The sequence below is a fragment of the Rhyacophila brunnea genome, unplaced genomic scaffold (genome assembly GCF_057557595.1).
Source record: "Rhyacophila brunnea isolate RB1 unplaced genomic scaffold, BYU_Rbru_1.0 scaffold_125, whole genome shotgun sequence".
Classification (NCBI taxonomy): Eukaryota; Metazoa; Arthropoda; class Insecta; order Trichoptera; family Rhyacophilidae; genus Rhyacophila; species Rhyacophila brunnea.
This window is the reverse complement of record NW_028232780.1, coordinates 826751-898839: the sequence shown is the minus strand read 5'-3', so window position 1 is coordinate 898839 and position 72089 is coordinate 826751.

Here is a 72089-nt window from a genome sequence, read left to right as displayed (position 1 = left end):
ACCTGACGATAGCATATATTTTTTAGAATTTTTATATATATTTCAGAAAAGGTTATCCCATTGGGAACGCATCATAACTTTTAAGAGCATCTTATAACACCTTCCTAGATTCAATCTATTAAACTGTTATTTTGTATTTAATTTATGGGTTCAAGTGCTCCGCAAAGTAGCAAAGTTTTTATAAATGCTTCTACTCTGTCTGGGTTTTGCAACTCTTAATCATATTCCTTATGTAATTTTGTAACTAACACATCTCAAGATATCACATATGGTATTTTTCTTGTTTTTTATGTACATTAAACCAAGTTCGGATGCCAAGATGTCATACTTCCTATATTTTTCATTCTCAACTATAGTTACGTTATCAAGGCTATTTATACTTATTATAATAAGAGTAATCATATATCCTTTTTATCGTATAGAATAATATCAGGTTTATTTTTTTAGAATAAAATATCTGTTTTTATTCGGGTTTCAACTTTAATTGCAGCATTTTTGTTTGTGCAGATCTCCTGCACTGATGATTTCTTTTTTTTTGTTTTCTTGCAGCTGTATCGTTTTTTATAGGAGGAAATAAAGACATATTACGATTTCATTGTATCTTCGAGTGTAATCATACGCTAAGATTTTCTTGCATCTTCTTGCAAGGTTATCAAATTTTTTCATGCATTCGATACAATATATCTATTTTATCCTCTCTCGAACAAAATTTTTCCAATTATATACATTTAAAAGTAATTAAACTTTTGAGTGATTCCAGTCATTATAATTTTAAAATTTATGCTATAAGATTCCAAAACTATAACTAATTTTTTGGTATAAAAAGTGTGTGATAAAATACAAAAATATACTTCATTGACCTTTTAGTAAATTTCAATATAAAAATCAAATAGGCGAAAGCATACAAAAAGGAATTTAAATATATCAAAAATCATTTTATTTCTATATCAGAAAAAATCAATTTTATTCTTATAAAGTATAAACAAATTAAATATTATTAATGCGCTATTCTTCAGTCAAACTTTTACCAATTCATTTATCAATCATAAACTTGTAATAGGAATTTGCATTTAAAAGTAATATCTTTACATTTTATTATATTTAACCATTGAATGACAGTATTTTTATTTACGCGATTTAATTTTGTTATCAAATCGGAAGTTTTTAAAATATTAAATAACCTTTATTTTGTTTGGGATGTATATATTAAGGTTAATAAAACTTATATTTATAGGAAATAAAAGCAGGTTTAAATATAGATAGTGGCATACTTACAGAAATATGCTCTGATAGTCTGTTCGCAGACTACGCTAATAACTAGTTCTAGTGCATAAAGATATAATATACAGATTAAATTTACATAAAATTGTTTTAACCGTGATAAACATTATCCAATTTTATTTTTATTTGAAGTATTTTTTTTATAATTCTTGTATCAATATACAATTTTTTACTTGCCAAATGTGCTATAAAAACCTGGTTAAAAAAAAACAAAACTGGATTGAACTGTTTCTTTAGTGTATATTTGCCTGTTTGTGAGTTTTAGTTATATATAAAGTTTATAAATAAAGTTTTATTTTAGAGTGGTTGAAATATAGTTTATATGAATTTTATGGATTATATTGTTTTTTAATATTCTAAACCGCATTAAAAAACATACTATGCGCTATTATTGCTGCATCTATATAATACTTAATAGACATTTCGTTCTATTTTACGCTATAAAAACCTATTTACCGCATGAAAAAAAGTGTATTGATATATTTCAGTGACCAATTTTTTTTATCTGTTATCAGCAAGATTTGTGCATAATGTTTATAAAGGCAGCGAATGGTCAATATAAAAAAACATGTCAATGAGAAATATCGTACTATCTTGCAGGCGATAATGTGCTACGAAGCGCATCACGCACATAAAATATTTTATTTCTTATATCGTTACATAATGTTGGGGCCATTTAAATATATTCTTACATAATAATATGATAATTTGCAGAAAATTCATGCAAGTTTAGAGAAAAATATTGGGGTAGATGTATTTTAAACAAAATTCAGGCATTGAATGTTAAACGGAAAATATTCTTCATTGTTCTGTTGTAATCTTCAAGTGGTGAGTTATTATTATATCGTGAATTAGCGTGCGATTTCAAAAATTTCTCTAAGGTCTTATATTACCAGACAAGTATATTTATCTTTTTAAAACGTATACAAGTTGCCTAAAAAAATTATATATTAGCCTTGTTTTGAATAATTTGTATGCTATTTTAGACTAAGTTATTTTTTTTTCATGCACAATGATTGCATAGTAATTATGTAAAAACTACCTACGGGGAGAATATCATTTAAGCGTTAACATATAAGTGTAAAAAATTTACCAGATCCATTTTTTTAAATGTTTTTTGTAGATGCAAATTATAAGATAATTGATTTATATACATTAAATATGACAGCCTAAAAGGATCTAAGCTATAAAAAAACAGATTCATCTCAAAATAAATAGAAAGACGAGTAGACGCATAAAAATATATAAATCCTGTATTTGTAATAAATCATTTTTGTTCTTATTTTAATATGTGTAAGCCATATTATAAAAAAAAAATACAAATTGGGAATCGTACTTGCAAAAAAAACAAACTTTTTATTCTTTTTTAGTTTAATGAAGTTATCTAGAAGATTTTCATTAGAATGTAATTTTTTTTAATCTTAGATTTTATAACAGTCGCGAAATGCATTTTCATGATAATTTGATTTTCTTTGCATACTAGATACAGTCTTTGTTCAAATGTTTTTCTCTTACTATACTACATTTATATCTTATACTTTACTGATTGTTTGATCTTATTTTAATTTTTTTACAAAAAAATACCGCCTATATTTTCTAAAAATTGTTTTCTTTATTGTTATAATATGTGTATTCTACGTAATAAATCATGACTCATGCATATATACAGGATTAATTATTATGAAATAAAATATCACGCAAAAAACTGAGTATATCAATTTTTTTATTTATAATTATTATTTAAGTGAAATTTATATTGTATTCAATTTTATATGTTTTATATGTAGCTAAATACTTATCCATCAAAGCAATTATATTATTTGGTTATGATTTTACTCAATAAATGTTCAAGGCTAAAATAAATTAAAAAAATTATATTTACAAGAACACAGAATTAATAGAAAAAAAGAAAAGGCACACAAACAAACTATTTCATCCTGTAAAAATTTATACTATGAAGGTATAAAAAAAGAGTTTCTCATATAAGCAAGAATCTCAGTGTTAGTTTGAAGTGTTTATAGAATAGTTATAAGAATTTTTTTCGTTTCATAGATATAGACGCATACAATAGATTTTAGCACAACTATTAAAGCTGCAAATTATTTTAAAGATTGTTTTAAATTTAGAATACGCAGAACAACATTATGTTTGGGCTTGTGTGTCTAACAATTTTATACATTAGATTGAAATTTGTATTTTATAGCGTATTATTCGGAATTGAAAGCTTTATGATGCAAAATTTAGATTTAAAATATATTGTAATTAAATCCAAAATTCACCATAAAGATATGTAATGAGTAAAATATTTTTTTTGTTTATATTTAAAAAAAAATCATTTCTTCGCCATCTGTATGAATGAAAAACACTAAAATGTGTTTAGATGGGATAGAACATATATGATGAAAATCGCAATATCTCAATAAGTAAAAAATTATTCTTTACATTTAGAATAGCTTTGATTTTCTGCTTTGCAAATACAATATTAGATTCAACTATTATTGTTTTTTTTTAAAATTGATTTGTAAGCTGTTTGAACTAAAAATATAATTTATTGGTATAAAACACTTGAAATTTTATAAATACTGAAAATAAGGTTTTTTTAATAATTGTATTACTTAAAATGGGATTTTTTTATAGCGTCAAAAGACAATAATTTCAAATTTTATATAAAATCATGATAAAATAAATATATATGGTGACCTGCATTTAGACTACGAGTTCTCGAGCAAAAACTATATGAATGACAAATAAAATACAGTCTTGGTTTTTTGAACTGCAATATATAGATTAGAATCTTTTTTATCATTAGACATTCCCAGTAAAAAACGATAAACTGATTAATTAGTATAGAGATGTTTTTTGAAGCAGTATAAAAATATAATAATCAGCATATATTGTTTTTTTACTATGTATATTAATGCAATTTGCATATTCATCAGAACAGATTATAATTAATATTACCAAACGTATTCTAATATATCAGAAAGAAAATATCTTTATATAGCTGTGTTAATATGATTACTTTTATTTTATATGATTATCATAATTTTTAACCACAGATAAGATTTATCCCCTAGAATAATTTATGTTTTTGGCATAAATTGCAATGCATATTTAGTCTAATATGTAAAAGAATATAGATGATCTTTACAGTAAAAGAGATTTAAGTACTAATATTGCTTTAATTATACATTAGATGTATAGATAATATTTTAAATGACTATTTATACGTAAAAATGAGCATTTCGTATATTATATATTATAAAAAATTGAAATCGATTTTATATTCTTATATAAATACTAAATTTTTTTTTTAAAATAAACGAAGAAATATGCTCCGACATCTTTAAATAGCTTGAATAAATGATCATCATTTCATAAATTAACACAAAATATGAATTATAGCTGATGAAGCAAAAAATGTGACTATGAAAATTAAAAAAAAAGCTTGGAGTTAAACACTAAGAAACGCAGAAATAAAAAATATAATATAATATTCAAATTCATGTCGTAAAAATCTAAATATATAAGGTTTAAGTTCTTTATTTACTATCTTAAACATCTCAATTCTTTTATAGAAACTACGATTACGATTTAGAAATTAAGTTATAATATAAAGAAAAAAAATATGTGTTTTCCGTAATATAAAACATTTGAGAAAATATAGAATTTACAGGTACTGCTATTTTTATAGATTCTTTGCGATTAAAAACAATACAGTACTATGTATCTTTACTTAAAATAATAACACTGTTACAAAGTATCACTTAATCATTATAAAACTTTCCACCCGATAAGTATCTTTTTGGTTTCAATATTATTACCTATTCTTATAGATTTAATTTCTCAAGCAGCATGATTTCTTTGTATTTATAATCATATTTGCATAAAAAAAGAAATGAAAAAAGTCTTTATATTTAAATTCGCAGGTGTATATTTTTGTCTCATGAAAAAAATAACCAATTATACTCATGTACTAATAAATGAAATTTAGCGAGAAAAAAGCATTTGACTCTATATTAGTTGTATGTTGATCTGACATACCATCATAAAAAATTTATATTTTATAATATCTAAGAAGGAATGGAAAAGGCTGCATTTATACGATTTAAATATAATTTATAGCTTTTATAACAAAAAAAATAATATTTTGATATATATCTGTTAACTTTTATATATTAGATTAATACTTTTTATGGGATAGAACTAAGAGTCACCAATGATCACAAACAATGTGTCCGTTATATATTGCAAAAAAAATAAAATATGCAATTATTGAGCTTAAAATTACATAAATTTAATATTGTATATGAAAATTCAATCATGTATAGCTGATATTTTACAGATTATAAATGATTTCGTTATCTAAGGTTGAGGCAAGGTTTATAGCATATTTAAGTTTCGCGCAGGAAATAATCTTTTACGAAAAACTGTAAGACTTAAATGTTACTTTGTTATCATAAACAGCCAAAAAGATACTTGAAATATCCGTATAAAATGAATAAAATATTAAAATATATTCAAAGTGCATATTTAACTTAAAAAATTGAAAAGAAAATTTCGATTGCTGTATTTTTATGAAGAAGTGGATTTTATCAATTTATTTGATATTTTTACAGCTTAACATTGTAGGAAACGAAATAGAAAAATTTTTTTATCCCAAGAATAAAGCTAACCATACATTGAAATTATTTATAAAGTGAAATCACAGTAGCATACTCTGGTAACCAAAAAAAAATAGATTCCAATCAGCGAAGATTACATATAGAGTGCTTATATGCAATCATGTACTTTATTTGAAATATTTTATTAATCTATAACAAAAATTTTTCAATTTTATTTTTTTTTATTAAAGAAATTGATATTCACATATATCAACAGCTTTTATCTTATATAATAACTTTAAATTGGTAACGAGGCTGTAACTTTTGAATTTTAGCTAGATAATTGCGTAAAAAGCCAGGAAATTATTTATATGAACGCGATAATCTACCTCCTTATAGCTAAAAAATAAACTGTAGAAAGAATTATCTCCTAGCCAAATCTACATATCTAATAATACATTTGAAGTGAATATTATCTTATCTGTATATATGTAATACATAAGAAATCGATTTTTTGTTCATGATATTTTTGAATTTATACGAAATTTTTTTTTGAGGATAACTGTGATAATAGTTGTATTATGCTTTTAGTGGCATATATATAAAGTTATTATAATCATTCAAAAGAATATCTTTTATGTAACCGTTAAAAATGCTTTTAAATCTAAATTCATTTCTATTTTTTTTTGTGATTTGTAAACATTTTTCATATCGCATTCAACACAAAATGTTGTATACATTATTTTTCGATCTTTGAAATTACATTTAGCGATTAAATAATGATACCAAGTTGCAAAAACATAAAATGTATATATTTAATATCATTTTGTTATATTAGAAACTGCCTCTGCCTTCTTTAAGTCATTTGAACACAAAAATAGCGATGTATTAAGCTTTATCATTTGAAGGTTATTTTTATAATGTATTAACCAATTTTGACATAGAAAGAACCTTTGATTTCCATTAAATGAAAAGACTTTCGAATAAATATTTTGACTGGTAAACATCTTACAGACAGCCTTCGGGTTTAAAAGATCGTAATTTATGTGATTTTATGAAGAAGAAATTAGCTTTCCAAAATTTACGTCTTTTATAGATTCCATAGGTATAAACATAAAAGATGTGAATCATCGGTAAATATTTGTTTATTATTGTAGAATAAAACTGTTGTTATGCAGTTTTATATGGCATAAATCTCTCAAACGTCGTATTTTTTAAATAGTGAAGAGTTTGTAATGATACAACGTCAGAAAACCGGAATATATAAATGTCAAAATTTGATATTTTAATAAAAAAATTAAACATAATTTCTTGGATTTAATATGTAAGTTTGATAATAAGCTGATATTTTAGGAAATTTTAACACTGATTTTTAGTACACATTCAATTGGCGCAAAAAATTCTACCAATGTACAATATTGAAAATTAAACGATGCGATTAAAAATCTATATAAAATCCTCCTGTTAAATAGAAAGATTAATAATTTATCTGTGATTTCACTTCTATACAACAATGAGTTTTTATAATCATACAAAATACTTAATTACCTTTTTATGCGCCACCTAACAAAGAAGCACAAACAGAAGTCTAAAAATATCACATCTGTATCTAAAAAAATAAATTTTAAGCTACCCTGAAATATTTTATAAAAATAAATAAATGCATAATTTCATGCTGAAACGTAAGATTCAAAGTATAAGATATTTTAAGTCAAAATTTTTGATTCATTCTTAAATGATGTATAATAAAAAAAATTGCGTTTCTTGCGGTCAATTCACTATTGTTGTATAATATATATAAATCAACTGCTCTTATGAAAGCAATAAATATATTTAAGACAAAATATGACCTATAAAGCATATTAAAATATTCGCTCTTTAGGGAATTATATCCAATAAAAAATATGACTAATTGATCGTTAGAATGGTTATTTTTTCTGTATGTAAATTATGCTTTAATAATGATATTTTGCTAAGTTTAATATATAAATCAATCAAATCGATGTATTTTCGCTTATGTAACCGAATCAAGTTCGATGCACTATTCATTATTGTTGTGGAAATCCTAAAAAGCATACAGAACAGTAGAATATTTCCCAATAATTTAATTCAACATTACATTAATATTATTTTTTTGGATTTGAAGACGACAACTGAAAAAATATATATGAGAAATATAGCAGTTAATGAAGACCGATCAGAAAAGGCGTCATGATATGTATCAAAGACTTGTGAAACTTACGCAGAGCTTCATTAATATAAATAGACAAATTGATAGGAATAGCCGCAACGAAACATATAAAAATTACTGTAACACAACAACGAAATTTGAAACAAATTTTCGAATTTGTTTTTTACAAATTTTAAAATAAAATATCACACATATAAATTAAAGCAAAGGAATTTTCGATATTAAAAGTATAAGAGATTTTATTAAAAACACAATATTATCCTTAGTTATATAAGCACGAATAATAAATAAAGTATACTGCAGATCATAACTTGTTAGTCGATCATCGCATCTTTTTATGCATAGAATTTAGATTTTGTTTGATTCTTTACACACAAAATGTTTTAGCTAAATAGAAATTTTATCTTTTTCCTATACTATGGATACTGGACATGAACTTTTTAACACATAAAAAATATTTGATAACATTTCGAATATAATTCACATAGGAATGCAAACATTAATTTTATGATACAAGCTAAAAACTGTTTTTTTATTATACTTCAATTTAGTAGCTATAATTTGCCATATTGTACATATTTTGTTTTTTAGCAAATAATTTATGCCATAAAAAAAAGAGGATGCGTTTTTCAAATACGCTCTACATTCTGTCACATTATGATCAGAATGGTCGCCATATAAGATACATAAAACATCTATTACGATTTTTTATGTAATTACAAATAATATAATCATCAATGTTATCTATCTTTTTACATTGGCGAATAATATTTCTTTATGGATATAGTTTATGTTTGATATTTTAAGTCAATTAGACAAAAAAGTAGAGTTCCAACCGATTCTTCTATATTTTAATTTACCTTAGTTTGATAACGCTATAATTTTTTGACTTAATAGATGAACAATGTTTCTAAGAAATTAGGAAAATAGAATACTTATAATTCGAACATTAATGGTCAGTTGAAGACTTAGAAAATAATACATAAGCGCCATAAGGTAGTATTAACATGTATACTTTTTTAGAAACATTATATGGAATACTAATGTCTTTTTTTTGTTTGGCTTTCGTCTCCGAGAACTATAATTCAAAATATATTTTTAAACTATATAAATTCAAGATTAGTGCTATTTCAGTCGAAGAAAATATTCTTTTGATATGTAAAGTTTACTTATTATACATTCGTTTTATGACTCGAATTTTTTCTTTATATGTAAAAGAATATGCTAAAAATTATGCTTATGTATATAGAGTTTAATTTTAGTATTTTTTTCAATCAAAGAATGTCCTATAAACAAATAACATTAAATTTTTTTTTCTAACATAAAAAAAATTTGTTAATGATACTTCCCTAATAACTTTAGACAAAAAAAACAAGCTAAAAATAAGAAATAAAACCTTTTCTCTCGTGTTTTTTAACACTTTTGATCAAAAAAAGATTTATATTTATTTTTTTGTATATGTTTGTGCAAAGGAGAAAATAACTTCATAGCGCCTTGACGTAATTTTTTCTATTCGTTATGAATTATCGTAAAAAGTAGATTTGATAGTATTTTGCAACAATTCTCGACATGTCAGCACAAAAGTTTCGTTTAATAAGTATAATATAATATATATTTTCACTGTAAAAACCCAATTTGAAATATGAATTTGTGTGCTTGCATATATAAACTCTAACATTTATTAAATGATGATCTTCGCTGTAGCAATTAAAGCTAGACTGTAAATTACATCCTTAAATTGATGGTTTTTTTTCGTGAAAATAGGTAATAAAACGGCACAATATCAAATATATAAATCTTGTATACGATGTGTAAATTGCAATTCGAATGATTTAAATCGGCTGCTATAGAATAGATATTTGCTCCCATACACATTAAGTGAGCTCATATTAACCGCGTCTATACGAGACATCATAAAAACTATTGTATGATATTAAAACGTTTTGCCAGGATATTTATAACTTGGATATCTAAACTTAAGATGATAATGCTTTATGTTATTTTAGTTTACAAAACCGATATCAGAAAAGAAAGCGCCATTTTAAATAATGTTAAAGATTTTTTTGCAAGTAAAAAAGATATGTGATTTTTTTATTTAATTCTTATTTAAATTTAGTAATTTCATATGTTTTCTTACAAAAAAAATACCGCCTCATTTGAAGATCTAAAAGAGCAAAAATATATTTTCAGGATTGCAAGTCTACAAGAATTTATCTGCTCATAACTAGCATATTTTGAAATGTTGAAATATGTTTAGATTTGTAAATAACGCAAAATATGATAGTTTACGTGTTAAATTTCCGCAAAACTAGGGTAAAATCTTATAAGTTTTTCAGAATATGTGTGGTTAGGAATAAAAAGCTGCATATAGTTTTACTTGGAATTTTGAAAATTTTAACCATGTTTTTTTACATCTTAAGGGTTCCTTTATTTAATTTCATTTAAAGATATACATTTTATATCAGTTCGCGGGAATAACGATATTAGAACACATGTTTATGATCAAACCTTTATAAAACAAATTATTAACATGTTTCACGTCAAATTAGTATATTTAATGTCGGCCCCATAAGTCAGTTAAACGTAAACATAAAGATTACGAACCGTAAAATTGGCGAAATAAATATAGTGTAACGCCGGAAAGAACCCATATGACAATATTCTTTCTTAAAAAATGTAACGTTTATCCAAAAAAAACACCAGCGTTTAGATTTTTATCAGATAAATTTTTGCCTGCTGATTAAATAAAAAAAAATAATATATTAAATATACTGTAATGATACATTATCATATATGAAATTTTATGATAAACAATGCAATATATTGAGAAAAAAGATTTTATATCAATAAATGTTTTTCGTATGTTTGTAAACTTTATGCCTAGACTATCATTTATAAACACAAAAAACTTAAAAAATGTTTGACCAACCCTGTGAATTGGAATTTTTGGAGTTTACTCTTATTTTAGCGGATATTTATTGTTAATTGCACACTATATAATATGAAGGGATAACAGGGGAATTATATCATTTGATAGGGTAATTTAGGTGATTTTGTATATACCAATGTGTATTATTGTATTCTTCATGCATAAAAAAATGATAACATGTTAAAATGTATATTTAATTTCTTGATGCTATACTTTTATCATTTATACTTATTGCAAATACAAGTAATATCATACTAATAGGTTTATCTAATATAAAGCTCTATGATGACAGAAGATGTTATTTTATATGATGTTCATTTTATAGGCGCAGATTATGCTTTGGTCGTGGGTATAAATAGTATTTTTAATATATTATGTATATTACTTGTAGCTTTGTCGAACATAAAAAACAGTTTATATAACAATACTCTATATATTATTTCTTTGACACGGCTAGAAAAGATTCCAATGACTATTTCTATCATGGTAACAGCATATTATATTTTTTTTCCTAAAGAAGTGATTGTATTTTGCCTTTTTATCTTATAGTAAAGTATGTTTTTTTTTGTGCAAATATAGCCTTATTTAATTTTTATATTATAAGTGTTTAAAAATACTAAAATATTGCGTTTAAAATTTCATTCAATTAAAAAATGAATGTAATTATTTTTTCATCCATTACTTTAGTATAAAACAAAAAAACGATCTTTTAATTTTTTTTCATATAGAAAATTTTAGTTCGCTATGACACTAACAACAATTACAGAAATTCATATTAGATGAGAATTATTTAAAAAAATAAGAATAAGCTGTAAAAATTTTTTGATTCATGTAAGGCATAATTTTTTGTAATTTTAAATACATTATATAATATTTAATTTGAAATTATTCCATATGTTATAACATGGGACGGTGTGGTTACACGATATCATAGAAGGTACCTGAAGGAACTAGATGTCACGAACCAGGTTGAGGCATATATTCAAACATTGAGATTGAGAAAAACCCTTGAATTAATAGTTCTCGAAAGAAGAAGGGGTATTGAAGAAGACTTTGGAGAGGAGAAGATAGCCTAAAGTATAAATACACTGTGTGTACAGAGTATCAAGCAAGCTGTGCCTGAGAAAAAAAACTAAAATTACAACTATAAATATAGCCCATAAATAAAATTACTTAATATATAATTTGAAATTATAGAAATTTTTTTTATTAATGATTTTTAAGCCGATAAATCCTCGATAAATAAAAAGGAAAGATTGTTTCTTCCTATACATGACGAGGTAAAATTTTTGTTTAATTCATTTATTCTATTAATCACTAATTCTTCTAGGGCTGAATACTTCTCATATTCAAACTTTCTCAAATATTTTCTTATTTTTTCATCATATTCTTTTTTTGTTAAAAATCGAAGTGGAATGCTATCCTTGTCTACCAAAGCCTTAATATGGAGATCATAATTTTCTATTCTTGGACAAATTTGATTATTTTTGTCATAGAAATCATTATCCAGAACCAAGTCAAAACTTCCCTTAACTAAATCATATTTTAAGTTGGAAATATTAAGAACACTGGCATTTTCAATATTTGCCTTTTCATTCCCAAAATATATTATCGTAGCACTAAGTTCACTTATAGTTTTCATTTTTGCATAATGAATAAAATCATTCAAATCATTTCTCAATTCTAAACTTTTCTGGTTGGTGTCACCTAGAAATATTTCAATTTCTGGATGATGGTTATGATGATATATCGGATTATCATCTTCGGCTTTATATGGCACACCTGCAGCAAAATATTCGAATCTTTTGTAATTCCTTCGAAGACAACTTCTTATTGAAGGATTTTCGCCTTTGTAATATTGATTTTCGAATAACTCAAATTTATTGATATTACCTTTTTCGACTTTATCGAGGCTATTAATAATATTATATATCCAATCCAATTCATTTTCATCTACATCATACTCACAATATTTTATTTTATCCTTATAATCATCTTTGTTTAAATTAACTTTAACATCTTCATCATCGCTATCGCTGCCTAGGACAATATCATTATCATTCGATTCGGTTTTTTCATACTTTTCTCGTCCTTTTTTTAGAGCATCTAATACATATGCAATTGCGTCTTGATTATTGCAGTAAGAATTTCCATATGAGTTGACCGCAGGACAGAAAGGAAATGATCCCATATAATTGTTTATACTGGATGTAGTAGGATTAGTCAATGCCATATATGCAAAATTAAATGTAGAAAAAACAAAAACTAAATTCATCTAAAGATAGATTTTACACACTATAAATAGCTTGATGTCACAAAAGTATTATCCTGAATTGTTAAAAATGGTGATAACATGTCAAGATATTTACCAAATGTCTTCAAAATATATATTGCCAATATTTTAAAAAAGCATTCACCTGTCAACAATATAATATCATTTGTTTCAAAAAAAATTTTTTGTTTAATCTTTCAAATAATTTAAATTATAAAATTTACATTCTTTATCGCAAAAATATAATTTTATTTATTTATGGGTTAATTTTCTTATTATCTATTAAGACGTGGACAGCCTATTGGAAATATTGCACAACTACTTGATGGATCTTTTGACACCTTCCCCTAATATATCTTCAACAACTGCTCTTCTTCTCTCAAATGGTATGAGTTCAAGTGTCTTGCGATTATGAGAAATAAGATATATTTCCATTAAATATATTTTACATATCCAATAGATTAAATTCAACCCCTTTTAAAAAATATGGGTGAATTAAAAATTCATATAAAAAGCTTCGTAAAAAAGTAAATTACAAAGAATATAAACACAATAAAACAACAAGAGAACGTAAAATATAATCTAACTATTAGAAACCAATATCACATCTATAATTGAATTATCTGAAAGATACGCCGTCTGGCAGCCACATTTCCTAATCTAAAAGATAAGAGCCAACAAAGTTAAGCAAGAACGTAATTTGGTAAAAATATTTTACAAGATGGCCCATTTATATTTAAAAAATTTATTGTCTGTAGCAAGATTTCAGTATCTTCGATTTGTATAAGAAGACTTCCATAGTTCATGGTAAAATCTAAAATAGTAGAGCATATGTGCGCAGTAATAACTTTTATAGAACAGGTAGATGTTAGAATTACCACAATAATATTGCCGACCTCAATATTCTAGTTATAGGTCGGATGGAAGACTTTGTTAGATGGATGGACGAATCTAAACCAAAATTAACAATGCGCATGATGATTAAGATATATTAAATATTGCATTGAATTTATTTAGTATTTATTAAAAATGTCATAACTTATATTAAAATAAATAACTTAAGCTGTATCATAATCACAAACAATAGGATTGAGGAAGACCCCCGTGCTAATAAGTCTTGAGAGAACAAGATGCATCGATTAAGATTGTAAAGACGATGGGGCAAAAAGAAGTATCAGTCAAATATTTTCTATAAAGCAATCACAAGTTTTGTTTGAACAATTACAAATAGCTAAAAATTAAAACAGCCCAAAAATAAACATTGATTAAATTTTTTAAATATGTTTATAGAATAGCCAGAAGATTTGATTGGATAATTCTAAATAGCTTAAACCAAAATCACCGAATTTATATTTATTTAAAATTGGATTTATTTATTTTTTTGTGTAATAATAAGCTTTGATTAAACAAAGTTATAAATGATAAAAATCGGAAAATATCCAAGTTTGAATATGATTAAAATCAAAAAAACTAAATAAAAAAAAAGCTTTCGTTTTCTGTACAAGAAACAAACTCTTTTTATGAAAATTAGAATAGGAAAAAGGATCGACAAAAAAAGATACTTAAATATTAGACAATGTGGAATTTGAGAAAAAATAGTAATATATTTTCATTTTATTTTAGATTTAATTTTGGTGACATAATAAAAGAATATAAACAGAAATTGAATTTGGCATTCCAAAAAATTTAATAAATTATACTAAACGGTATTATCGACATCAACAGATAAACAAATCAATACCTAATTTCTCCCAAACATAATTTTCCCATTTCTAGAGCACTAAAAATATATTTGAGATGGAAAACCTCAATTAAAATCTTTTTAAAGTGTAAGATATGTATAAATAGTCTAATAATAGAATCTGAATCCCAAAGTACTTCCTATTATCTGTTTTATAAAAGCTTTCGCTAACTTTTGCTTTTTTAAGAATATCACGAATCAAAATAAGACATACCTATAAATAAAACCTCATTTTGAATTATGTATCTTTTTTTAAACAACGCAAAAAATTAATAATTATGTGTTATTTATAGAAAAATACAAGTAAACACATAGTATTATCAATATATTTTTTTACTTAATGTTTAAAATATATATATGTGTGTACCTTATGAAAAAAAATATTAAAAATATTGATACAACAATATCGTGTCTTTACATGTAATATTCAAAAATAAATATTAATGTTTTCTCCTGAGAAACACGTAAAATCACTTTGGATCACAAATAAATAATTTTTAATGTATTCTTTATACAATTTTTAATTTGTTTTGCGATTAAAAAAATTTTCATACATTAAAACAATATCAGGTCTTCTTCATTTTTTAATTTATCATAATTTCTGATACATTTTAGTCTATTTGGTTATTGATTACAGAATAACTGAAATCGCCTATATATTTTAAATTAAAAAATTGTTGATAAAAAAATACAACTTTTTTGCTTCTACATATAAGCTTCATGCAAATTTTTTGTACAACCTAATTTTCCTGTTTTATTTCTCATAAATCATAATCAAATTTTTTTTTATCTTTATTTTTTAGCTATTTATTCATAGTTTATATGTATTTTGAACTAGTTTAATTCTATCTATATACGTAGAAAACAAAGATTATTATTTTTTTGCTGAGACACTAAGTTTCTTTACTTAATAATACCACACTAAAATCATTTTACTATTCATAATGTTCCGAAGCAGAAAAAATATTACTTGGATTCATGTTATGTTAAAAACATATTTGGTTCGAGGGAAAAAAATACAAAATTTAGTAAATTTATATAGATAACTTATGATTTTGCTTCATTTCGTATTATGTCAAAATGACACTTTGAATACAGAATGAAAAAAAAATTGTAAATTTATTATTGATATCTTTAATACATTTTCTTTTAATAAAAAAAAAATGATATAAAATGATATATTAGATTTAAAAAGTGCCTATCAAAGGAAAAATTCAATTGTTTCTGCATTATAAGTCCAAAGAAGAATGAAACTATCCATAAATAGAAATGTCTATGCTGTTCTTGTTATAAACCCAAAAAATTACTTAGAATTTTGAATTTACAAAAAAAAAGCACATTCCATATACGGTATTGTATGTGAATACATATATGTGATATTCTGAAATATGAAAATAAATTTCTTTATCTTATATATAAGAACTGTCAATATATTGACATATCAGTATTTTTTGTTGCTCTGATTTAATGTTAATTGATCATCACTATAGGTAATCTTTTTTCGCGAAAAATTTTTTGTATAATTGCCTAGTGCGCAGAAAAAATGTTGCCCTGATTGTAAAGAACTTACTTATACACCGAAAATTTTGATTTAGGGAATATTAGATACTTTAATGATATTGTGTGATTTTTAAAATAAAATTTTTTAACAACACATATTTCAACTTTATTCTATAATAAAGTTAAAAATGGATTGTGCTTAAATCGAGAAATTTAGTTCTACAGAATAAAATATAAATTCTAGACAATATATTATATTATATGTTCAAATCATGTATATGTCACGCAGAAAATTTATTTTCATGCCAATAATTCGCAAAAAACGGCATTGGCTAATTATAGTTTATTTTTTAGAAATAATATTTATGATACAAAATTTACATATAAATTTATTTCTTTTTCTATACATCCATACTATTACTATGCTGTGCTAGTTAGTTTTTTTAAATCAGTCACATTTCACTTATTTTAAATTCCATAAGTTATTCTGGTATAATAAAAAAAGTTTCTATAGATGGTCTGTTTAGATGGAATAACTACAAAACTAATGCGAAATTTTTTTTTATATTATTTGGTTTGTGCTTCTTATCATGATATTCAAAGGCATATTTATCAATAAAAATATAAAATTTAAATTTTACAAAGTGAAAATTTATGGTCTTGTTAGATTTGACTCCGTATAGCCCAAATTTATTGATATATGTTATTTTGCAATGTTTGAAACTATTACAACACATGCTTTAGAAGGTATTTTTTATAGCTGAACATTATTTTATTAGGATTAAAGCTTTACATTAATACCTATTTGTTTTTTTATATTTGCTGTAGAAACCTTTTCCCTCATTGCCATATGTATTTTAATAACCCATGCATGACACAAATTTGAAAAATATATGAGAATATGCGAAATTTTTATAGAAATCTGTACAAAAATGCTAAAAAGCATTTTAACATAAACCAAATGAATTTTTAAAACATTAAAGATATTAAATCAAAAGTGTTTTTCACAAAGAAAAATATTCGTATAACTATTATAGACATGCCAACAACTCGTAAGCTTTTAAAATTTATTCTTCTTGACTCTTCATATAATCATTTGGGCTTTTTAATTTAAATTTTGCATTCGTTCTACTTTGATAGAACTTATCCCCCTTCATATTCATATTACGAGAAAACATTATAAATGTAAGTCGCATTTTTGATAAAAATGCTAAATCTCAAATTTTGTCGGATATATATTTTAAAAACAGAATAAGCCTTTCTAAAGACTTGAACTATGCTTTTTCATGATCGAAAAATGCACATAATAAAATAAATAAATAATAAGTAGACTCAAAATTTTTAAATTATCTATTTCTAAATGGCAATTTACACAATAAAAACCTAATAAAAGGCAATACCAATATTAAATAAATTTAATGAAGGTTTTATAGAATCAATTAATAGGTAATCGTGCTCATAGATTTTAAAAATTTCACTCTAGCTTCTAAAATAGGTTGAAATTAGTTTTATTCTTGTAAAAAAATTAATAAACTGAAAATCCTACAATTTTTTGTTTGATTTTTTTTAAAAATTTATCATTATATTGAGGATACTTTTTACCGTCCATGGAGGATTTGTTTTATTAAAGTATGTTAAATCGTAAATAAAAATTTATAATTGATTTTTTATAAACATTTGCAGTAAAAATACAAAATTTTTATTGCTGACTAAGTATAAATAGTTATGCTTTGAATTTTCTAAAAAAAAGAAGCTTATAAGATATAGATTCGATATGTTGGATAACCACAAAATAATTGATCATAATTTATATTTTTTGATATGATTCAATTGTTTTTTTACATATAGAAATATATTCTGATAATATAAATCTGTTTTTTTCAAAATCGCTATAGTACATTAGATATGAAACTAATGATTATATTTTAAATCTCTTATGATTATCAATATATTTTATGAGATTATTTTTTTGCATAAAATAAGATTCTATTTCAAGATCGGCAATAAAACACTTGCACAACAAAATTAGATCTACATGCATAAAAAAATAGCAACAAAATTTAGTATGTACCTCTCATGTAAAAAAAAAGTGCAATCAAATAATAATACATTAAATTTATAATAATGCTATAAAAATTATCTAGATAAATGCTATGATAAATAAAATATAAAAATTAAAAATGTAAAAAAAAATATCTTCATTTAAATTTAAATAAGATAATTAGATTTCGATTCGACATATTCGTTTTTTTTCTTTATTAATATATGATAGAATTTAAGTAATTTTATTTTATTTTATAAGTATTTTATAATTGACAATACAAATAAAACAGCGAATCTAACGATGCAATCGTTATTTCCACTATTTTCTTCTTTGTGATACGAATCGACTTTAAAATACCATTGTTAATATTTTTTATGAGTACCTATGTTACAAAGGATATAAATCTTGCAGTTTTTCCAACTTTTATATATAATACGAATTCTTACGAATTGTCAGGATTTTTGCAAGGAAATCCTACTAAAAAATTTTTTCTTGGCTGTAATTTAAAATGGTTACTAAAAATAATTAGTCTGAAATATTTAATACTGTATTTCTCTATGATTTTTCATGTCATTTTTATATATAGATATAAATTTTCCCTTGTATAAACATATACTTTATGGACATATTTAGGTTTCCGAGTTTCCGAATCTAAAATATTAAATCTTAAGCTGTAAATTATTTTGTGAGCGTTTAATTTTCTTATACTTCGCTTTATTTTAGTGTGCTTATCGATAATATTAGCATTTTTAATATAGGACAACGCAATATTTCTACTGATTATAAATATGTGTCACTTATATAAGACATAAATGTATGCATAACATCGTACATTTTTTAAACTAATGTATTATAAAAGACAATAAAAATGAAATTTTATTAATTGTATACGTAGATAGAGAAAATCCGTATTTTAGTAGCAACAACATGTGTATGACGAATCATAACATCTGTCACGTTGGCTTCTTATTTCGACAAATTTATTACTATACTTAAATAGAAAGAATTTGTCACATTTGCCATTCCAACTATCGAACAATTTTTATTTTCGTTATCCTAATTAAGATGGGCTTTAAAATCTTTATGATCGTAAAATAAACATTTTTATTCTGTCTAAAATTACTGGAACAGGAACTAACGGATCATGAAAACTCATTATTTTCGGATTTTATATTTGTAAGTCTCATAGAATAAACTGTAAAGTTTTGCGCGATTGAAAATCTAATTCCGAACATATTTTTCTTACAACAGTATAAATTCATTCTGAATATAAGATCTCTATAGTAGTCTATATATTACGCATCCTATTATTCAAGTAGATTTGATGATCGATTGAAGAAGTTATCTAATAAAATGGCGAAGCGTCAGAAAAAACAGCTGGTATACTACTGTTAGGGTCTAAATATCTCTCAAGACTAATGGTGCAGGAATCAGAATGAAGTTCTTATATATATCTTAATATATACAATGTTTCAAATGTTAATTCGTGGATATAAATTTCGAGACTTTTATCCTTTGATATAAATGTATTTTTTTTATCAATTTTCATTCTTTCAAATAATTTTTCTTGATACCTGTCATCATTCATAAAAATTTTATGCTCATTTACTAGTACGCTCTCTCAATGCGATTTCAAGGTTTTAAGTTCCTATTTTGCATTTGCTAAACGAATTTTTTTTTTTTCTGATAATTATCTGCATTAAATAAACTTAGATAATATTTTTTCACAAGATAACACTGCTTTTTTAATGGTATCTGGTGCGAATCGTATGTTTTTTTGGTTTTTGATTTTGAATACCATTCACATCGAAGTTTATTGATTATCATTTATTGCTTTGGATATTATTTATATGCCAAAAAATTTATGATCTCAAAATTCTATAATCTTTTGCATTTAGAACGCAAATTTCAACTATATTATCACATGCTGCTAAAAAACCTCTCCAATAGGTTTAACATATGTACTAGATTTTGAAAAAGTGGATTTAGCATTCGAAAAACAAAATTTTTCTATTTTGAGAGTATTTTGAATCGAGATTATTGATCTTAGATACATGTTATTTTTATTTAATTATATTATCTCGAATTATTTTTAATTTCTTAGATTTTATTTTTCAGTGTGATCAGTTTGCATATGTAACCTATGTTTTGATTCGACCATTTTCGTATACACGTCTTTAATTTATTTAAGCGAAAAATACTTTTTTGTTGGCGTGGTGATATAAAATAAGATTTTAAATCTTACTTTGTATAGTTTCTTTAACGTTGCTTATATGTATTTTCTTTTGCACCGTATGTTTATTTGCTGATTCTTCTTCGTAAAGCTTGTTCTTGTTTTTTAACTGTAAATTTTTTTCTGAAACATTCCTTGTCTGTTTTTTTGCACTTATCAGCCCTAACATTTACATCGTTTTTTAATTTTTGGTTTTATGCTATATTTTGACTATGAGAAGAAATTTTTGATATACTTCTTATTTTCAATCTTTTTCTTCATAATGTAATATCCTCAGGTTAATCTTGTGCCGCTTCAGTATATGAAATTTATAAATAATAATGCAGTATTTATTCCCTTACAGTATCACAGCAAGAATATTTATTATATTCTTTATATTTTCTCCATATATTTAATTTATTATAGAATTTTATTCAAGGACGATTTTTATCTTTCGGTTATTTGCTTTATTTTTGGCCGCAGCGTAATCTTCTTTTAATTTAAAAGACAGATTTTCGCCCCCCGCCAAAAAAAAACATTAAATTTTTGAGTGTATCATAATATAGAGCATCTAAATCATATAATTTCGTCATTTGGTCATCAATAAAAAAATTTAAATCCATTATGCTCATAAATGAAAAAATATGTAGCATAACTTTAATGATTTCATCCTGAATAAATATTCTGTGAATTTTTAAAATTGTATATGAATGTTGGTTATACCGGCTATAATTGTGTGTTTTTTTATATCAAACCTTAGATGCGGATATAATTCATTGATTTTATCGGTTTTTTGTTGTAAATAAAAAAAAAATTTGTGAGTTATTAGTTTGATCTAAGCATTCAGTATTTCTATTTTGATTCCTATCATAAATATTGAAATTTATAAGTTAAGAAACAATATTATCTACAATGAAAGTTTTTTGCTAAATTTTGTTTTCTGTTTTTCTCGTTTTTAACTACAACAAAATTCAAATCTTTCATTTATCTATACTTTTTTTACATAGAGTAGATCTTAAAGGTTCTGAACTTCATAGAAAACTAAAAATGTGTTGATAATCACCTTATAAAAAAATAATGATATGTGCACTAACAATACTTTATTTGCATCTTTTCATTGTTTTCTATTATTTTTGGAATAAGCATTCTTTTCTGTTCTATTTCTTTCGGTGATTTTTTTTAGCTTTCTTGTTCAATGACTCATGTAAAGAACTTCTCAGATCATCAAAATAAATTTTTAGTTTATTTTTTGAAATCTTTCGCAGTTATATCTTGAATTGTGAAAAATGCGCAATTTAAAAATTTCTTGAAAAAATAATACTTTGCGAAATGGATTCTTTGATAGTAATTTATTCTTTCCGATTGTATTCTTGATTAATATTGCAATAAAAGAAGGCATGGTTGATTTACTCTACGCATTAAAACTATCGACTTTGACCGTTTGTATAAAAAACAAATTTTTCATTCATTCCTTCTTTGATGCACAATATATATAAAAAATTACAAAAAAATAAGATTTATATATTTTTAATTGTCTTATATTTACCAGAAGGTTTTTTTTGAATTCGTTGATGTTTTTGACATTTTATTTTTTGGACTTGATTTTTGAGAGTATAAGACTTTCATTTTTACAAGCCTGTTTTGAACGGCTTCAATGATTTGCTAATCGTGCCTAGTCTATTTTTTTGATTTTTCATTCTAAAATAACTTTATAATTGTAATCTAGTATCGTGTTCATCATAAAGTTTATCTATGTTCTTGTTAATAAAAAATAAAAATAAAACTACTAAATTTTTGTTTTTTTATATATGGCGAAATTTGCCTTTGGCTTTTTTTTCTCGGTTGCGCATAATTTTATATTGCTCTAAAACACAATATTAATACTTTTTATTGTTTTTATTTTTTTAAATGCTTCTATACTGCTTTTATGTATTTTTACTAAAATAACTGTTAATTTACATCCTGTTCTTCTGCGTATGCACACTTTGAATTTAAATCCTAACTCCATATATACCCCATATGTCTAATTTTTTAAAATGTTTCAAAATATTTTTAGTTAATTTAATTATCTTGCAAAAGTAGTATATCTTTCTAAAGAACACATTTACTAGTGTATTATCTCATTCTTTTGAGAATATAAATGCTTCTTATGGGTTAATTTGATTTTTAGCTATAAATATTGATCAAGTAGAGCTTCAGAATCCTCTTTACAACAAATTAAGCAGCATACAATATATCATGTAATCTTCAAATCCAACTTTCCCGACATATTGTTTGAAGTTTTTCCATCTTTTTGTTTGTGCCTTTGTTGTGTTGAAATTACAGACTTCTGAATATGACTTATGATATTTTGTGACCATATAATATCCTGCTATTTTGTATAAGTTTAGATGGTTGCTATAAATAGGAATAATGGCTAAAAAAAATACCTCAAGGATGATTTTGTTATGGTTCAAAATTTGTGTAACGCACATTCTAACCAAAAGCAAAGAATATTAGAAACTTTTTTTATGAAAAGTTATGTTCGTCTTGAAGAAATTACATAACTAATATGTTTTTTATATAGCAATTAGTAATATCTAAATATTTCAGAAAAATATAATTTTCAAAAATAAAATTGACGAAGCAAAGAAAATAATATCTAAAGATAAGAAATGGCTGTGTTTGCTAAAAAAAAGAACTAAAAATATATTTTTACACCATACACTATTAAGTATTTTATTTTATCTATGTTATATTGATCTGCGAGCTTCTATTGTTTGCATACAAGTTAAGTATAAACTTTCTTTTTAAATTATATGACAAAAAAATATCAAAAACATCGATTTTTAACAAAATCTGGTCTTTTCATAGGGACAATCTTTAAGTCTAATTATTGAATATAAATCCTAGTTTTAAACAAACATATTTAAAAAAAAATTGTAAAAATCCATATTGCCAATTTATTAAATTAATGCTTAAACTATGGTTGTTTGTGAATTTTTTATTTTTTTGTTTTGGTGTGATACGAATGGAACCATTTGAAATTTTAGTTATATTCGATTTTTTTCGTTCAAATTCTACGCCGAAGAATATAACTGCGTACCATTAACAGCAGGATTAGCAATCGTTCAGAGTAAAATGATATAAAACCATATTAAAAATTACAAGCAGAATATGTGGAACAGAAAAACCAGAATCAGAGCACTAAAAAGACAATTCATTCGAAACTCTTGCAGTAATGGAAAAAAAAGATGAGGTGGTATTAGAATATGCGCAATTTACCATAAAAAAAACAAGAGGACAAGTGTTAAAGAATTGATATAACAACAACAGAATGTTCATTGGAGAATGGTAAAAAATGTGTATACTGCAATACTAATACGCATCCATCGTATGCCGTGCTTCGGATATTGAAACTCCAAAAATATGTAAAATGATCAATTACAATGTAATTTGTACCAATAGGAACATAAAGAAAGAGGTGAAAATATTAAGGGACTAAAATGGAAGGAATTCGGTTGTCAAACGATTTGGTGCCGAAAACTTCAAAAACCACATATAGAACAAAATTAAGTGAACAATCAAATTTTGAAATTTAAGAGTTGAATTATCTAAAAGGAATATAAAGATACACAAAAGCTTAAAAAAGGCAAACATGTTGTATTTTCAAAAGGAAACGAAACATTCCATACTAAAGTTGAATTTTATATTCTCTAAACAATATTAAGAAATATGGGGACAAGTAAATCAAAACAAGAATTCCAGTTTATTGTCAGATGTTTTAGTCTTGTTAAAATCCGCACAACAGTCTTACAAACGTGTCACAAAAAAACCAAATAAAGACAACCAATATATTTTATAAAAAATTTGTTAAATTAGGCTTTTGCATTGAATAAGAGATAGACTAGAATTGTACCATAAAAAATGCTGTGAAGGTATCAAGAAGAAGATAAACAAAGTAAGAAAAATAATGTGATCATGAAATATGATCCTAACATAGATGATCATCTTAAAACAACGTTTAATGAATCTACAGAAAAAATCATAGCAGTGAGAAAAAAGATGTTACTTTAACAGAGAAAATAACTGCTTTGTGCAAAATTGCGACTTTGTAACAGAGGGTTGATTAAAACAAGAACTATAAAATCAAAGCGTCAAATAATCAAATCAAGTACTTTTATATGAAAATGTACGGAAAGGGATAAGGATAATTTCGAAAGGAATAGTTAAATCGCTCACGTATGCTCATTTCTAAATGTAAAAAAACAGAAAAATATAGCTTCTTAACATAATTTGATCTTGAAGACAGAAAAGCACCGTTGAACTGCAAAGCTGCTGGACCGATGAAATTACAATTTAAACATTGAAAAGATGAAATAGGTATATAAATTCAATCTTCAGATTATATCGACCGAATGTTTGGAAAATAAATATTAGGAATTATGTCCTACTCTAATACGACTTATCTTATACCATAAGAAACTTTACGCAGATCAATCATAGCATGTCTACATTTTTATAAGTGAACGACAATTGCGGTCGTGAAAATATTTAAATATGAGGTGGAGACAAGTGAATTGATTACGGAACTAGCGATTAACAATAAGGCGCGTTCAAGGAGCAAAAGAACAGACTTCTTTGCATATTGCGATAAATTAAGAGTATCAAAACTATCTATATACAGTGTTGATTTATGTAAAAAGGCATATTTTTGTAGAACACACCTACTTGCAATCATGTAACAGAAATTTGAATTTACCAACATGGAAAACGTCTTTTATAAAAAAGATATCACGTAAATGAAGTATATAAATAAAGTTAAATGATGAACAAATTATATTTAAAAGGTTGATTTAATGAATACCGAGAGGAGATAATCTTACACTTTTTAGATCGTTCTATGTATAGATTCCTTAAGCAGAAATAAAATAAACGCTTTCCGGGGGTAATGTAATGAGTGCTGATAACTCATATACAACAAACCATCTACTGTTCACAGATGACTTTAAATTTATGTTCAAAACTCTAGAAACACATAAACTCAATCGGATAAAGGAATAATCTTCTTTAATGCAGAAGGTATACAAATAAACAAAAATAAGCGTGCCATAACCATGAAATATGCGCAGAAGTAGCAACATTCACTGAAGAGCCGGCAGCCTATAAAAAACACAAAGAGCTTGAGATTAGTATATCTGTGCTATCAATCGTAACTTATGATAATATTGCAGATAAAATATAAATCAAATAATAAATTTATGTATGGCTAAAAAAATATCGGGGTGAATTTTAAGCCATTCATAAAAATGCAACCATACACATAAATTACATTTTTAGCACATAAAAATTAAAACCAAAGAATTCGCAAAACTTTATGACAAGATAAAAGATATTTTAAATGTGTTTGTTATTCACATCAGCCTAGTAATAAACAAACATTATATACGCAGAGAAATGAACACAGACGTGGAAAATTTTATTTAGGTTAAGAAGCTGAGAAGATGATCTACCAGATAAAAAATTGGCTTTAACAAGTAAAAACAGTTCACAGAGGAAGCTGAATATTTAAAGTAGAAAAAGATTACAAGAAACATCTCTCACCATATAATAATATCATAAGTAAAATATCATGCCAATATCACCATTTCCGATGCATTGAAGAAAAATTCTGAAGAAAGTCTATTGGGTAAAATAAAGGCAAAAACAATACACCAAAAAAATTTGCAACCAATAATAATGATGTGGTTGATGTTGTTGAATCATTAAGATGAGTAGTTGACGGAATTATTAACCAAGTCAAGAAAGAAACTCTGTTTTCATCAAGACAGGAATGAGATTTTCGGTGAGGACATAAAATCTTCACATTGTAATCAAAAAAACAACAGTACTTTTAATTGCAATCATACCTAACAGGCTCTAGGCTCCCTAGAGATCGGTGGAAAGCGGAAAAAACCACCACCTGCACGATCTTTCTCATTAAAGTACTCGGGTGTTACACTCCCATCATACCTTGCGGCTTCGATTACTGAGGGTTCACCTAGCAGATACTAGGTGAGAGTGGGCCCCCGACGTTCTGCAACAAGTGCATTTCGGCGGGGTATTGTTAGAGAGAGATACTTGATTGTATCAAGTACCTCCTCAGGAAGCTTCATGTGGGAAGCTACCGACTCCCCCTCAAGGAGTATTTCAATTACATTTCTTTTAAACCCTTCTGAACAGCCTTGCTCAAAAGGGTATTTCATTATTTGATGCTTTTTCCTTGCATCTTCAAAACATTGGCACTGACACAAAAAATGCCAAATGTCTTCTTTCACTAGCTTGTTGCAGCAGACACATCTATTATATAGTTCTGGTGGCAGTGCTTGTGTAATTACTAATTCGTTCGTAAACTTGAACGTTCCTGTCCTTAGCTTAAACAGTGCATTTACAGCTATTGGATCTAGTGCAAATATTATTTCGCTTGTTCGTAGCTTTTTACCGCTTGTAATGTTGTACAAGTCGGCATTTCTACCGGCTATGGATGTGTCTTGTCGGGATATCTCCCTCATCCTTTCTATCTTAACTTGGTCTAGAATTAAGTCACTGGTCATATTTGTGTCAATATGCCTGGATCTTAGCCATCGTTTTGTTTCTTTTGTCCAGGTTGATTTTCTAGACTTGAAGTTATTGGCTGAGTCAATCAGTTCTGCCATTTTTCCTCTTGATGTTTTCCATTTCAGGAAACCTCTTGCTCTTGCCACTGCACTTTTCACATACAGTGGTAAGATATCCATTTCTTCATAGACTCGCAGTCTGCTAAAGTTTGATTTTTTTACGATACACTTGAGGGCATTGTCAAGTACTCGTTTCATTGGTCGAGTTCTTTCTAGACTCATCCCAAATATTTCTGTACCAAATGTTAGTCTTGGTATAAGCACATTTTTAATAAGCATGCTTTTATACGCTAACGGTACTCTGATGTTGGATAGAGTGCTCCGGATAGTTTCCAGAGTCCCTTTTCCTTTATTAACTCGGAAGCTTGCCATCTCTTGCAAGTCGAGTTTATTGTTGATTTCAATTCCTAGATAGACATATTTGTCTACTGTAGGAATGATTTCATTCGCATATTTAATTGGTTCCATCATTGACCAATTTTCATCGGAGTTTATTTCCATTGTTCCACTTTTACTTGGATTTAATTCCATGTGGTTTTCACTGCACCAGAGTTTTATCTGTTGCAATTTTTTTGTTAGTTCGTCTCTTGTCGAGGCAACTATTACTGTGTCATCGGCGAACATAAGCCCGCTTAGACCACCTTGTATACCTTCTACAGGTATTTTTTCTTGTTCCTCTAATATACTGTTGTAGTATATATTGAAGATTAGAGGAGATGTGGGGCACCCTTGCCTCACACCTCTCTCGTACTTGTGGCCAGAACTGGTTTTATTTCCAATCTTAACCTTAATTTCCGTGTTTTGATACATCCTTTCTATGAATGCTACAAACTTTGGACCGAGTCCGGCTTTCTTAAGTCGGTTAAAAAGTCGTTGGTGTGGAACCATATCATATGCTTTCTTGAGATCTAGAAAGCACAAATAGGTTTTATCACCCCTAATCCTTCGTCTTGTGCATGTTTCTATTAGACATGCTGCCTGGCTTACACATTCTTCATGTGTAATAAAACCAGTTTGTTCTTGTCTGACTAGGCTATAGTCTTGACAGACTATTTGTAGCCTAGCAGCTAGAGCTTTTGTTATTATTTTAAGGAAAGTATTTATCAATGCAATGCCTCTATAATTGTTGGGTTCAAATTTGTCCCCTTTCTTGTGTATAGGAATGACTATACAGTCATTCCATATTTTTGGGAATTCTTCGGAGTTAAAAATCCCATTTAGCAATATTACTATTGCTTTTGCTAAGTTGCTGGTTGGCATCTCCTCGTTGGATACCAGCTTATATACCTCTCCAGGTATTCCATCGGGTCCAGCAGACTTGTTATTTCTCATGTGCAATAACACTTGCCGGATTTCAACCCATTCGATATTTCTATCGGTGATGTTTGTAAACTTTCCAAGTTTACTTGTATCTTTCACTTGATTTGAATCACCTATGGTTTTACACAGGTTTCCAAAGTGATTTCCCCATATTTCTACGGATTTTTCATGGTCATTTTCTACAACCTTCGAGACTGGATCATATACAGCTCCGTCTATTTTGCCCCTGTTTTGAAGTTTCGAGTGAGTTTTCACCCACTCCCAGGCCTTCTTTGGGTCTTTATTTTTTAGATATAGCATACCTTTTTTGATATATCTAAGGTATGATTTTCTTTTTGACATGTTTATAACTTGTCTTAGTTTTTTCCTTGCAGCTTCTAGTTCTTCTAGAGTAGCCATGGATTTTGAGACACGTCTATCTATGCGTCTTTTTCTGTATATTGCATCTTTAACTACCCTTGGTAGCAGCAATTCTTTTCCTATGAAAGTTTTTGTTTCAATAACTTTTTCATCAATGAGTTTTTGTTTAAGCTCTTTGTGAAAAGTATCAATACTTTCTCCTATTGTGTTTCCACTCAGTGTGAATGGGAACTCAATAATGTTTAATCTTGTTATTTCATCTAAGATTTTTTTCCTATCGGTAGCTGTTACCATTATAGGGATGTTTCTCTCGACAATTTCGTCGATCGTTATGATGATTGGAAAGTGGTCGGAGAGTCTCCATTTCCTTAGCACCGTTTGACTTTTGATAATATTTGCAGTGTTTGTCACTGCAAAGTCAATCGGTTTTCTCGTGATTTTCCTCGATTTGGAAATTCTTGTGCCATTTTTTGGACTATAAGGAGCTTCGATTTTGTGCCCTTTTTTCCTTAATTTTTGTATTATATGTTCTGGTGTTGCATTCCAATCACCAGCTAATACTATTTTTTTGTTCTTATATTTGGATAAGATTGTTTTGACTTCTAGGTCTGTCGACTTTCGAAGTTCTGTATTGTGGGATCTATATACGCATACTATCACCACTTCTATTGATGGCCCTCTTATTAAGGCTGCTATCATTCCCTGTGATTGGAAAATGATAGATGGCCGTATTGAGATGCCTTCTCTACATCCGAGGAGTAGTCCATGTCCATTGTTATTAATATGGACTTCATGTATGATATAACGAGGTATGTACAGTTTTTTATCCTGTATACCTCGTTTTGTCTCTTGCAGACATATAATGTCTGGTTTTTCTTCACCTAGTAATAGGTTAAGTTCTTCGTTTTTAGACTTTATACCATTAATGTTTAACGTCATAATTTTTATTTTTTCCAGTGGTTCAAATTTATGCCCTTCTAGATTTATGTTTCTATTCAGGCTCTGTTTTTTGAGCCTGATATCACATTTTTTTAATAGGTTTTTTTCAACCGTGTTTTTATTATATTCAGCATCTTTTTTGATGCTGATTCGAATATAATTTGACACTGGTTTATTTATCCTTTTTATTTTGAAATCTTTATTTTTGATTTCTTTTAATAATACCGGGTATATATTTCCTGGTTTATTAATTGTATTTGAATTGCAGATGAAGTGATTGGCTTCTCCTTTATTCTCTTTTAAATTGACAGTCTTGGCTTTATCAATATTATTGGTCTCTTTTATTACATCTATGTCGATGTTTTGAGAGTTATTAAATCTACTATTTTTTTTATAGATAGTATTTATTTTTTCAGTATGGTTATTACTGTTCATAATTTTAACACATTCTACATTATTGATGGTGTTTTGTACATTTTTTTTACAGAGAATATTTTTTGAATTAATATTATTTAAATCTGTAATTACATGTTTTTTATTATTAATATAATTAATATTTTTTATATTTTTAATTTCTTTAATATAATTAATATTGATTATATTTTTAATATTATCTTTTTTAATATTATTTTTAATACTATTTAAATTTTTAGAGAGGTGTTCTGCTTTATTTAGGCTTACTCTTTCTTTTTTACAGAGAATATTTTTTGAATTAATATTATTTAAATCTGTAATTGCATGTTTTTTATTATTAGTATAATTAATATTTTTTATTTCTTTAATATTAATTATATTATTAATTTTATCTTTTTTAATATTATTTTTAATACTATTTAAATTTTTAGAGAGATGTTCTGCTTTATTTAGGCTTTCTCTTTCTTTTCACATTGTAATCAAATCATGAAAATAATCGACCATCTTGCAACGAAATTATAGTAAATGTAAACACATAATTACACACGAAGGCATAATAAAATCCAATGACTACGCTATTGTCACCTTTCAAGACGATACAGATTTAAGAAAACCAAAAAAAAATCAAGACTCACTCAGTACAAGAGATCAGCGAAAACGAAAATGTAGAAATAAAGGTTGATAACAGAAAAAAAACAGACATATAAATCAATCAAAATAAGCCTGAAATTTCTTTATACGATAAAAAAGGAAATATGATTACGTTGATTGAAATAGACATAACATGCTTTGACGATTATACTGAAGTGGAGTATGAAAAATATTAAAAGTATGTCATCTTGGCGAAACAACTTGATTTAATACACAAACATAAAACAAAGATAATACCTTATGTAATAACTTGGGATTGGGTGGCCACAAAATTAATAAAAATATGCTAAGGAGTTAAAATATCATATAAAGTGGAAGCCACATGCACGCTCATACGCTTCGCAAGACACTCGAACTCATAATATTTGACAGAATAAGGGTATTTGACGAAGAAAGATCTGGGGGAGGCATTAAAAGATGCATCTAAAGTTGTTCAATATTCCTAATTGGCTGTCTACATCACAGTAGATGGAATTCTTGAAAAGAAGGAACATAGCCAATAAATACAAAATAGTAGTATAAATTCTACTAGAGCCTGGTATAAATAAATTCGTGGCGTAGAAATTCTAATTTAGAATATATATTTCATAAAGGTACTAAATTTATTGCTATGATTTTAGTTTTTCTTCATGAGCACAACATGTTTGATTTCTCGTGTGCACAGCATTTTTATAATTTATGCTATCTTATCCCCTTTGAAGTACTCTTCAACTCCTCTCCTCGTTTCGAGATCTATAAATCCTTAGAGTTTTTTGAATCCCTATGTTTGCTCATATGCAACGTTCTGGTTTGTGACTTCGAGTTCCTACTAGCACGTTTTATGATACAGTGTCGCCACCTCGTCTCAAGTTATAACAACTGGGAAGATTTTTATCTTGCACTTGTATATTAATGGCATTTCAAATTTAGAAGTCTATCATTTATAAACAAAAAATTAGGTCATGTTTTAAAATAAGTGTAGAGATTACTAGAAATGTTAAAACCCTTCCCATTTTAAACTATTAAATAGATTTAAAATTTACATCAAAAACCTAAAATGAATCTTTATAAATTACTTATTGAAACCTTACAAAAAGAATTTTAAGAATCTTCCTTATATTAATAAAAGGTTTTACTAATTTATCAGCTAAACATATATTTTAAAATCTAGTTTAAAATAAGCTTACTAAAAATATCCAAATAAAATAAAAATAAATTTATTAGTTTAAAAAAATATCCGATTAATCACATATAAATATATTTGTTTTAATATAAAAATATAAAAATAAATCTTAGATAAGTAATTTGTTTTAATAAAAGCTACTGAAATAAATCGCATATAAAATTGATTTGTTTTAAAAAAAAGGTATCGAAATAAATCTTATTTAAATGAATTTGTTTGCAAATAAAGATCGAAATGAAATTTATTTAGTTGAATTTGTTCGAGTAAAAGTTATCAAAATATATCATATATATATAGATTAAACTGTTTTAAGAAAGGTATTAAAATAAATTGCAAATAAATAATTTTTTTTGTAATAAAAAAGATCGAAACCTATGTTTTTAAAGTATTTAAATTATATAAAAAGCTTTACTCTGCATAAGAACAATAAACTTTCTTGTATTTCATTTCACGCATTCTTTGACCCAAGACCTGTGATAGCTTTTGGTTTCGTGTAAGTTCAAGCCTCTGAGATCGTGTTAATTGCTTCGGTCTCAAATCGTTTGACAATTTTTTAGCGGATTTATATTTTTCAATAGCTTCAACTAACCTTTTCTCACGTATCTCATTCATTACTCTTGTAATGTTTTTCTTCTCGTTTTTAATTTCGGAAGGCTTTACGGTAGTGCTTGATTTTTGCTGACATTAACTTTAAAGACATACTTTCTCTGTCTTTAGTGTTTCGAGAAGTTGTGGGATGGTTTGGGCCTTTAAATCAGCTGATGCTAATTTTTGTGACATTACGGGGGTAATTTAAATTCAACTTAAAAATCTGTCGTATTGATAAATAAGAAAATTAATAAACGAAGCGAATTAGGAGGTAAAAAAAATATAATTTATTATGAAAGTTTAATCGGATCTCAAAACTAAAGGAAATTTCTTTTTGTAATGTTTAGAAATAACAAATACGTTAATAATCTAATTCTATCCTGCTCATGCATTTTGTCATAATCTAAATAACATTAATCTTATTTATGTCTTAAAATTTGTAAACACGTCTATTCTTTTATGTAAAACGTAGTTTGCTAATTAGAAATATTTTAAGACTCCATAATGTGCCACATGAAATCACACTCTGCTCTATTCTTAACAAAGCTCTGCTTCCTTCACCAATTAAGCGTTTAAATAATTTTCAAAGTGTATTAGCACGTAAAAATGCATCTAATTTCTCTGATATTTTCACCACCTTAATATATTATTTCTAAATAACTAGCAGTAAATCTACTATATATTTTTGATAACAAAAGACCGAATAATAAAAACCAAAAATTTATTCATTGTGATCTGATTAAAATAGTGCAATTATATATTACACAATAAAAAATTCATGTATTGCGAAGATATGGAATGTAAAATACCACAAGTCTGTAATTAAGGAGTTAGAGATGTCGACAGAAGAGAAACGAAGGCACAAATATTAGTAATGAGGAAGACACTTGAACTAATATGCCTGTAAAGAAGAAAGTGTAATTGAGAGGATTACATATATGAAAAGTCCAAAAGATTATTAACAATTCCGATTTAAAAGGCATTAAAAGTTTTGTTTGAATAAGTTTTACAGGCTAAAAATGAAATTTTCCTATAAATAAAATATATGTTGTAATCTAACATATAATTTATATCTAACGCAATAAAACATCTTGGAAATGCAGTTAAATATATACTTTTTATCTTATAATGAATTTTCTGATGCATATTAAACCTCTAACATCCGCGTAAAAAGCATAATATACCTTTATGTTATTTTTTGATTTTTTTTGGAGCTGTCATATATCTAGAATATTAGAAATCGATTTATTTCATAAAATGAACTTGATCCTGTGCATTTGAGCAAGTATAAATCAGCATGTAAGAATCCATTAATGATTCACAAACAAAATTTTTTAAAAAAATCAGCAGTGCTGAATACTAGAGCAAAATGTGAATCACGATATCTTGACTATAAATGTTAAAACCATCAAGTTTATATAATTCAGTAGATATACACTCATCAATAAGAAATAAATTTTTTATTTTATCTATTTAAACTTACAAATGCAAAGCTAATGTAATATATCAGTTTGATATAAAATATTTTTTTTAGCTATATCATGAACAAAAATTCATAGAGTAATTAGAATATTAGACTCATTTTTAAATATGCAAGTGATAGTGAAAAACTCACAAGCACAAACTATACCTTATACATCATAAAAAAACTGCTTAGGCATATTTTTTGATGTTCTTCATATTGTTTTTGGCCAATTTAATTTTCCAGAAATGAAATTATGAGATTAAATCTAATATTAAGTCTTTGCTGATATAGGTTTGCAAATATATAGCGGGATATGGTTTATTATACTATGTTGATAATTGATGTTGCCAAATATACTAGCAGTATATATTTCTCTTAATAGCCCTATTTGAGTCTATAATATCACTAAATAGTAAAACCAAATTTATTTATAATCTACATAACAGTAAAAACCAAAAAGTTATTCTTATCGTACTTTAAAATATAAATAAATGGTAATAAATTCATTACAGAAGGCAAAACTACGATTTTGAAAACGATAAAACCTTTTTTTATGGGCATTTATCCACCAATACGTTATTTCTACATTACTGTGACCTATTTACTAAATTTTTAAAAATTTTTTAATGTCAATTTATCTTCTTCTATGTTTAGGCTTTTTAACAGCTTCTACTTGCAAACGCGATGAATTCATGTGTCTTGGGTGTGTAGGAGCTCGTGTGTTTGGCTCTAAATCTAATAAAATTTATAATTCAAAAGATACATAGCATGTGATATTGTATGGATATTTCCTTGTAATCTTATATATATTCGCTTTAGGACATATAAAGTGGTGATCTCTCAATATTCTTTAAAGATGCGACAATTTGAAATCCGGAATTAACCGATTGTTTTATTATAAGATTTGATAGCAATTTCCCACATTTAATACATGCGAATGTGTAAATATGAAAGTATAATAAAAGAAATTTTAAAAACAAAATCAAGTTAATAAATAATCCCCATGAAAGCATTAGCTTATCAAAAGTCTTTATTATTTTATGTAAGCAAGAAGGGATAGATATATAATATTGAAATTAATATCTAGTTATATTGCTTTCTTTGAATTTGAAAGCTTTATAATACATTTTAGGAATATTTATGTGAATTTTTTGGTAATCTCAATACAATGATCATAATGTACTTTTACAAAAGAAAATCACGCGGTTTATAAAATATTTATAGAAATGGTTGATAAATGCGCCTTTGCATTTCAATCTTCTAAATTTAGAATCTTGTGATTATTATAGAATTAAAGGAGAGATCATTTAAATTTTGATACTTTCTGTAAGATTACTATACATAACCTGTTAGAAAAGATTTTAATAACAACATGAATTTGAAATCAATCTCTTATACACACAAAAGAATCCTATCTTAAGGGAAAGGTTAAAACTGAATTTGAAGTATTTCTTAGTTGAATAATTTGTCCTTATGGGGCTAGAAATTTCAATAAAATTGTTTTAAACATATTTCGGTTGGCGTATTAAAAAAAAATACAAAAATGATATGACAAATTTGACTTCTATCTTATTCCGAAAATTTAAATATATATTTTTGAAGCTTCAATTTAGATTATATTTTCCACTTCTTAAGGAGTTAAAAATTTAAACGAAGCATCAGCATACATGCAAGCTCACACACTCCGCAAGACACTTTAACAGATATCTCATATGGAAAAGAAAAAGGTTTGATGGTAAAGAATAATTAAAAGGTGTTGTAAGATGCTCTAAAAAATATGAAGCGTTCCCAATGTGCTGACCACGTCTTAATAGAAATTCCGAAAATATACCCATAAATAAATATAAAGTATTTAATCTTATTACAGTATTTTATCTTATTAAAGTTTTAAATCTTATTAAAATCACAAATTTCATTAAATTCGTAACATAAATCTTTTTGAAACAAATGATATTATATTGTTGACAGGTGAATACTTTTTTGAAATATTGGCAATATATATTTTATAGACATTTGGTAAATATCTTTGACATGTTATCACCATTTTGCACAATTCAGGAAAATACTTTTTTGACATCTAGGTATTTATAGTGTACTAAATCCATCCTTAGATGAATTTTGTTTTTGTTTTTTCTACATTTTATTTTGCACATATGGCATTGACCAATCCGATTACATCTAGTATAAACAATTATATGGGATCATTTCCTTTCTGTCCTGCGGTCAACTCATATGGAAATTCTTACTGCAATAATCAAGACGCAATAGCATATGTATTAGATGCTTTAAAAAAAGGACGAGAAAAGTATGAAAAAACCGAATCGAATGAAAATGATATTGTCCTAGTCAGCGAAAGTAAAGATGAAGATGAAAAAGTTAATTTAAACAAAGATGTTTATAAGAATACAATTCAATGTTGTAAGGACGATGTAGATGAAAATGAACTGGATTGGTCATATCTCACATTTGATAACCTCGATAAGGATAATAAAGCACTTATTTTTGAACTTGAGTTATTTGAAAATCAATATTACAAAGGCGATAATCCTTCAATAAGAAGTTGTCTTAGGAATAATTACAAAAAATTCGAATACTTTGCTCCAGATGTGCCATATAGTGCCGAAGATGATAATCTGATATATCGTCATAACTACCATCCAGAAATTGAATTATTTCTAGGGGATGCCAACCAGATACGTTTAGAATTGAAAAGCAATCTGAACGATTATATTCATTATGCAAAAATGAAAACTATAAGTAAACTTAGTTCAAACATAATATATCATGGGAATAAAATGGCAAATATTGAAAATGCCAGTGTTCTCGGTATTTCCAACTTTAAATATGATTTATTTAATGGAAGTTTCGACTTGGTTATGGATAATAATTTCCTTGTCAAAAAGAAACAAATTTGTAATGCAAAATATCCTAATTGTGACATCTTTACTTATTCGAAAAATGATAATGATCGTATTGCAATTCGATTTCTAACGAAAAATGAATATGATGAAAAAATAAGAAGATATTTGAGAAACTTGAAATATCAGAAAGATTCAGCCCTAGAAGGTTTAGTCATCAATAGAATAAGTGAATTGAACAAAAAGTTTACCTCGTCATGTTTAGGAAGAAACAATATTTCTTTTGTATTTTTCGAGGATTTATCGGCTTTTAAATCATGAATAAATTTTTTTTTCTAATTTCAAATTATGCATGTGTTTTATTACTTATATATTAAATAATGTATGTAAAATTACAAAAAATAATGCTATACGAGGATCCGAAAATTTTAGAACGTATTCTTGTGGCATGAAATCGTTATTATCTATAGTGAATTAGCTGTTATTTTCCTTAGTTCCATACCGAACTTATATTATCCGTATGAAAAAAAATACATCGATCGTTTTTTTGCATAAATATATAGTAATGGTCAGTAATATGATTTAATCTATTTTTTAATTGAATGATGTTTTAAGAGCCGTATATTAGTACCACAAAGCTCATAAAGTACAAAATTCTAGTTTGGGAATCTTTTAACTTTAATAAACAGTATGTACTAGACGATATAAAGGCAATATACAATCACTGATTAATGATACTATAATAAGAGATTTCATTACAATGATGGTAATAAGCGTTTAAATATTACGAGCCGTGTAAAAGAAAAAATATAAAGAGAGTTGGAAAAACTGTTATTTATGCTCGACAAAACTGCAAGTATATAGATAATATATAAATAATATATTTTATTCCCCGACTAAAGCAAAATATATGCCTACTTAATAAAAATCACACAATTATAAATCTTCTGCTATCACAACGCTTTATAAAGAAATAAATCTATTGGTATAATATCTCTTGTATATGCATACGGAATTTATAGTGGAAGTGAAGCTTCAAAAAAACGAGTTTATTCTTATTTATTCATAGGTTAAGTTTCTTTTTATCGATTTTATCTATTTAGCCGTGTTCAGCGTGTTGGAAATATTGCACAACTCTTTATTGCATCTTTTGACACCTTCCTCTGATCTATCTTCATCAACTGCTCTTCTTCTCGTAAATATAATGAGTTCAAGTGTCTTGCGGAGTGTGAGAGCTTGCATGTATTCTTCTACTTCGTCCGGTATTTTTATCTCCTTAACATATTTTTTATGATATTTTTTGACCACCCCATCCCAAGTCATCACATATGGTATTATTTTTGTTTTGTATTTGTGAATTAAACAAAGTTCATTTGCCAAGATGTTATACTTCCTAAATTTTTCATTCTCAACTTCAGTCAAGCTATCAAGGCTCGTTATACCTATTTCGATCAGTGTAATCATATTTTCTTTTTTATCGTATAGAAAAATATCAGGTCTATTTTGTTTGATTAAAATATCTGTTTTTATTCGAGTATCAACTTTTATTTCTGCATTTTCGTTTTCGCAGATCTCTTGTACTGAGTGAGTTTTGATATTTTTGGTTTTCTTGTAATTGTATCGTCTTGATAGGAGAAATATAGACAATTTACTATTTCATTTTGTCTTCGTGTGAAATCATGCCATAAGATTTTCTTGCATCTTGTTGCAAGGTGATCAATTGTTTTCATAGCTTCATTACAGTGTGAGCATTTTATCCTCTCAACGAAAAACACATTTATGTCTTGAATAAAACAGAATTTTTCTCGTTTCACTTGGTTTAATGTTGCCATCTTTTATCAATCTTGATGATCCAACAATATCAACCATATCATTTTCTTAGCTTTTCAAGACTGTAAATTAACGTTTATACATGTTTAAATTTTTTTTTTCGCATAAAGAGTACAATCATACACATTGGTGTGTTATAAATCTTGGCAATAACCCTGTCAAATGATTAAAATGCCCTGTTTTTTTATTTTATAAATTGTTTAATCAAAAACTAAATATCCGCTTATTTTTAAATGAACCATAATATTCTAAGGCTTAGAGTTGCTAAAACGATTTATACGTTTTTTTTGTTTAGAAATGATAGTCTGGCATAAAGTAACAAACATACAAAATACATTTATTGATATAGAATCATTTTACTCAATATTATACATTGCAAATCAGTAAATTTTTTTCATAATAATGTGATTTTAAAATATATTTTTCTATATTAATTTTTTTTATTATCAGTATGTAAAAAGTATGTGATTAAAATCTAAACGGTGGTGTTTTTAATTGATAATAGTTACATTTTAAATAATAATTTTATTATCAAGTATTTTTTTTGCCGGCGTTACACTACATGTAAATCGAAAACTTTAAAGTTCGTAATTTTTATGTTTACGTTTAACTGACTCATGGGGTCGAAATTAAAAATAAAAATATGACGTGAAACATGTATAAAAATATGTTTAATATAGATTTGATCATAAAAATGTGTTCATATATAGTTATTTACGCGAACTGATAGAAAAAATATATTTTGCAATTCTATTAATAAAGGGATCCATAAGATGCAAAAAAAAACATGGTAATATTTTTCAAAATTTAGAGTCTAACTTTTTTTTAGCTTCTAATCCGATAAACAAACATACTCGAACTATTTTTAAAGTAATTAAAAAATTTTATGGTCATTTAGAATGGACATAAAAAACATAGAAGATTTTACCCTAGTTTTGCAAATTAAACTTGACGACTATCAATATTTGCCCTATTTGCAAACCTTCGTTATATAGCATTACAAAATATGCTATTTATCAGCAGATAAATTCTTGTTGCTTACAATCCCGAAAATATATTTTTGTACTTTTAGTCCTTCGGATGTGGCGAAATTTCTTTTATAACTCGACATTTGAAATAGTAAATATAAAATAAGAAAATAAAAAATAAAAACATATCTTTTTTACGTGCAAAAAAAATCTTAAACTTTTATTTATTATAGCGCGAGTTTTATTGATATCGGTTTTATAAACTAAAATAACCCAAAGCGTTAACATCTTAATTTTAAGATATTCAAGTTTTTAATATCCTAGTATAAGCGTTCTTTCACGTATATAATCCTTATTATAAGTTTTCGTATAGTAGCGGTTAATATGAGCTCACTTAATGTGTATAAAAGCAAATATATATTCTAAAACAGCTGAAGTAAAAATACATTTGATTATTTTTTTACAATTCGTATGAAAGTTTTCAATTTTGGCATTGTACCTTTTAATTACGAGTTTCGAGAAAAAAAACTCTCAATTTAACGATGACATTTTGCGTTCAGCTGTAATTGCTAATCGCCGTTCATACAATTATAAATACAGCGTTTAGCTATACAAGTACACAGTTTATACATGGAATTGGGTTCTATACGATATAAATATAATTTTAATTACACATTTCCAAAACATTATTTTATAGCTGATATGCCAAATAATGCCGCAAAATAATAAGATCATACTTGTATATTATATGTGACTTCTTGCATAAAATTTCAGAACATTCGATTCTCAACAAAAAAATAGGTTAAGGCGGAAAGAAGTAAATTAACTTTTGCACAAACATATACAAAAAATTGAATTTCTGACTTTTGCGTATCAAAAATGTTAATTATCATGTAAGAAAAAATTATCTTCTTTTTTTTGGCTTGATACTGCAATCGTGTCTAAAGTTTAAAGTAATTGAAATTTTTAAATAGAAAAAAAATCGAAGATATTACTTTCTATACCCAGAAATATTTTCTTAAAACATCTGAATACATTTGTAGAGAAAATTTAAGTCAAAAACAGATGAAATTTAATTCAACATTTCGTATCAAAATACACTTATATCTATAAAAATAGCACTTACCTTGATTTTGTAAATTTAAAAATTATTCTTTGAATTAAGTTCTAAGAGACGAAACACACACAATAATTAATTCATATTATTATTCTTTATCGAGTTTAGACTGGTTTCTCACGTGTGAGAACTATAAAATAAAAATATTTATCATCTTTTTTTTAAACTGTCCATTTCTGGTTAGAATTATACGTTTGTTTTTAATTTTTCTAAATTTCTTAGAAACAATATTTTTTTATTTTATAATAAAAATTATAGTGTTCTATAACCAAAGTAATTTATAATATTAAAAATCGCATGAAGTTCCCAGTTATTTTTCCAATAGAAATAAAAAGATCAAATTAGAACTATATTTTTAAGACAAAAAAGTTTTCTACTGTAGTAAGATGTAAAACATTGAGTTTAATAAGATTTGACTTTGTATAAAAAATCCAAAAAATACTTTATGCATCTTATCTGGCGACACTTCACATCATTATGTAGCAGAATTCATAGAAAAGTGTCAGAAAAAACACTTTCATTATATTTTTATATTATGAATATTTCGTTTTAAAAAAGAAAATACTATCAAATTAGCCACTTTTAGATTCAAAATAGTTTAGTTCTATAAAAAACTGGTATTGTATTGTATCAAAAAATTGTTGTATGCATTAAATGTGAGTTTATTTCAGAATAAAGTAAAATTATCAGAATGTGGTAAAAGTTCATGCTCGTATACATAGTATAGGAAATGAATATTGGGTCTTTCTAGCTGCTTAATACAATATATAAAGAATCAGAACAAAATCTAAAGTCTATTACGTTAAATATAGCGCCGATCTACTAAAATGTTATGATCTATAGTATATTTACATTACATTTCGTGCTTTTCTAATTAAGGATTTATTATTGTACATCAAATTAGATATGTATACTTATAGTACCATTTTAAGCGCGTTTGATACATTTTCATCTGTGAATTTTATCTTTAAATGATGTTAGCAACAATTACGAAAATGTGGTTTTTATTTCTATGTAGATGTTACTTTATCGTATAAATATTTTCGCTTTTTGTTTTTTTCGTTGTTGCCTTAGTTTTTATATATATAATATCTTTTAAGGCATAGTCAGCTCTTCGGAATATTTCACGGCTCCTTGTTACATCTTATGATGTTCTTCTCTGACAGTCTTTATGAACTGCTCTTCTTCTCTCACACATTATAATTCAAGTGTCTTTCTTAATGTTATAAAACAATAATATGATCTAATGTTATATTAAAATAGGTTTTTTTTTAATTTTCTTTTGTGTATGCTTTTTAGATTTTCCTCATCATGAATGCATTGTGCATCGAAATAGATTCGCTATACTATCTTTAATACATCAAATGGTTTGAATAGCATTATAACTTTATAAAAAATCATAATAAAATAGTTTTGTGAACGAAAAAATAATACCCTTGCTGTTGATCAATCATTTCTATTTTTATTTGGGGTAATTTTTTTAAAGATATTATTTTATTATGCTTTATAGGTCATATATCAAGTCCAAAATATATTAAATGCTTTTATAAGAACAGATAATTTATTTATATCGTATAGCAATATAGTTGAGACCGTAAGAAACAAAAAATTTTTTATACACCATTTAAATTCGAAAAATCATTTTACATAAAATATCGTATACATTGGAAGATTATGTTTGGAATATAAAACTGCTGCTTGCCAATATTCTACTGATATCCCAGATTAAGGCTTATAACTAATTTTTATCTATGTAGATGTGATAATTGTATAGTTCATTATGTGTTTTTATGTTAGATGGCGCATAAAAAAGTTAATATGTATTTTTTATGATTATAAAAACTCGCTGTTGTAAAGAAATTACATAATTTCAAAATTAATAATCTTTCTGTGTAACACGATGGATTAAATCAAAAAATTTTTTGTCGCTTCATAAAATTAGCAATTTTTTATGTTGCTATTATTTTTTACGCCAAATATAAGTGTACTAAAAATCTGTTTTATAATTATCTAAAATATTAACATATTATCAAACATTCTATGTAAATCTAAGAAATTGTGGTTATAAGTTGATATTTTAGATAATTATAAAACTGATTTAAAGTACACTTATATATTCCGGTTTTCTGGGATCGTATTATTACAAACCCTCAACTATATAAAAAATACGAAGTTTATGTGGTTTATGACGTTTAAATCTGGTCATAATACAGTTTTATTCTACAATAATATACAAATATTTATCGATAAGTCACAGTTTTTATAGTTATACTTATAGAATTAATATTAGACGTATATTTAAAAGTGATTTTCTTTTTTACAAAATCACAAAAATTGCGATCTTTGAAACACGAAGGCTGTCTGTAAGATGTTTAACAGTCAAAATATTTATCCAATATCACAGAATAAATTGGAAATCAAAGGTTCTTTCTATGTCAAAATCGGTTTATTAATTTTAAAAATAACCTTCCCATGATAAAGCTTAATACATCGCTGTATTTGTGTTCAAATTACTAAAAGAAGGCAGAAGCAGTTTCTAATATATAAAAAGATTTCAAATATCAGAATTTTATGTTTTTGTTTTTTGTATCATTATTTAAATGCTAAATGTGATTACAAAGATCTAAAAATAATGTATACAACATTTTGTACTGAATGCTATTGGAAAACTGTCATAAAATTACAAAAAAAATATACAAAATGAATTTTAATTTAAACGCAATGTTTACGGTTCCTAAAAAAGTGTTCTTTCGAATGATTTAGATAAAATTATATATTTGCCACATTTTGTATAATACAACTATCACATACAGTTATCTCTAAAAAAAAATTTTCGCTCGTGTTTAATAATTAAATATCAACAAAAACTAGATTACTTACGTATTGCATAAATACATATAAGATTTAAATTACATAAATGTATTAACAATTTTGTGAATTTCACTTCTATATAATTTTCTTAAGTCAGTTATAATAAAATCAGGACTAAAGTGTGGCACAAAAATATTAATTTCTACGCTTTTTAGACATATATTTATCTTAAAATTTTATTTTATGGTCATATTACTAACTAAAGTAGATAAAAATATCATAAAAGCTTTATTTTATGCAAATATCTATTTTTTTTATATTAAAATGTAAAAAAATACACATAATATTTTCTGTTATAGATTCGAACAAATATTTCATATATATAACAAGATTTTATTATATTTAACTATATATAATTATCTCTGATTGGAATCTAAATTTTTCAAGTTTCCAATAGTATGCGACTGTGATTTCACTATTATCATATATGTCACAGTACATATTGCTTTGTGCTTAAGATAAAAAAATTATTCAATCTCTTTCTACAATGATAAGCTGTATGATTTATAGATAAAAAAAAATGTAATTTTTCTCTAAATATAGTAATCTAAATTTCACTATATTCATATTGGAGTTTAAAATGCAAAGAAAAATATTTTTAAATATTAAATATATCTTATAGGATATTTCAAGTGGTCTTCTACTTTATATGATTAAATCAAAATATGAGTCTTACTGTTTTGCGTATAAAATTTAATTCTGCGTGAATTATATATATATGCTATTATCCTTTCCTCAACCTTAGATGCCCAAATCAACTATTATTCTGTAAAATATCGGCTACATATTTTTAAATTTTTTTTTGATGCATCAGAAAAATTTTGCTTGTTCTGCTCCATAATTCCATATTTCATGCTATTTGTAATAAATAACGGACATATTGTTTGTGATCATTGGTGACTCTTGATTATACCGCATAAAAAAGTATTAATCTCCTATCTATATAAGTTATAAGATATTTAACATATATTCATATTTTTTTTGTTAAAAGCCTCAAATTATGTTTAAATGATCGTATAATGCTGCCCTCTTTATTCCTGCTTGAGTATTATAAAATATATATTATTTGTGTTAATATGTCAGATCAAAATTTAACCAATATAGAGTCCAATGCTTATTTCACGCATAATGATATGAATTTATACATGTGTATAATTGGTTATGTTTTTTATGGGACAGAAATTATCACCTGCAAATAAAAATAAAGTCTTTATTTCATTATTTTTCGGAGCAAATATGATAATAAAAAACCAGAAAAAAATGCTCACTTGCATTATTAAAATTCAAAGAAAGGTGCATATTTTTGATACCAAAAAGATATTTAACGGTCGTTAAATTTTGATAATGATTTATTGATACAGTTGTACCTGTTTATACATACATATTATGATACAATGTGCTCTTTGCTTTTTTTTAATAGAAATTGGTAATTATATGCAATTCTTATTTTACAAACGATCATGTATATGGAACACACTTAATTATTCTATTATCTTAATTAAATTTTAATTTCTGAAATTTAATCGTAGATTTGTATATAAAGAATCGATATGGCGTAGATGGTAAACATAGACCCTGATCTTTTCAACTTTTTCCTGATGTTTACGACATGGATTTAAATAATATATTTTTTATTTTACAAATTTCTGCGTTGCTTAGTTTTTAAATCCAAGCGTTTTATTTGACTTTATAACGTACTTATAGTACTTCACCACGTCTATTTAAAGTTTTTGCTATTTTAATTATGTAAATCACATATTAGAGTCATCTAAAAATGATGGAAGATATTTATTGATTTATTTTAAAAAAACAACGTTATATTTTTATAAGAATGTAAAATCGACTTTTAATTTTTTTTATTTATTTATATTCTGAATAACTACCTTTTTTTTGTTTTATTTGTTTTAAATGATTTCTATAAATCTGTTTTATAATGAAAGCATTATTTGTGCTTAAAACTCTTTTACTGTAGTGATTTTCTATATTTTTATACATATTGGACTAAATATGCATGTTAAGTTATGTCAAATACACATAATATTATAATGCGTAATTCATATTTTTGGTAAACTATTCCCTTAATCATAATAAATAAAATTTGAATTCATATCAACACAGCTATATAAAGATATGTTTTTATTCAGATATATTAGAATACTTATGGGAATATATATATTCTTAATCTTTTCTGATATATTTGAAATTAAATTCTTGTAACATTTATCTCTATATAATTCAATCGTTTTTGCAGGGAATTTCTACTGATAAAAAAAAATTCAAATTTATATCTTACAGGTTACAAAAAACCAAAATTGCATTTTATCTGTTATTCTTATAATTTTCATATTATGAATCATAGTCTAGCTGACGGTACAATATTATTTATTTATGGGTTAATTTTCTTTTTATCTATTTAGACGTAGTCAGCCCATTGGGAACCCATCATAACTTGTAAGAGCATCTTATAACACCTTCCTAAATTTTTCTATAATTAACATTTTTTTTTATCATAAATATGATGAGTTAAAGTGCTTTGCGACGTATTAAAGCTTTTATGAATGCTTCTACTTCGTCTGGGTTTTTTAACTCTTTAACATATAATTTATGTAATTCTGTAACCAACCCATCTTAAGTCATCCCATATAGTATGTTTCCTGTTTTTAAAGAATATATAGAACCAAGTTCATCTGACAATTTGTAATCTCTCTATATTTTACATTTTCCACCTCAGTAAAATTTTCTAATCTTTTTGTGCCTTATTCAATCAACGTTATCATATTCCCTTTTGTATGGTATTTAAGAAATATCAAGTCCTTTTTGTTGATTAAGATTTCTGTTTTTTTTCTGGTATCAACCTTTATTGCTACATTTTAATTTTTGCAGATTTCCTGTTCTGATGAGTTCTGATCTTTTTGGTTTTCTTGAAGGTTTATCGTCTTGATAGGAGGAAATTGAGACATCTTACGATTTTATTGTGTCTTCGCGTGTAATCATGCACTAGCATTTTCTTGCATCTTGTTTCAAAGTTAGCATTTGTTTTCATCGATCCGATACAATATATGCATCTAATCCTCTCATCAAAAAAATTTGTCCAATTATATACATTTAAAAGTAATTTAACTTTTGACTGATTCTGGTCATTATAATTTGAAAAATGATGCTATAAGATTCCAAGACTATATACAAATTTTCTGGTATAAAAAGTGTGAGATAAAAAACAAAAATAGATTACATTGACCTTTTGTACGTTATAATATATGAATAAAACAGGCGAATAAATACAAAAAAAGGAACATTAAATATATTTAAAGTGAATTTATTTCATTATCAGAAAACATCAATTTTATTTTTATAAAGTATACAAAATTTAAACGTTAGAAATGTTATTTATTTTCTTTCAAACTTTATGTCTAATATTCTTATATCAATAACCTTTTTAAATAAATTCGGCATTAAAAAGTATAACCTTTACATTTAATTATATTAAACCATTAAAAAGACATTAGTTTTATTTACGCGATTAAAATTTATGCATCGAATTGGAAGAATTAAAATGATAAAAAACCTTTAGTTAGGGATGTATGAATTAAGTTTAGAAAAACTTATAATTATAGTAAATAAAAGCATTTTTTATAAATTAATAGTGTCTTATATGTATAAAAAAAGATTAGATTATTTGATAACACACTATGCTAATAACTAGTGCTAGTTAACATAGATATAATATACAGCCTAAATTTACATAAAATTGTTATAACCGTGAAGAAAAATATAAATTGATATTTTTATTTGGAGGATTTTATAAATTCACAAATAAATATACAATTTTTTTACTTACCGAATTTTACTATATAACCTTTTTAAAAAAAATCGGATCGAACTGTTTCTTTAGTGTATATATGCCTATTCGTGAGTTTTAGTTTTACATCACTTTTTTAAAGAATAATGTATTTAATGGGTGGTTGGTGCAAAATTCATATGGATTTTATATGTTTTAATGTTGTTTTATTATTATAAACCTCATCCAATAAAATATGCGCTAATACTACTGCATCTTTATTTTACTTAAAGTACATTCCGTACTAATTTTTTATATATAAAACTATTTGCCACATGAAAAACGATGTTTTGATATATTTCAAGACCAATTTTTTATTTTTAGGCGTTATCAGCAGGATTTGTGCAAAATTTTTATAAAATCTGCGAATGTTAAATATAAAAAAAACATGTCAATGAGAAATATATAACAATCTTGCAGGCGATCATGTGGTAAGTAACGTATTATGCACATAAAATAATTGTAATTATTTTTAAGTTGCAAAAAATTAGGGTCATTTAAATATATTCTTTTAGTATGATAAGATAATTTGCATAAAATTCATGCAAGTTTAGAGAAAAATATTAGGGAAGATGTATTAAATACAAAAATCAGGTATTTAATGTTAAACGAAAAATTTTCTTTATTGTTCTTTTGTGATTTATAAGTGCCTATATATAAATTAAACCTGAATTAGCGAATAGTTATTAATTTTTTTTCGAGAGTCGTCTATTACAAGTAAAAATTTTTTATTCTCAAAAAAGGTACACAAATTGTCCAAAAAAATATTATATATTGGCCTTGTTTTGTAAAATTTGTTTGATATTTTATACCAAGTTGTTTTTTTTCATGCACATTTACAGAATAGTAAAAATACAATACCAACCTGTGAGTAAAATATCATTTGAGGTCAAAATATATATAAAAAATGTACTAGATTCATTTTTTACAATTTTTATGCAAATGCAAATAATTAGATTTTTGATTTTTATACATTGAATATCACTGTCAATGGGGATCTTCGCATAAAAAAACATTATAATCTCAAAATAAATAATAAGACAGACAGACGCAAAAAAAATCATTTACTGATGACCAGCTGTAGTTTTTATTTATATATAAACTCTTTATTTGTAATAAATTATTTTTGTTCTTTTTTTAATATATGCAAGCCATTAATGATACAAAAAAATAAATAGGGGGCATTATACTTGCAATAAAAATTAAAACCAATATTTCTTCTTTTTTATTTTATACGTTTAACTTAAAGATTGATTAAAGTAAAGTAATTTTTGTCTCCTAGATCATGAAACAATTGTGAAAAATATTTTCATAATATTTAAAAAAATGTATTTTATTATACATTTTTGCTTATGTATAAATGTGCTGTTCCCTCTTTTATATATTCTTAATCTCGTTAAACCGCGTATATTTTCTAATTTTTGTTTTTTTTATGTTAAAATACATGCATCTCACGTAATAAATTATAACACATGTATATTTATATAATAAATACATGTAATAAAATATCAAACACAAATTGAACATTTCATTTTTTTTATTTATTATTATTATTTTTGCGTTGTTTAATGTGATGAGTGAAACTGAAAAATCCGAAGCAGAGCACTATAAAGACAAATCATGCAAAACTGCGGCTGTAACCGAGAAAAAAGACGTGTTGGCATTAAAACATGCGCAAACCTCATTGATTACAAAATTAACATCTGACATTTTAATAGATCTTTAACGCAACAGAATCTTCTTCGGATGAATGGGTTCAAGATGCCTATGCAGCAATACTAATACGCTTCCATTGTATGCCACGCTTCAGATGGGAGAGACACAAAAAATATTACAACAGAAAATTCCAATGTAACTTGTCCCAACAAGAACTCAAAAGAAAAGCGATGAGAATATTTATAGACGAAAATAGAAAGGAAATCGGTTGTAAAACGATTTGATGCCGAAAACGTCAAAAACACAAAAAGAGCAAAATTAAGTGATCCAACCCATTCTGGAATTGAAGAGTATAGAAGAGTAGACTTATGTAGAAGAAAATTTAATTAAATTTACGAAAGCTTAAAAAAAGCAAACATCGTTTTGTTGAATTTGAAAGAACAAGAAAAATTCCATACTACAAAGATGATCCATATTTTATAAACTATATATGTGATAACTACGACAATCACATCCACCTAGAATCATAAGAATATGTCTGATGTTGCAGATTTGCTACAAACCGCACAACAGACTTACAAACGCCTCAGAACAAAACCGAAAAAAGACAGCCAATATATTTTGGAAAAAATTGATAAAATTGAGTTCATGGAAAGAAAAAGAGATGGAGTAGAATTATATAAAAAAAACGCAGTAAAGTAAAAGAAGACGAAGTAAAAAAATTAAGAAAAATAATGAGATTCAGAAACACGATCCTAGACATAGAATATCAATTTAAAACAATGTTAAATGTAAATACAGAAAAGATCAATATTAAAGAAAAAAATATAGCTGTACAAAAGAAAATGTGACTTTACCAGAGAAAAAAACTGCATTGAGCTTAATAGAAGACTCTCCTACAGAGGATTAGCACAAAACAAAAATTATACAATCGAAGCTTCTGAAAAAAAAATCAAAATCTTTTCCATAAAAATGTGGGGAAAAGAAAACGGAAAATCACAGCAAAACTAATTATAATGATTACCCATGCCCATTTCCACTTGTTCAAATACAGGAAAACATAAGCTTCATAACAGAAGTTGAATTCGATGAAATTTATAAAATCACCGTTAAACTAAAAAGCTGCTGGACCAGATGGAATCTTTAATTTTTTCATTTAAAAGAAGGCGAGTCTTAAAAAGTTCATATATCAGATGAATTTTTTGAAAAGAAAGATCAGAAAGAATGGTTTTACTAAGGTATGACATATCTTATACCAAAGAAAATATCAAGATAAGAAATGAATTTATACTAATCACATGTATGTATAATTGATATAAAATAACGACAAAACGGTTTCATAAATCATTCAGTATGAAGTAAAGACAAGAGAACATATTGCAGAATTTTACTCAGGGACAAAAGGCACGTTCAAGGAGCAAAAGAACAAGCAATTATAATTATTGCTATTTATAACAAGCATGAAAAGAATTTTAAACCGACTTAGAATGACGTTCATTAGTATTTTACACAATAGAATATAACTTACCACATGTTGTATGTAAAATTTTGATATACCTGTGTGGAAAGCGTCTTTTATGAAAAAGATTACAAGTAAATGGAGTATATCTTTAAGGTTTAATGGAGAAGAAATCATATACTAAAATATTTAAAAGCGAATACTACAGGGAGACATCCTATGCCCTTTTTTATTCGTTTTATGTATTGGTCCCCCAAGCAGAAATTAAAAGAACGCTTTCCAGGGGTAAGTGTTATTGAACGATGAAAACTCATATACAACATATCACCTTCTTTTCAAGGTTGACCGTAAATTAATATCAAATACAGCTAGAACACTTAAACTCATTACGGACGAAACACTAACCTTCTTTAATAAAGTAGGCCTTAAAAAAAAAACAAGTCTGCCACTAACCATGAAATATGTGCAGATATAGCAACATCAATAGAAGGCCCGGGTGCAAATAAATATCTTGGGGTAATTGAGAATAGCAAAACGGAGCTAAAGCAAGAAACTATAGATATAATTGCAGAACAAATATTAAATCGAATAAGAATTTTATGTAAGACTAAACTTAATGCCGGGAATTTTTTTAAAGCCATTCATGAAAACGCAACATCACTCACAAATTACATTATAGGTGTATTGAAATTAATACCTGAAGAATACATTAAACTTGATGACATAATACGACATATTCTAAACGAATTTTCTATTCATCTCCAGCCTGGTAAAGAAACAAATATTATATAAGAAGAGAAATCAATTATGACTTGGGCTATGTAATACCGAATTAAATGTTGAGAAGATGATCTACAAGCTAAAAAATCTTATTGAAAACAGTAAAAACAGCTAACTGAAAGGATGCGATTCTAAAAGTAGAAAAAGATAACAAGACACATCTCTCACTAATTGAAGAAATCTTAAAAATAAATACCATGCATATATCATCGACTTCCAAACACTGGAGAAGAAGCAGCAAGAAAGTAAATGTGTAAAATAGAAGAAAAACCTTTTGAAGCCAAGAAAAATATTATAGTTAGTATTTTGGATCATCAGGAAGGAGAAAAGACGGCAACGTTAACCAAGTGAAGAGGGAAATGTTGTTTTATACAGGGCAGAAATGTGTTTTTAGGTGAGAGGATAAAATGCCTACATTGTAACGAAGCTATTTAAACAATGTATCACCTTTCAACACGATGCAAGAAAATGTAACAGCATAATTATACACGAAGACACAATGAAATTGTAAGATGACTTCATTTTCTCCAATCAAGACGATAAAACTTCAAGAAAACCAATAAGTTCAGAACTTATCTAGTAAGAGATCTGCGAAAACGAAAATGCAGAAATAAAGCAGATGCCCGAATAAAATCGGATATTTCAATCAAACAGAATAGACCTGATATTTTCCGTACGATAAAAAAGAAAATATGAGTACGCTGATTGAAATAGATATAACTAACCTTGATAACCTAACTGAAGTTGAAAATGAAAAATATTTGAAATATGTCATCTTAGCGAATGAACTTAGTTAATTTTTCAAATGTAAAACATGGATAATACCATATGTGATGACTTAGGATGGGGTGGTCACAAAATAATAAAAAAAAAATGTTAAGGAGTTAAAAATCCCAGATGAAGTATAAGCATACATGCAAGCACTCATACTTCGCAAGACACTTGAACAAATCTCATTTGAGAGAAGATAAGCTTTTGATGAAGATAGGTCAATAGAAGGTGTCAAAAGTTGCATCAAAGAGATGTGCAATATTCCCAACACGCTGAACACGATAAAATAGATAGAAAGAAAATTAACCCAAGAAAAAATAAAATAGTATGTGTTGTTTATATTTATTCAATTATATATGATTTATGTAGCTAAATACTAATTCACTAGAGCAATTTAATTATTTGGTTATGATATTACACATGAAATTTTCAAGGCATAAAGAAAGCAAAAAAATTATATTTACAAGAACACCGGATCATATAAAAGAAAAACAGGCACACAAACAAGCTTTATCTCCGATAAAAATTTAAACGATGGAAATTTAAAAAAAAGTGTTTCTGATATACTCAAGGTCCTCAGAGCTAGTTTCAAGTGTTTATAAGCTTTACTTATAAGAATTAACTTTTGTTTCATAGATATAGACTAAAAAAAATAGATTTTTCAACAACTTTTGAACATATAAATATTTAATGAATTTTTTTTATATATAAATTACAGAACAAAATGGTGTTAGGACTTACGCGTTAAAAAAATCTTATACATTAGATTAAAATTTGTATTTAATAGCGCATTTATTGCATTGAAAGCAATATTATGACACAGTATTATTTTAAATAAATTGTAATTAAATCCAAAACTCAAAATATAGATATGAAATGAGTAAAATAATAGTTTTTTGTTTATATTTTAAAAAATCCTTTCTTCGCCAACTGTACGAGAGAAAATCACTTTTATGTGTTTAGACGGATAGAAAATCTGCACGAAAAAGTAAATATCTCAATAAGTAAAAATATTCTTTACATTTAGAATAGCTTAGTTTTTCTGCTTTGTAAATACAATATCAGATTTAACTATTATTGTTTAATTTTTAAAATTGATTTATAAGCTGTTAGATCCAAAAATGTAATTATATGGTATAAAACACTAAAAATTTAATAAATACTGAAAATAGTGTTTTTTCATATTGTTGCTTGAATTAGGAAATTTTTATAGCGTAAACAGATTATCAAATTTTATAATAAATCGTTGATAAAATAAATAATTATAGTGACCTGCATCTATACTACGAGTTCTCTAGCAAAAAGTATATAATTTACAAATAAAATGCAGTCTTGGTTTTTTAAACTGCAAGATATAGATTAGAATCTTTTATATCAGTAGACATTGTAGTATAAAACGAATACACTGATTAATTAATATAATGATGCATTTGTTAGTAGTATATAAAAAAAGGGATCTGCATTTATTGTTTTTTTCAATGTATACATAGATTAAAGTTGCAAATATATTAGAACAGACTATAAATATATATACTAATAGTATTATAATATATCAGAATAAAAACATATCTTTACTTGCATGTGTTGATGGGAATTCAACTTTTATTTTATATGATTATGGGAATAGTTTACCAAAAATAAGAATTACCTAATCATATTATATGTATTTAACAAAATTATAATGCAAATTAGGCCTAATATGTTTAAAAAATAGAAACTCAGTACTGTAAAGGGGTTTTAGGTATAAATAAGGCTTTCAATTATACAACAGATTTATAAATAATATTTTAAATGTTTATAACATAAAATGATGCAATAATTCATTAAATACAAAATTAAAAAAATTTGAATGAAGTTTTACTCTAATAGAAATAAACCTTTTTTTAAAATAAAGAAATAAACGTGTAACAACATCTTTATATGGCTCGAATACATGATTTTCATATGATTAGTTAGCACAAAATATTGTCTATGAAAATTCAAATAAAACGCTTGAATTAAAACACTAATTAACGGAGAAATTAAAAAATATAAAATATAATTTTAAAATTCATGTCGTAAACATCCGAAAATAATTTTAAAGATAAAGGTCTATGTTTACTATCTAAAACATTACGAACCTTAAATAAGAAATCATCGATTAAGATCCAGAAATAAAATTTAGCATAATAAAAAATAAGAATTATGTGTTTTCAGCAAAATAAATCGTTTGAGAAAATATAGAAATCACATAAACTGCTAAAAATCATACGTTCCTATAAAAAAAAATACAGTGCTAAGTATCTTAAATAAAATGTATACACTTGTACAAGAGTATTAATTAATCATTTTGAAAACCTTCCACCCGATAAGAATCTTTTCGGTTTAAGAAATATGCCATATTCTTACGACTGAGATCACGATTTTTGCTATAGTTAGTTTTTTTTTCATATTTGCTCTAAAAAATAGTAACTTTACATTTTCATTCGTAGGTGTTACTTTTTGACTTGTAAAAACTGTATTAAATATAACACATATTACTAATTTATCACTTTATTTTATAAATATGCATTGAACTTTATATTGGCCTTATTTTGATCTGGCATACTATCCCAAATAATGCCCAGGAGGAATGAAAAAGGTTGCATTTTTTATCATTAGAACATATTTTAAGCTATTGTAATAATTAGAATATGATCATATGATAAAGATCTTGTAAATATATATTTAGATAAATAATTTTTTAAATGCTTAATCAAAATTCGCAAAAAATTGGTTTTTAAGCATTTTAAATTCTATGAAAATACGGAATTATGGAACTTAACATTACAAAATTATAATAATGCGGTATTTTTTGTTTAATTGTATATAGTGATATTTTACAGAATAGAAGGTGATTTGGGGATCTAAGGTTGAGGCAAGGATTCAAATAGTCATATATTTCACACAGGAAATATTTTTACACGCAAAAAAGTAAGACTGCAATGTTTATTTGTGAATATATAATACAAAAACAATTGAAATATCCGTTAAAGATGAGTTCAATATTCAAAAATATATTTCAGTGATTATTCAATTCCAATGAGCTCAAAATTAAATTGCACTGCTGTATATACTAGATAAATATAAAATCTTGCATTATTATCAATTTTTTACAGCTTCTTATATTTTGAAAAGAGTGGGAAAATTTTTTATTTTAAGCACAAAGCAATTTATACTTTAACATATAATATAATGGTGTATCGCAGTAGAATGCTTTGGCTCGCTTAGATAATACATTGAATCAGGAAAAATTATATAAAGAGTTGCTTTTTTTTAATCTGTTATTTATTTGAATCTGTAATAAAATTTTTTGTGTATTTTATTTCTTTTTATCAATAAATTTGACGTGCATACAATACAAGTTAAAGATTCGTTTTCTATTTACTTTAAGTTAGTAAAAATGCATATTTTAATTTTAAATAAAAATTAAATCTATGCCTATTATTACAGAAAATTGTTTATACATGCGGGATATTCGAGCTCTTATTTTCGAAAAAACAAACTTTTAAAAAAATTATCTATAAATGAAAATCGCAAAATTATTTTATTATACATTTGCAACAGCTTTACAAGACTTTATATCATTCATAATATTTTTGAAATAATTTACGTCTTTAATTTTTTATTGTAACACATATGAAATTTATTTTTTCGTGTATGAAAAATTATTGATTTCCAGCGAAAAATGATTTTTTATAAGAAAATCATGTATTTTAGAATAATATACTTCATTGAATTATTTCTTAATCCTCTTAGCATTTAAAAAATTAGTTTTTTTGTTACAACTGTGATAGAACTTGAATTTTTAAATTATATTCCAATTATTTTTTTTAATTTTATATTTTACTCCTCTCGTTTGACATAAAATGTTATTTAAAATGTTCATAATCTTTGTAATTGCATACAGGTGATAAAATTAGAGTTACCTTGTTGCAAAAACAAAATAAATGATATTTTAAATTTTTTTTTGAGGATAGAAACAGTTTCTGCACACTTAACGGGATTTTTGCACAAAAAGTGTGTTTAAAAAGTTTAATCACATAAAATTTATTTTTATAATGATATAACCTCCATTCTACAGACAAAGGTACCATTATTATCATAAATTAAACAACTATATATCACATATTTTGACCGTAAGACATCGTGTAAACAGCCTACAGGATTCCAAGTTCTGTCTATGTAAATCATATTAAAAAGAAAAATAGCTATCATTTAAAGTTTTTGTTAATTAAATTATATAGGTATAATCAATTCAATTGTGCATTCCATCAATAAATATTTGTATATTATCGTAAAATCTAACTGTTTTTAAAATAGATTTATAGAGCGAAAACCCCTAAAATTAATTTTTTTCGATATGTATATGATTCGTAATAATACAATTCTAGAAACCTAGCGAGATAAATATTGAAATTTAAGTCTTTATGAAAAAAAAGTAACTAACACGATTTTAGAAATTTACTAAATTAAATTGGTAGTAAGCTGATATTTGAGTCCATTTTAAATAGTGAGTTTTATTCATGATCTTTAGCGCACATTAATTTGTCTTAAAACATACTATCAATATACAATATTGGAAATTTTAACATAGCGAAATAATATATATCATTCAAATCTCATAGTTACACAGCTCGATTTAACATTTTAAAGTGATATAAGGTACCATTTTTTCAAACAACCAGTCTTTATAATCTCAAAATGCTTAACAATCTTTTTTTATTCTACAGATGATTAAAGCACAAAAAGATGATATTAATATTAACAAAAAATTTTAAAAATAATTAATTATCGAAAATTAGTATAATACAATACACGATTGTCGATGAAAAATTAGTTTTAATCCTAGCTCTAGGCACTCTTAAAAAAAATAAAAAGTGGCATTTTTATATACTAAAACATAATCTTCCATACATATTACATTTTTGTCTAATTTTAAATTCCTATAAAAATATTGTATAATAAAAAATATGCGTTTCTTACGGGCTCATCTAAATATGTTTCGTATACATAATTACTCTGTTCGCATAAAAGCATTTAATGTATTTACGACTTGATATATCACTACTGAAGCATTTTAAAATGCTCTATCTATAAGAGAAATTACCAAATATAAAATAGAACTGATCGGTCAACAAAATTTGTTATGTTTTATTATAATATGAAAATTTTACCATGGTTATCAATAAAGCTATAGTTTGTATGTATTTGAATGATTTTTTTGTGTATATATAACCGAATCTTGTTCGATAAACAATAGATTATTGTTGAGGGTATCCCAAAAGCAAAAAAATATATAATTATATAAAAAAACTATATATAATTACGAATAAAATCTATCTAATTCTATGTAGAACTGTAAATTTTATATCTAAACCCTTAGTTTACTATATTTCAATACAAATCATGTTTTTATTTCATGCATATCTGAATTTTTGGTACGAAAATAAGCTTTTTAATATGATCTATTTATATCAGATAATAATATATAAAATTTCTATATATAGATGACTATGTGAACTCATGTATTGCGCATGCTAATAATAAATAACATAAATAAAATATTATCATCAGTTTGCTGGTCTGTGGAACATTTTTCTTATAAATTGAAATAATTAAATATAAGCCTATTGAATTACGCGGGCTAAATCAATTTTTATGCAGTCGGAAGAAGAAAATTTTATTACTGCATAAGATTCCTTAATTAGAATTTAAATAAACGTAAAATTTACTTGTGTGTAATATTATACGAAAAATCTAATTTTCACACGTTTTCAATGTGCTTTATAACTAAAAACTGTCAATTTCCATAATTTTTTCAATTAATGCAGAAAAAAAAATATAAAGCTTTGAGAAGCACAATATCAAATGAATAATGCGGAAACCTGCAAGATGTTGCATTCCAAATTTATAATTGGCGTAGATATGTATTAGAAGGTGCAGAAAAGGTTATAAATAAGTGGACGCTTTTGATTTTTGGTTCGAGTTTTAAATTATAGTCATAGTTTTGCATATTAAAGGTCCAGAAATTATATCAAATTTCTGTAAACTGTTGGTTGAATTGTAAAATCGCAATAATATATTCTTACCATGCATAATTTTTTAAATTGTATCGATTTTTTAGATTTTAACATATTGTTAAAAATAATAAAAAGACAAATAGGATTTTAAACAAGCAGTAATTTAAATTTATATAGTTAAATTAGAAAATTTATAATATTTTAAACAAATAAATTGCACGACTCACGTATTTATACGTTAAAAATCCTCGAAAATTACAACTGCACCATTTTAATCATTTTAAATAAAGGAAAAATTATAACTTGAATTTAGTAACTATTTCATTTTATAAAGATGAAATTGCAAATATCAGATAATCAGCCGAAAATAACACAAATACATGCAACTAACTGTCACTTTACATTAAAATAAATAATTAAATTAGATATTGCAGAAAATTAGTATTTGAAAAAATTTATAATCTTAACCCAGTAATTTAATTTTTGAAATTACAATCCTATATGAAAACCAAAAAAATTAGAAAATAAATATACCCGAATTTATATACATATTATATAAATGTATCACCCATTTGTATTTAATGCCTTTTTGCTAATATAACCTGCAAAATATTAAAATACTAAATTTCAACGGATTGAATATGAAATAAATTTCTCGTATATATTCTTATCACTTAAACTCATAATTACAACATTTTACCGATGACTTTAGTGGCCTATTTAGTACGAAAAATGTGTTCTTAGTCTCATTTGGATTTTGTTTGGCACATCAGTATTCGTATCGTTTATTTTTAAAGCGGCGTATTTATATTATTATTAACGCCATAAAGATTTTACGATTGTTAAAAATAATGAATTATATTTTTATCTAGTATCTTTTTTTTGCGAATGTAATTCTTTGAATTTTTTTTTTAATTAAGATAATTTATATGCGTATATAATATTCAAAGCCAACGATTTTTCTCAAAATGGTGCGTTTACACCGTGAAAGAATCAGATAAAGGCATTAAACTCATCCATTGGTCATGTTTATAAGGATTTACTCATTAAATTAAATAATGATATTGTATTAAACAGAAAAAAAATGAAGTATAATAAAACACTGAAATACATTAAAAAAATGACAGCAACAAATATGTAAGGGATTATGTAAGAAGAAACAAAGAAATACATCTGTATTTTTATACCATTAAATCTTGCAGGGCTTAAATAAACTGAATGTATTCACTACGATCTATTCTATCATTACTTAAGTATTTTTTAATGCATAAAACATCAATACTTCACTCAAAAATAATATTTGAAAGGCTGTTTTGAACTGAGATAAGAATATCTTAAAATATTGTGTGATTGACCTGCAGACATCTACAGTTTAAATTAACACTGCTGTTTAATCATATAAAATTATTTTTCAATGTGAATTCTATGTATTTTCGAAAACAGATTAAGAGATTTTCGTAAAAAAATATGTAGAGGAATAAATAGTATAAATCCAAATGTATTTTTACGAAGAGAGATCAATAGGTTTAAAAATGATAAGTAACGTTATTAAGAGATGTAAAAAGGTGATTTGAATCAAGCTAAGACTGCCATAAAAAATAAATTTGTTGTATGTAGTGCTCACAGCAAGTCTAAATACCCCATGAACATTTTTAAGCAAAATTATCTAATAATTTTTGAACTTATACTTTCTGTATATGTGAAAGCAATTGTATTGTGATGTAAATATGCAAAAAAAATTATTTGAGAACATAGTGAATGCAGAGAAAATAATAACAGATATTATAAAATTTTAATGAAAAACGATATTTTTCACGTCTTTCGAAATACTAATCTTTTGGAATCTTTTTCATGCAATTCAAAATATTTTTCTATGGTAATAAGTATTTATATTTACACACTTTTTTATCGATCAATAATTATAAATGTCAAGACAACACTCATATATATATTTTTCCTTTTTAAAATACAAAAAAATTGGAATAAGATTTGTAATTTTGAGGTTATAACTGTATTATATGGTTTACATTATTTCAAAACAATATATTTCCAAGGAAAAAAAGATTAAATCTTATAATTTTTAAAACGCTATGGGTAAAAAAAAATATTTGTTGATATATTATAAACAACAATTTTAAAAATCTTACAGCTATGATAAAGTTTATAATAAATTCATGATTAATATGCAACACAGGTGAATTGAATTATTACTGAGCAGAACATAAAGGGCCCGTAAGCTTTTATCTTGCCAGTTTTAAGCTTTATAAACATTAAAGACCAAAACTCAAAGTCAAATTAAAAAAATTTTGATTTAAATTATAGTTCGACGACAATTTTAAACCTTAGATTATAAATATAATCAATAGATGAATGCCAGAAATCAATATAAATTTATTTTGCAGTAACTTGAAAATCGTAGATCTATAGATAAAACTTTTTTTGGGTGTATTTTTTATTGCATATTAGTAATTTGCCGCATTACAAAAATTGAAACTTTTATTCGATATAAAAATTATACACACCAAAATTATCTTCTTTTTTCTTAATTGAAAACATCTTTTTTAAAAATTTACAAAAAGTTCAAATTATAAAGAAAAAAATATTTATAGGAAAACATAATAATATTCATGCGAAAATTATTTTTTGATCTAGATTGAAAAATTCCCGTATGATATCTATTATACACATCGAGTTTTTAACGTTTGTTTGTATAACGCTGATAAATTATGCATATGAAAGTTTATGCTATTGTTTTGTGATTTACAGATACTGATTACTTCTACGATTTTTAATTTTAATAATATTTTTAGATAGTATAGTTTTCTATCCCAATAAATAAAAGCTATATTTATAAAAAAAAGTAAAAATAAAATAAATATTATATAAAAACAATATATGATTCTAGAAAAAACAAAATATATTACAAAAGTACTGAGGTATGAATATAGCTTAAAATTCAAAATTATGGATTTCTTGCATTTTAAACATTCAAACTTATCCACATATCTATCATAGTTCTTCAATTTTGTCAAAATGAAGTTTAAATCTACAACAATATAGTGTTATTGCTCAAAAATAGCATTATATATAGATATGTTCTTTTTGTTTGGTAAATGTCTATAACGCATATACAAAATAGATTACGCAAATGGCATGTAGCTTATGACAAAATACGCGGAATTAATTTTTTTTTTAATTTACGGGAAATTAGATCATATTAGAAAATACTTGATCAATTATAGATGTTATTAAAATTTAGATTGTTTTATATATACAAAAATATTATAATAAAGCTAAAAGTGCAATTTTTTTAAAAATTATTATTAATTAATAAATCATATCAAAATTCGCAAAAAAAGCACATAGAAAGAGGATTTCAGAAAACATATTAAATTAAATAGATAAATTTAATATTCTACAACTAATAAAAAATGATAATAAACATGTGTGAATCTTATAATATAAATATTATTTATGATTCCAGTTATAGAACTTTTTTATGGGATTACTATTGTTAAGTATTACATATGATATTAAATCTTTTTTTGCCAAGCTACATCAACATATATCATTGTTTAATTACATAGATAAGACAATATCTTATACTTGAACATAATCATTTTATGACTTAGAAAAAAAATAAAAATTTTAACCATTAACCATTCATATAATTTTTTGAATTAGAAATACTTATCCGGTGTAAAATTCAAAGCACTTTTTATATACATTTTTCTGGATTTTATGCATTTAGATATATTATGTGGAACGAATTTATTTTTTTATATATCACTGTATAGATAAGTATTAATTAGAGAAACCAAGCAAAAGATGTCTTTTATTTTCTAAATCATTAAATTTGTTTTTTTTGTGAATTTGAAAGCGCTCATATAATAAATTGATTTAAACGCGATTATGATAATTATTTCGTTTAAATTAAATTTATGATCACCTTAGTTTTGGTACATGTTTGAAGATCTTCATATTAAAAACAATTATTGGCGGTCTTTTCTATTTTTTCAAATGTATTTAAACAAATTTTTCATAAATATTCCCTCACCAGTGATTCTTTTTAAATAAAAAGTACATTTTTTAGTATTGTAAAATATTAAAAATGAATTTTCTGATTCGATTTTACTGATTTTTCGACAGGTTAATATATACCCTTTGTACGTGAATGTATTTATTTTTACTAAAATTTTAATTATATATATAAAACATAACATAAATAATATCAAACATCATAAGATGTGAAATCGTGGTCATAAAATATAATAAGACTTATATTTCAAATCTAGGAATACCGCAGTAGCTTTACTAAACGCATATAAAAATGATTTTGAGGAATTCATTTGCAGTGATCGGTCTTGAAAAATAAAAATAAAAAAAAAAGTATATAAATTAATTGGAAGGATTATGTAAAAATTTTTAAGCCATTAAGCTACCGTTGTTAAATATATAGTAAAAGAATGAATAATATATATTATAAATAGATTAAAAATTTGAATTGTATTCAAATCGATTTTTACACATATATTTTACGAAGATACATCATAAAATTTAGCCCTTTATAATTTTTACAATATTAACTTGTATTATATATATCACAAAAATTATTTGTATCAAAAAAGCTTAACTTTTCAATGATTTTATTCTTGTTTATCGATGTATTAATCAGTTTGGTATTTATTATACTGATATGGGATTATTTACGAATATTTTATGTTTTAATTTTACGAATATAGCTCAAACTAATGAAATATTCGCGTTTTACAACATAAGATCTGTATCATTAGATTCATACTGAAAATTTTTACTGTAATATATAGAAAATGATATTTTAGCCTTTTTTTATCCTGTTGCAGATATTAAATCAACTTTTATAATGTAAAAATAATAAATTTTATGGAGTAGATTATAAATTTATAACATAAAAATACAATTGACGCATTTATATGCTAAATACATTTTTATTTTTGACTTTTCGGTTATACTTTAATTCTGTTAAATAACCAAGATAGCATAATTGCAGTGTCGAACGTTTTAAGTATTTATTGTATTACTTCATAAATTCGAGGAAAATTTACCTGTTGTATTAATTAGCTCGTAATCTCGTCTTTTAAGATCGTTTCTATAACTATACGAAAGTTTATTTATCTAAATCATCAAATTGATTAAAGATTGAAATTTCTTCTAACCAGTTTGATAACCGTGAATTATACCTGCAATAAACTGGTGGTTCATATTAAAGGAGAAACAGGATTCTATCTACATACCATCGAAACATTATTCTACCAACACAATACATTTACATATATCTTTGCTGGAAGAAGCTGGTTTGTTTACTTGTTTTTATATACTGTTATCGCGTCTATACTTTTACCATCTAACCACTTCTCGGCTCGTCGAACTTGTTATGGTTTTATTATAGTTTAAATAGATCACCCTCTTAGGTTATTCTCGTTTTCATAAAATTTTATGAATCCCGGAGGTTCTTTGTGGCTAGAAATCGGGCCACATATTAGGCTCTTTCAAACCAACAGCGCTAGCACACCCCCTAAATAATAAATAAATAAAAGCAGTTTATAGAGATAGATCAGGAAAAACGTCAAAAGATGTATCAATGAGTTTCGCAATATCTCCAATGTGATGACTTACGTCTCAATAGATAGAATTGATAAAAAGAATATATAAAAAATACGATTATATCTACATAGGCTAAAGAAATTTATTCAGGAATTTTAAAATTACAGAATGAATAATAAGGATAAAAAACACAAATAAAAATTAAATAAAAGACTTATTTTGGTTTTAAAAGAATCTAAGATCTTATTTTTCGTATAATATATAATCCTGAAATTAAATTTGCACGAAAACTTTGTAAAAGTACTACAGATCAAAACCTAGTAGCCGATCAACACATTTTTTTATATAATAGATTTTAGGGTTTGTTTTGATGCCTTATATAGAGATGTGGTAGCCAAAAAGATCCTTTATCAATTTCTTATACTATGTATACGAGAGAATAAAATTACTATCAAAAGAAATATATTTTCAATAGATCCAGAAATGTAATTACATATAATGAATCTATTTATTTTTCGAAAAAGACTATTCCTGTTTTTTAAAGAGCGTAAACATTTTAGAACATAAAATTTGCTATTGAAATAGTATTTTCATGAGTACAGCAATAAAATTACAAGTTATTCTACAATTATATCTGTGTCATAATTATACTTTGCTTTAAATCCAGCTACATTATCTTGTGAATAGTTGCTATATAAGATTCTAAAATATTTTTATTGATTTTTTAAATAAATTCAAACCTTATTATGCCAATTTTATATATCTTACTACATTATTAAGCACAATTTACTAATAGATATGTTTTATATTCAATTTTTTTAGTGCTGTATAAAAAATTTCTTTCGAGCACGAATCGACTTTTCTGAACTATTAATAAATTTTTTTGTGAAAGAATCACTCGAATTTATTTTTATAATAATAATAAAAAATTTTTTTATGAAAAGTTAAAAATTGTGAACTCGAAATTATAACCAGAAAAGGCCCAGTAAAAGAACAAAATCTAAAATATTGCCATTTTTTGAGCTTTAACATAAGGAAAACTCTTTAAAAGAGCATATGGAATTAAAATATGAATTTAGTTGTGTGTTTTATATTATTGTAGAATTATAATTTATAAATTACGAAAATCAAGAAAGCTGCTATTTTATATATGAAAGTGCTCTTTTATTATATAATGTTTATTTTTCTATACATAAATTTCTGTAATTTTTCTATATAAGAATGACAATATTTTTATTTCATTAGATACAATTTTAGAAAAGCTATAGAATTTCGATCACATTTTTTTCATAAACTTTCACGCAAGAGCAAGCCGAAAATGAGCAAGAAAATTTTTACTCGCATGATAATTGTCATTTTTATTCAACAAACGATATATATCAATTTTTTAGTATATATTTGTGCAAAGAGAAATTTTCGACGTGGTGCCTTTACCTTATTTTTTGTTTGAAGAATTTATCGTTTTTTTTTCATTAAGAATGGTTCATATAATATTAAAGGTGATATTTAAATTTTTTGCGGCAATAATCTCCATATCAGCTAAAAAAATAACCTTAATATGTGTAATTAAATATATATTTTTATTGTTTTGAACCGATATCGGATAAGATACCGAAGTTTGTTATAATCAAATTACAAATTTATATATTTATGACCATGCTGCATAAAATAACAGCTACACTAAACTGTCATCTTAAAATTGAGAGTTTTCGTTTCCTTAAACTATTTAATTAAAGGGCACATTGCCAAATGCATAAATCTTTCATCGTATGTCTAAAAATAAATTTTATTCATATAAAATTGCTGTTTTAAAACAGATATATGCTCATATACACTGTAAATTAGCTCTTATTAACCGCTACATTGCAAAAACCCCCGTTAAAGATTATAAATACTGAATACAAGCCTTCGCTGGATGTCATAAATTCGAATATTTAAACTAGAGATAGAAACATATTAAATCATTTTTTATTACAAAACCGATATTTAAAAACACAGCGCTACTTGAAATAAATGCTGTAGATTTTTTTGCAAACAAAAAAAATTTTGGATCATTTTATTTTTCTGATTTTAGATATAATATTGCAATATTGAAGTTAAAAAAAAATACCGCCTCATTCGAAGCACTAAGAGAAAAAAATATATTATCGGGATTGCTTGTCAACAAGAATTTATTGCTGAAAATTAGCATATTTATAAATGTTGAAATATGTTGATATGTGTAAATAACGCAAAAATTGATAGTCTACAAGTTTAATTTCCGCAAAACAAGGGTAAAATCTTTTTTGTTTTTTATGCCCATTCTAAATGTAAATTAATATTTAACATACTATTCAAATTAGTCTATCATATAACTTTTGCATAGCTATACTTCAAATTTTTTATATGTGTCATGTTTTTTTGCATCTTAAGGGTTCCTTTATTAATTTCATTAAAAGATATATATTAGAAATTAGTTCGCGTTAATCAGCAAAATAAGAAAGATATCTATCATCAAAAACTTTTAAAAACAATTTTTTTTACATGTTTCACGTCAAATTAGTATTTTAAATTCAACCCCATAAGTCAGCTAAACGAAAAATAAAGATTACGAACTTAAAATTAGCGAATGACACTTAGATAAACGTCAAAAAATACCATATTACAATATTATATAATTTTTCTTGTAATTATTATCTAAGAATACACCAGCTTTAGATTTTAATCAAATATAATTTTGAATACTGGATAAATAAAAATAATAAAAATAGAAAAAAAAATTGTAATTGCACATTATTATAGATATAATTTGGCAGAGCAAAGACTTTTTATTGGGCAAACGATTATACATCAATAAAGATTTTTCGTATGTTTGTAAATTTTATACCTAAATTATCGTTTAAAACTCAAAAAACCAAATGATAAATTTAGCAACACTATTCCTTAGAATATTATGGTTTATGTATATTTTAGCGGATATTTTTTTCTTGATTTAACAATTTATAATATGAAAACATAACAGGCTTTTTATTATTATTTAATAGGGTTATTTACATTATTTGCAAAACACTAATTTGTATGATTGTGATCTTTATGTACAAAAAAAAGTTTAAAAACATGTTTAAATGTTATTTCGTTTCTTGATGCTACACTTTTATTATTTTTCCGTATGCATATACAAGTAATATTATGCTAACATATTTATTATAATATAAATCTCTGTAATAGCAAAAGATTTAATATTGTGTGATTTTCATTTTTAAACAAAATATTTTGCTTTTTTCGTGGGTATTAATTATATTTCTTCTATATTTTCTATAATACTTGCAGTTTTGTCGAATATAAATTGCAGTTTTTTCAATGATTTATATATTATTTCTGTGTCGCGCCTAGATTTTATTTCCATGCCTATTCCCATCATCATAACTGCAATCTTATAAATTTTTTTCTAAAGCAGGGACTTTACTTGGCCACGTGTCTTATAGTACATTATGTTTTTTAGAGTAAAATATAGCAAAATTTTAATTTTGTAGGTTGATGGCTTTTTAATACCAAAATAGTACCCTTAAAACTTCATTAAAGAAAAGATACATCATATCATTCTTATTTGACCATTACTTGATATTTATACAAATAAAATCTCTTTAATTTCTTTTCATACAGATCATTATAGTTCTTTGACACTAAGGACAATAACAGCTAATTCGCTACAGATGAAAAAATTTCATAGAATAAGAATAAGTTTTAAAAAAAATTGTATCGTCTTTAAGCATAATTTTTTTATTTTTATATGGATTATAAAAAATTCAAGTTTAAAACTAATACAAAAATTTGACATACTGAAAAAATTTTTATTTATCATTTTCATGCCGATAAATCCTCGAAAAATAAAAAAGAAATTTTGTTTCTTCCTATACATGACGAGGTAAAATTTTGGTTCAATTCACTTATTCTATTGATGACTAATTCTTCTAGATATGAATCCTTCTCATACTTTAATATTCTCAAATATCTTCTTATTTTTTCATCATGCTCTTTTTTCGTTAAAAATCGAAGTGGAATACTATTTTTTTCTAACAAAGCTTTAATATGGGGAAAAAAATGATTGTTTCTTGAAGAAATTTGCTTTTTGTCATGGAATCATTATCCAGAATTATGTCAAAACTTCCATTAACTAAATCATATTTTAAGTTAGAAATATTAAGAACACTGACATTTTCAAAATTTGCTTTTTCATTGCCAAAATATATTATCCCTGCACTAAGTTGACTTATAGTTTTCATTTTTGCATAGTGAATAAAATCATTCAGATCATTTCTCAATTCTAAACATATCTGGTTGGCATCCCCTAGAAATAATTCAATTTCTGTATGGTAGTTATGACGATATATCAGATTATCATCTTCGGCTTTATATGGCACTCCTGATGCAAAGTATTCGAATTTTTTGTAATTACACCCTTGACAACTTCTTATTGAAGGATTATCGCCTTTGTAATATTGATTTTCGAATAACTCAAGTTCAAAAATATTACCTTTATCGACTTTATCGAATCTATTAACAATATTATATATCCAATCCAATTCATTTTGATCTACAAAATACTCACAATATTTTATTTTATCCTTATAATCATCTTTGTTTAAATTAACATTATCATCTTCATCATTACTATCGCTGCTCAGAAGGCTTTCATTCATATTCGATTCGATCTTTTCATACTTTTCTCGGCCTTTTTTTAGAGCATCTAATACATATACTAGTGCGTCTTGATTATTACAATAAGAATTTACATACGAGTTAACTGCAGGACAGAAAGGCAATGATCCCATCAAATTGTTTATACTGTGTGTAATCGGATTGATCAATGCCATATATGCGAAATTAAATGTAGAAAAAACGAAAACTAAATTCATCTAAAGGTAGATTTTCCACACTATAAATAGCTTGATGTCAAAAAAGTAATTTACTGAATTCTGCAAAATGGTGATAAAATGTCAAAGATATTTATAAATGTATTCAAAATATATATTGCCAATATTTCAAAAAGGTATTCACCTGTCAACAATATAATATCATCTGTTTCAAAAATATTTTGTTTGATCTTTAAAATAATTTAAATTATAAAATTTACATTGTTACACTCGAAAATAGCATTTTTATTTATTTATGGGTTGATTTTCTTATTATCTATTTAGACGTGGTCAGCTTATTGAAAATATTGCACAACTCCTTGATGGATCTTTTGACACCTTCCCCTAATATATCTTCATCAACAGCTCTTCTTCTCTCAAATGGTATGAGTTCAAGTGTCTTGCGTTTATGAGAAATAAGATATATTTCCATTAAATATATTTTACATATCGAATAGATTAAATTCGACCCCTTTAAAAAAAGATGAGTGAATTAAAAATTCATGAAAAAAAGTAAATTACAACGAATATAAACACAATAATACAACAAGAGAACAATAAATAACATAAAATAACATCTAAATATTCGAAACCAATATCACATCTATAATTGAATTATCTGAAAGATACGCCGTCTTTCAGCCCCATTATCTAAGCTAAAAGATACAGAGCCAACCAAAGTTTTGCTAGGCCGTAATTTGATAAATAGAATATATTTGATAGCCTTATTGATTGTAAATAAACTTATTATTTGTAGCGAGATTTCGGTATCTTCGATTTGTATAAGGAGACTTCCATATATCATGGTAAAATCTAAAATAGTAGAGTATATGTGCGTAGTAATAACTTTTATAGAACAGGTAGATGTTAGGATTGCCACAAGCATATTGCGGTCCTCAATATTCTGGTTTCAGGTGGGATGGAAGATTTTGTTGAATGGATAGACGAATCTAGATTAAAATTGACAAATTTAGCAATGCGCATGATATTAACGATATATTAAATATTTCATTAAATTTATTTGGTATTTATTTAAAATGTAATAACTTAAATTAAAATTACCAACCTAAGCTGTAGCATAATCACAAACAAAAGGATTGAGGAAGACCCCAGAGCTAATAAGTCTTAAGATAAGAAGATGCATCGATTAAGATTGTAAAGACGATGAGGCGAAAAGAAGTATCAGTCAAATCTTTCTATAGAGCAATCATAAGTTTTGCTTGAACAATTAAAAATAGCTAAAAAGTAAAACAGCCCAAAAATAAACATTGATTAAATTTTATAAATATGTTTATAGAATAGCCAGAAGATTTGATTGTATAATCCGCAATAGCTTAAATCAAAATCACCGAATTTTATATTTATTGAAAATTGGATTATTTTATTTTTTTGAGCAATCATAAGCTTTGATTAAACAAATTTATCATGATAAAAATCGGAAAATATCTAAGTTTGATAATAATTTAAATCAAAAAAACCAAATAATCTTAAAAGCTTTTATTTTCTGTACAAGAAACAAACTCTTTTTATTAAGATTTGAAGAAAAATAGAATAGGAAAAAGGATCGAACAAAAAAAATATTTGAATATTAGACAATGTGGAATTTGAGAGAAAAGAGTTGAAAATTTATATTTTATAATAGATTAAATTTTATTATGGTGGCATATTCAAAGAATGTAAATAGAAATTAAATTTTGAAAATGTTCATAAATTCGCGTTAAAACTTAATTTGCCATTCCACAAAATTTTATTAAAATTGCTAAACGGTATTATCGACATCAGCAGATAAACAAATCAATGCCTAATTTCTCCCAAACATTTTTTTCCCATTTCTAGTGCACTAAAAATATATTTGAATAGTAAACATTAATTTATATGTTTTTAAAGTGTAAGATATTTATTAATACTCTATTGATGAAATCAGAACTTCAAAATACTATTATTATCTGTTTTATAAATGCTTTTGCTAACTTTTGCTTTTTTAAGAATATCACGAATCAAAAAAAGACATACCCATAAATAAAAAATCATTTTGAAGAAAGTATCTTTTTTTAAATAATGCAAAAAAATTATAAATGAATCTTTTTTGTACGAAAAATACAAGCAAACACATAGGATTATCAAAGTTTGTTTTTACTATAATGTTCAAAATATATATATGTGTGTATCTTATGAAAAAAAATATTTAAAAATTTTGATACAACAATATAGTGTCTTTAAATGTTATATTTAAAAATAAATATTCATGTTATCTCCTGAGAAACACATAAAATCAGCCTGGATCACAAATAATTAATTTTTAATGCATGCTTTTTACAATTTTATATTGGTTTATCGCTGTAAATAATATTCTATAACATTAAATTAATATCATATCTTCTTAATTTTTTGTATAAATCATTTTTTCTATAACATTGTAGTCTATTTGATTTTGATTACAGGATAAAAGAAATTCGCCTAATATCTTTTAATTTAAAAATTTGAATATTAATAAAAAAATTGCGCTTCATATATACGCCTATGCAAAATTTTATGTAGGGCCAAAAGTTTTTATGTTTTTTTTTAGTTATAGATCATAGTTGAAAATTTTTTAGGTACATATTCATAGTTTATGTGTATTTTGAACTAGTTTAATTTTATCTTTATACGTATACAACAAAGATTATTATTTTTTTGCTGACACACTAAGTTTCCCTCATTAATATGTACCACATTAAAATATTTTACGCATTTATAATGTGCCGAAGCAGAAAAAATATTACTTAGATATATATTATGTTTAAAATACACTTTTGGTTCGAGGAAAAAAATACAAAATTTAGTGCAATTATTAGAAGATAACTTATTATTTTGCTTGATAACGTATTATTTCAAAATGACACTTTAAATACAGAATGAAAAAAAAAATTGGAAATTTATTATAGATATCTTAAATTTATTTTCTTTTTACAGAAAAAAATGATATAAAATTATATATTAGAATAAATAGTGTCTATCAAAAGAAAAATATAATTGTTTCTGCATCTTAAGTCCAAAGAAGAATGAAACTTTCCATAAATAAAAATGTCTATGCTGTTCTTGTTATAAACCCAAAAAATTACTTTTAATTTTGAATAA